General features: G+C 51.1%; 1 protein-coding gene and 9 non-coding genes across 10 annotated transcripts in view; 3 read left to right on the forward strand and 7 right to left on the reverse strand.

Annotated features, from left to right (window-relative positions):
* The first annotated feature begins 10,653 nt into the window (after positions 1 to 10,653).
* Positions 10,654 to 10,726, forward strand: TRNAT-CGU. The gene has a single exon. It is a non-coding gene; the product is annotated as a tRNA-Thr (tRNA).
* A 5,966-nt stretch (positions 10,727 to 16,692) lies between these two features.
* Positions 16,693 to 16,764, reverse strand: TRNAD-GUC. Its single transcript has one exon. It is a non-coding gene; the product is annotated as a tRNA-Asp (tRNA).
* Positions 16,765 to 17,927: 1,163 nt separating this feature from the next.
* On the reverse strand, positions 17,928 to 17,999 carry TRNAD-GUC. Its single transcript has one exon. It is a non-coding gene; the product is annotated as a tRNA-Asp (tRNA).
* Positions 18,000 to 22,346: 4,347 nt separating this feature from the next.
* On the reverse strand, positions 22,347 to 22,418 carry TRNAD-GUC. Its single transcript has one exon. It is a non-coding gene; the product is annotated as a tRNA-Asp (tRNA).
* A 2,731-nt stretch (positions 22,419 to 25,149) lies between these two features.
* TRNAR-UCG lies at positions 25,150 to 25,222 on the forward strand. The gene has a single exon. It is a non-coding gene; the product is annotated as a tRNA-Arg (tRNA).
* Positions 25,223 to 29,118: 3,896 nt separating this feature from the next.
* Positions 29,119 to 29,212, reverse strand: TRNAI-UAU. The gene is made up of 2 exons: positions 29,175 to 29,212; positions 29,119 to 29,154 (listed from the first exon to the last, which is right to left on the reverse strand). It is a non-coding gene; the product is annotated as a tRNA-Ile (tRNA).
* Positions 29,213 to 30,379: 1,167 nt separating this feature from the next.
* On the reverse strand, positions 30,380 to 30,451 carry TRNAQ-UUG. The gene has a single exon. It is a non-coding gene; the product is annotated as a tRNA-Gln (tRNA).
* Positions 30,452 to 38,825: 8,374 nt separating this feature from the next.
* On the forward strand, positions 38,826 to 38,897 carry TRNAC-GCA. Its single transcript has one exon. It is a non-coding gene; the product is annotated as a tRNA-Cys (tRNA).
* A 13,580-nt stretch (positions 38,898 to 52,477) lies between these two features.
* Positions 52,478 to 52,549, reverse strand: TRNAQ-UUG. Its single transcript has one exon. It is a non-coding gene; the product is annotated as a tRNA-Gln (tRNA).
* An 11,768-nt stretch (positions 52,550 to 64,317) lies between these two features.
* Positions 64,318 to 70,225, reverse strand: part of LOC120375615 (zinc finger protein 418-like) — a gene marked incomplete at its 3' end in the record, with an annotated part of 13,182 nt that continues 7,274 nt past the window's right edge. Inside the window, exons 2-3 of the mRNA XM_039496349.1 lie at positions 64,769 to 65,917; positions 64,318 to 64,519 (exon numbers count right to left, since the gene is read on the reverse strand). Coding sequence (XP_039352283.1) covers positions 64,318 to 64,519; positions 64,769 to 65,917 — 1,351 coding nt within the window. The remainder of the gene's footprint in view (positions 64,520 to 64,768; positions 65,918 to 70,225) is intronic.

Genomic DNA, 70,225 nt, shown 5'->3' on the forward strand with positions numbered 1-70,225 from the left:
AAGCAGAGGAGCAGATGAAGTTTTGCTCCCAAGGTGTGTGTGTGATTCTTTGGACAGGTCTACACTACAAAATTAGGTTGGTGTAATTACATTACTTAGGCTGGCAATGCAGTTCTATCAAGCTAATCCCAGTGTAGATAGTGGCTCAGCTGTCAGAACTTTCTGGAGCTATGAAAGGGGAGGGGACCATGGCTCTGTAGCAGGAATGCAGGGCAGGTGAGTTCACGGCAGGCATGGTGGGATACTGGTGGAGGCCAGTTATGGTGATATAATGACCAGCAGCATTTACACTGACATTTGTCACTTTAAGTTTGCTGCAAAAAGCACTAGGCCTCTCGTCGAGGTGGTTTTATTTTGTCACCAAAACAGGGCAATTTTGTCGCCAGACGTGGTATTGCAGTGTGTACACCAGCCAAAAACTGCTGACCGAGGGAGCGTTGTGTGTTTTTCACACATCTGAGCAATATAATGATGCTGAAGTAACCTTGTAGTGCAGACCTGGCCAAAGATTCATTCACACACACACACACACACACACACATACAGAGCTTGCAAGGAAAACCTCACCTGCTGCTCTGCTTTGCAGAATCCAAACACAAGCAAAGCTTGTCAGGCCCCAGTGGGGATGGCAGGGAGTCAGGTGTGGGCAGACAGTGTGTTGCTGCCACAGGCAGGCACCATGGCTTAGCTGTCTAAAGCACCTGTCTTGTAAAGAGGAGATCCTGGGTTCAATTCCCAGTGGTGCCTTATTGACTAACTCTCGGGCAACCTGGTATTGGCTACTGTGGGAGGACAAAACACAGAGCTCTTTGGTCCAGCCCAGTATAGTTGTTTAAATTATACTCACAGGCACTGATAACAGACTTACTGAAAGTTTGGGAGTTAAGAGCTGATAGGTCAGTGTTCCAGCCTGTCACAGATGATCCCGTTTCCTCTGGGACAGGGGCAGGTCTGGGCTCTCAGGCTGAATGGCTCATTGTGGCTGGCAGAACCTGTGGGCGGCTCATTTAGTTTACACCGAGGGTTGAGTCCTGCTTTGTGCACCGTGTGTGAGAATGAAAATCCTAAACCGCCCTTTGAAATAACTAATGCAGCAGGACGATTTATTGTCTCTGCCCCAAAGCCGACAGACCAATGGAGAAATGCCATTGAGTCCAGGGTAACACTCCACTGCCGTTCTACCTTGTTTGCTTGCTAAACTCCCTCCCAACCTTGAGGGCTCCCAGAGCCCGGTATTGAGCCTGAGCCGAGATGTCTACACTGCAAATTTACCACCCCCACGGCCCTAGCCTGGGAGCCTGCACTGGCATGGGGCAGCCGTGGGTATTTCATTGCAGTGTGGACATAGCCTAGCATTATGTCTACACTGCCATTAACACACCCAAGCCACTATTCTCAAACCCTGGGTCAGTTGATTCAGGCTTGTGGGGCTTGTGCTGCAGGGTTATAAAATTACAGTGTAGACACTTGGGCTTCAGCCCAGCCTCTGAGACCCCACGAGGGGTGAGGGTCTCTGAGCCTGGGCTCCAGTCTGAGCCCAGATGTCTACGCTGTAGTTTTTAGCTCCACAACCTGAGCCCCAGGAGCCCAAATCAGACCATCCAGGCCAGTGGGATTTTTTCACAGTATAGATGCTCTCTCAGGGTATGTCTACACTGCAATGTAAGCCCAGGGTTAGCAGAAGTTATGTCAGCAGCCCCAACACATAAACATAAACCATGAGGGAAAGACCCATCCCCCAGATAAGCTGGGCAGGGTCCTTCTCCCTACGGTTCGTAAGTCCAGCAACCAAAAGTCCTTTAACATGAGCCATCCCCTCTCTGCACCCCACTCACAGCTGTTGCCCTTAGTCAGTGCAAGCCCAGAGGTGCCTCTGTAGAGTTCACCTGCCATCCTGGGTGGAAAAGGGGGAAAATAAGAAAGCACCGTATGTCCCCTGCCTAGCAAGTGCTATTGAATTGAGGGTGAGTCCCTCTATCAGGGTCTGCCAAGCCTAGTTGTGCTGCCCTCGATTCACACAACAAGGATAACAACCCTTTATTTCTCCTGCCCCTATAACAAGGAGACTGGGAATCCAACACCAGCCACAAGTGATCATTTCGGCAACCCAACCTATTTCCAACATACTGTAAAATCCACATGCAGACTCATACATGAAGCCTTACAAGAAAATCTTCCTGAGGGGGTCTGAAGCACCTGCTGCTGGAGGGAAGGAGGGAGCTGTGGGTTGGGATTGAGGAGCAGTGTGAGGAGGAGGGGCCTGTGGATTGGGATTGAGGGGCACTGGGAATAGGAGGGGGCTGTGGGTTGGGACAGAGGAGAAGGGTGAAGAGGAGCAGGCTCTGGTTGGGAGTGAGGAGCAGTGAGCATAGGAGGGACTGAGGGTTGGGTCTGACGGGCACTGGGAAAAGAGGGGACATGGGTTTAGGCTGAAGAGCATCCTCATTTGGGGATCCAGCAGGACAGGGGAAGGCAGCAGGTGATTCTAATTCCTTAGGGACATTCTGTGTGTGTGTGTGTGTGTGTGTGTGTGTGTGTGTGTGTGTGTGTGTGTGTGTGTGTGTGTGTGCAGGGGAGGAACATGCTCTATGCCCAGAGGCCTTTATTCCTCCAGCCTGCAAGGACAGAGGGGCTGTCAGGAAGTTGCCCCTTCAAACCCACACACAAAAAGCCCCTTCTGAGGAAAGGGAAAATCCTGAAGAGAAAAAGTAACATCAAAGAGGACTCAAGCAAGACAGTTTCAATCTTGGTGAGTTTCTGGCATTGACTACAAGCCAAGGGGTCTTGTTCAATCTTTGTCTGGTGAATTAAAGAACCCTTTAAATCACATATTCCCCCCTCTGGGAATTTGTCAAACGTATTTAAAACAGTGATTATATCGCCTCTTAGCCTCCAGTCTATGAAATCAATTGAGCTTCTTCAGTCTCTCGCTGCAGACATTCTCCTTGTTTTTAAAGGCAAAAATCCTGATCTTTCCAATGGGAGCTTCTGCTTAAATGTTTAGTTTGGGGAAGGATTTGGCTGCACTCAGAGATCTGGCCGCGGGTTACAATCTGCGATCGGAAGGGTCGAACGCAAACAGCGTTTAGATGGGACCGTTAGTGCCGCCCCCGTGTGGCCAAAGGTTAGAACTGACCAGCAGAGTTTACAGCTGGAGCCTGGGACGCTCCTGAACAAACTGGGCCCAAAGCCTCTCACGTGGGATCCTCGCTGTGCAGCAGGAGGCAGAGGGAAGCTGATTGTCAGGGCTCAGGGCTGCACCCTGCCATGCTGAGCCGGTGTCTGTGCTAAGCTCGGCATCAATCAGGTGATTCTGGGAAGTTCGGGGTCCCTGGGCTCCCACAGGAGGGTGAAGTAGGTCACCCCTGGAGCAGGTTAAAGCTGCAGGGTGACAGTGGGGTTGCTGCCCATGTGAACAGCTGCTGTAGCACCGCTGGGCAGGACAGGGAGAGCCAGTTATACCCCCCCCCCCAGCCTGTATCAGGGGATGGGAGCGCTCACACCCTAGGGACCCACCCACCAGAGATCTACTGGGGGGGAGAGTGGCACCCACACACCCAGGATCTTGTAGGGGGGGACAAGGGCATCCACACTCCGGGATCCTCTGCAGAGGGATGGACACCCACACATCCAGGATTCTGTATGGGGGGCAGAGGTACCCGGACACATGGGCTCCTGGGCAGGGGATGGGGGGCACCGAAACATCCGGGATCTTACCTGGGAGGACAGCGGCGCCTGCAGCTCGACATGAGACGGAGGCGGGGGAAGCAGGAGCATTTCCCAGTTCCAGGCTGTCCCCATCTGGCCAAGGCACAGAGCTCACAAGCAGAGTTTAAAGCTCCAGCTGCCAAACAATGAAAGAAGCCGGGCCCTGTGGCTGGTGCCTGTGATCCCAGCGCCTGGGGAGGCTGAGACTGGCGGATCGCTTGAGCTCAGGAGTTCTGGGCTGTAGGGGGCTGTGCCAATTGGGTGTCTGCACAACGCTCGGCATCAGTATGGTGAGCCTGGTGAAGCTTGGGGTCCCCAGGTTGCCTAAGGAGGGGTGAACTGGCCCAGGTTGGAAACAGAGCAGGTCAAAACTCCCATGCCGATCAGTAATGGGATCGCACCTCTGAATAGATCCTGCAGTGTAGCCTGGGCAAGACAGTGAGACACAGTCTCTTTTTATACAGACACCCTCTGCAGAGCCTGTAGGGTGGGATGGGAGCACCCACACGCTGGGGATTCTTACTTGGCGGGAGGGATGCCCCCCTGCAACACGGATCTTGAAAAGAGGAACAGTGACACCCACAGATCCCGGATAGGGGCAGGCAGGGGAAACCACACACTGGAGCTAGTTCATGGGGTGGGGGACAGAGACACCCACCAGAGATCCTGGATGGGAGCACCCACATGATGGGGATCTTGAACTGGGATGAGGGAAACACCATGTACCAGAGGTTCTGAAGAGGGAACAGGGACACCCTCACACCACGTGTCTTGCAGCAAGAGCTGCAGTCTTCATTTACACAGGGCAATGATGGGGAATTAACCATGTCCCTTGCGGAGCTTGTTCCACTAGATGATTAGCCTCACCAGGTCAACACTACGAGTTTATATCAAATTTAGCAGCATTAAATCACATTAACCCTGCACCCCTCCACACAACGAAGCCCTTTATATTGATATAAAGGGCTCTTAATACTGATATCTGGGCTGGTCTACACTACGGGGGGAAATCGATCTAAGATACACAACTTCAGCTATGTGAATAACGTAGCTGAAGTCGAAGTATCTTAGATCGAATTACCTACCGTCCTCACGGCGCGGGATCAATTCTAAGGGGAAGGTGAATGCAGAGCAATGACACCGGAGATGCCCAGACCTCCAATGGGGGCAGCGTGGAAATTAATAATGGGAAGATCATTTGCAAAATTGGTCGTCACTGAAAAGCTTTGTCTCCGTTCCTATTTCACACTATGGTGTTAGTTAGAGGAATTAGTACAGATTTTTACTATATTAATTAAACACTTAATTTTATTTAACCAAGCCAAAAAACTTAGTGTCACTTATTTTTTCACTGTCCTAGCAAGAATGAATTGAATTTTGTGACTTTCTGGAAAGTGCAGCGAGATTAAATGTGGGGAATTCAGTCTCTGTGTTTGTGAGCTGATGTTTTCCTCCCACAGGTCAGTGCCTGCATTGAAATACCAAGAGGGATCTAAGGGCTGGTGTACGGTGGGCACTGAACTGGCAGAGCGACGTCTCTCAGGGTGTGACACCCCCAAACCCATAGAGTTAAGGTGACCTAAGCCCTGGTTAGATAGTGCTAAATAGAAGGAAAATTTGTTCGGTCCATGTAGGTATTACAGTGATGGGAAAACCCCTCTAGTCACTGTCTACTCCAAAGTGCTATAGCAGTGCCACAGCAGCATTTTAAGTGTAGACAGAGTGAAACTAGATTTATCTCCAGTTTGCACTGTGGATGCTCAGGTACTAAGACTACAGTAATAACAGCAGCAGCACAGCACTTGCATAGTTGGCAGGATTCAAACCTGCGCAGGGAGACCCCCCCAATGGATTTCTAGTCCATCCCCTTAACCACTTGGCCACAACTACTTGACATACATCCCCTTTCACTACATGATGATTAAGTTCTCACTGAATTGTTACTTCAAATTGTTTGCTCAGACCAGCTCCCCCAGCACACTCACGGCTGCGCATCAGTGTAAGTGTATTCTAGGCTGAACAGCCAGAATTCCTGCCCATTTCTCTTCCGGTTGGAGCATGATTAGAATGTGTTTGTGTGAACGACATTGCTGTAGATTGTTGTTCATTCCCCACTCTGACAATTCAGACAGTCCCTTTCCTAGTCAAATCTCCAGCACATCGTTCCAATAGCAGGGGGCAGAATTTCTCTGGGGCACTGAGGGCTGGTGCGTGAACTCAGCCTTGCATTCCACCCTTGATGTTTCATGGACTAACAAAAGCAGCAGAAAGAAAGAGCGGAGCCAATATCTCCCTGGCAGGGATGCATGTGCCACGTCCCCTCTGTCTGACCATCGCCATTGCAGGAGAGAAGGGTTCACTGGAATCGAATGCCCTGGCTCAGACCAGAGACGCAGGAAGATTTTGCTGTTCATGGATCTGTGCAAAGGAAATTGTGTCTCTGTGTGAAACTGAGGTTGGAAATGAAACGTCCACATGGTGGCCCAATGCTCTAGGGAATGTGGGTGAAGGACTCGGGCTGAGAAATGATTTAACAGGGGTTTGTATTTATTGCCCTGATTAAAATCTATGGCTAAAAGGCAGCCACTGTTATTAGTACTTGTACCTGTGTTGGGACACCCCAGTGGGTGTCAAGTCCATTGTCTTCACCAGGGGCAGTCGATTATTTTATCAAGGTACAAATTTCTTGGTCAAGGCCTAGGCTCCAGAGAAAACAATACACTGCTGATAAGAAGAAGTACATCAAAAGATTTAGCAGCCACCATGGGCATAACTATGATGTGTCGTGTTTCACTCTTTATACCTGGCACCACCTCCTTTCTCTGTAGACTTGTAGTTGACCAAGGGCAAAGCTGAACATCTCCTCAGATACCAGGGAGTGTTTATGTCCATTCCTGCGAGCTACACAGGGGTTTGATGTTGCTGCTTTCAGTCCTCTGGCTCTGCCGGGATAAGGAACAATTCAGGCTGTCACTGAACTGAAGGAGGAAGATCAGTTTTTGACAGGGAGAGGGAAGCCTCCTCTTAAAGGTGTTTGTCTAGCAGGCAGTCCTGGTCCCCAGGTCTCGCCCGTGGGGCTCCAGCAGTTTTGGGACCAGGTCACTCCCTTGGCCCCACCTGCTGCCCCCAGGTGCCGCCCCCCGCAGGGGCCCCGGCAGTGCAGCGGAGCTGAGCAGCGTCTGCCTGCTCGCTCCAGTGGCTGCCGGCACCTCCCAGAGTCTGCACGCCCTCCTTCCCCACCCCTCAGCCCCAAACTCCCTCCCAGAGCCTGCACCCCCACCCCTCCTCCTGTTCCCCCCGCCCCTGCCCCAGCCCAGAGCCTGCAACCAGCACCCAAACTCCCAGAGGCAGAACAAGGAATTTTTGTGCCCGAGGCAAGGGCCGGCTCCAGGCTCTTTGGCGGCAGGTCCCTGAGTCCCTGTTGGAGGGAAGGACCTGCCGCCCAATTGCTTCCAAAGAAGCAGCAGCGGTAGAGCTGCCGCCGAAGCGCCGCTGATTGTGGTAGAGCTGCGCCCCTCCACTTTGCGCACCCGAGGCAAGTGCCTCACTCGCCTCACCCTTGTTACAGCGCTGCAAACTCCATCCCAGAGCCTGCACCCCAGAACCCCTCCCCCACCCAAACTCCCTCCCAGAGACCAGCCTCTCACCCCTTCTGCACCCAAACTCCCCCCAGAGCCTGCACCCCTCCTGCACCCCAATCCCCAGCAGGGGGGCAGGGGTTTGAAATGAATTTAAACACTCAGCATTTTCCTGTGCAAATGAATAAAGACCTAGCAGAGCTGTCCAGCAGCTGAAATCAGTTCCAGTCCTCGGCGTCTCTAAGAGGGACACTCGGTAGCTGAGGCATGTGGGACACCTCTGTGGTGAGGACAGGTGAAAAAATGCTGGATTCAATGAAAGCTGAGCCCATAGGAGGGGAAGGTGAATGGCAGCACCACACAGGGTCATAACACTCAGACACGGGGCTTCACTGTCACTGCCCCTGTGTTTTCCATTATTTATTTCCCCCTCCCACACACACTGTCACACACAACACCTTCTCCCCTTGAGCCCAATCCAACCCTCCCCCTGTCCCCCACACACACCATGGGACACAGCCTCTCAGTGAGTTACTCAGATGGGGGCTTGTCTCTGCATCTCCCCAACAGGGGAGCAGAGAGCCAAAAGGGCCACAGGAGACCAATGGAGCTAGGCAGGGATAGAAAAGACTTCCCCTCTCTTCTCCTTTCAAGAGTCTTGTTAATCTCACCCATGGGACGTTCCAGCACCGGGTGGGCTCAAAGCACCAACCTTCCCCTCAGCAACGGAAGGGGGGAACCAGCTCTATCACATGGAAGGAGACTCCCCACCTCTGCTGCTGCCATCCTGCAGCCTTTAATATGGATTTGTTTTAGCTAATGCAACCCCCCTCAACCCCTAATCCATCCATGAATCAAGGAGAAAAGACATTCACTCAGGCACCAGAGGTGCAATGGGTTAGTGCCCAGTACTTACAAAGCAGTGCTGAGTGGAGTCATGCTGAGTTTGTGAGTTCAAACCTCACCTACAGCGCTAGTTTCCTTTAAGCAAATGGCTTCTGCCAATCATTTTGCCCTGCAGAAAATACAATTTCAGCTCAGAAGACACCGAGGTCCCCTTGCTTTACAGAGAGCAGGGCAGAGTCCACAGATCTACCAGGCTCTGCTCTCCACCAGCCGCCTGTGTCAGGAGGGGTCGAGCAGAACCCAGAGCACTGCCCCCGACTCCCCCTCAGTCTTTGCTCCCCAAACCACCCGTGTGCTCACCCTCTTCGCTGTGAGACTCAAACCCTGCCTGGCTTTCTCTATGTTGGGGGGGGGGGGGTTCATCTGTCGTGTTGATGTGCATGTGGGTCCTGTGCGATTTTGGTGGATGCCTGGCATAGTTTTGTGTGCATGGGTGTGTGTATGATTTTTGCATGCAGATTGTTTTTTGCTTAGTATTCTTTTGGTATGTGGGTTTTGTGTTTCCTGTTGTGGGCTTTTGCTGTATTTTTGGTGTGGATTTGTTCTTTCTATGTTTTGTGTGGCTTTCCCTTATGGGTATATGGCTCTGTGTGCTGTGTGGGTTCGGTTTTTGTTTATGTCTGTGTGGGCCTGTGCAGTCTGTGATTTTCTCATTCTCTCTGTGTGTGTTTGTCTCTCTGTTTGTATCTTCATGTGTAAATTCACTGGAACTTTTCAAAATCTGCACAACTTTGCCAATTTTCACCAGGGATTTTTCTCCATTAACAAATTCTCACTTGTTCCCTACCAGTTGGTGACCATTGCCCCAGGGGCCTGTCAGTCTCTGGGTCCTGATTTCCCATTGACCCTTCCCCCTTCTATTGGGATTGGGAACTAGCCAACCAAAAAACACCCACTCAGTTTTAGTAAAGGGCCAACAGTCCCTTACGCAAGCCAGTCTTGTGAGCGTCACCAATGTCCAGAGATGGCAGCACAAGCTGCTCCCATGGTGTAATACACAGGACTCTGAATCCTGTAATCTGAGTTCAAATGTCAGTAGGACCTTGTGTTAGTGGGTGGTAAAGATCTGGTGCTCAAAGTGCTTTCCTAGCTCCACCTATATAAGAGTGAATCATTTCCCTCCTGCTGGGTGACTCCTTCCCCACTGGAGCCAGGTCTTTGGTTGGGGTCCAGAAGTGGCTGTGGCTGTCTGGTGGGTGGGATTCTCACTGCTTCACCTGATGCCCCCAAGTCTGGTGCTTGTGGCCACACCTTTCCTCTTGCCTACATGGCACTTGAAGAAAGCAGTGCCAGGGCCAGGCTTGATAGGGAGGCAGAGTCCCAGGCAGGATCCCAGCACCTCTCCTCCTCTGGGCACCTGGAGCAGAGGCGGCTGGTGCTGACTGCTCCAAGGGAAGGCTTAAAAGCCACAGAGCAACTGAGGGCGGGGCTAGATGAGGGCAGGCGCATGCCTATGTGTGGCCAGCAGACAGGCAACAAGACTCCCGGCCAGCCTGCTCCCTGCTCCCTGCCATGCCAAACCCCCACTGAAGGCCACCCGCAGACCACCATGCGGGGAGGCTGCTGATGCTCTGTGGCCAACAACAGAAGACAGTAGGAAAGCAGGGCCAGCCCCCATGGTGGAGCCTCTGACTGTTCCCACTCATGGTCCTCACTTTTGCAGTGGGGCAGGAGATTTTTACCCCAAGAGGCTTTTCCCCAGCTGGTGAGAAGCAGAGAAACACCCAGGCTCCCAAGGTGCTATGTAGCAACCCCCCTCCAGCACAGGGACAGGTGCACACTTGGAAGAGGGAAACTGCTCCACACGCTAGCCCGGGCAGCCGCCCATTTTCTTTGGCAAGTCAGGAAGGGCAAAGGCGAGACTGGAAGCACCTGGGGCTCATGCCCCAGCCTTTGTGACGCCCAACCCCCAACTCCTTCCCGGGGCTCTAGCTGAAGCCAGAGCATTGGCCTGAGCCGCCAAGAAGAGGTTCCAGCCCTGAAGGGAGCAGGACTTTCAGCACAATGGTAAAACTGCAGCAATACAACCGTAAAGTGACTTGAACTTTCAATCACTTGAGCCAAAGTCAGATATCTTAGTCATTAGACCACGTAGACACGGGAGCAAAGCTACTTCACACACTTTTTTGGAAAAGGTGGACACTGTGTTTCTTGGGTCATCTACGGAGGGGGGGAGGGAGACTCTCTGGGCACAAGAAGTCGAGTTCCCAGCAAGACGTGAGATGTAATTCTATGGAGTCAGGTGCAGGGCTTTGGTAGGGAGGCTCAGGCATGGGGAATTGGGGTGCAGCAGACGGACTTGCTGTCTAGGTGCTTAGATTTAGTCTCCCTGAGGAGGAGGAGGAATCCTGCTGACAGGCAGTGGCTGAACAGAAAGAGGAGTGGTTCCTGGGACTTTTTTTGCCTCTCTTTTGCCTGCCTGCTCACTCTTGTGCTGAACGGTGAAAATGTTTCTCAACAAGCCCAGGTAGCTCAGTTGGTAGAGCATCAGGCTCGTAATCTGAGGGTCCAGGGTTCAAGCCCCTGTCTGGGCACTCAGCTCTTAAGTAGCCTTGTGTGCCAGGACCCAAATTCTGTTCACAGCCACAGCTGGATTCCCAGAAGCTGTGGCCATTTCCTGGAAAGGTTCCTTTCCTTAGCAATCAGGAGAGAGGCCTAGAGCAGGAAGCGCTGTGTGGCCAGGTGCTGAGAAAGCCCAGAGGTGGAGCAGCAGAGATGGGGGGAAGGGAGAGAGAGAAGCAATGAGGACAGAGTGTAAGGAGAGTCTGTTCCAGCTATTGTTGGGAACTTCCCTGGATTTTACAAGACCCCAGTGGAATTGGCTGGCAGAAGGATCTGAGTCCCCACCCCTTTACCCAGAGGCTGCCTGACCCCAAGGATGCTCTTTCTACTCCGGTGTGTGGTAGAGTCCTCGTAACCCAACAAGGCTGGGCCCAGGAATCCTGGGGGGCTTGACCCCCCCAATCTTGTCATGATCACTTGAACAGGGCTACAGTGTCTCCACTCTGGGCACTTCCCTGACCCACTCCTCATTGCATGTGCTTCAAGCAAACACCATTTATTACCCAGCAATCAATGTAAAACATAAGGAAAGATGGGAAAGGAAAACACGTCACCCTGTTCTGTGGTGCAGGGAGATCACAACCAGCGTCTCTGGAGGGTCAGGGCAGGTCACAGTCTCTCCCTCACATGTCCCAGGCCTCCTCCCCAGGCCCTGGCTGTGCTGCAGGGACACCACGGGCTGGACACTTGCTCTGGCAGTGGCCACATGCTCTAGGGACAGGCCCCTTGTTCCCAATGTCTGCCACCCACATAGAGCTGGTCCCATGGTGTAATGGGCAGCACTCAGGACTTTGAATTCTGCAATCTGAGTTCAAATGTCAGTGGGACCTCCTGGAGATATGTGATTTTGCTGCAAACCCCTGGAGCTCAATGTGCTTGGCTACCCTCTCTCAGGATGAACTAGAGTGAGGTTTTTCCCTCCTGCTGGGTGACTGATGCCCACTGGAGATAGGTCTTTGGTCTGGCTGGTTCAATGAGCTTAACAGTCTGGCTAGAGATTCCTCCGGGTTGACCGGATGGTTGTTTCTCGCTGCTTCACCTGATGCCCACAACTTTGGTCCCTGTACCTGCAGCTGCCACACTCTTCCTCTTGCCCATATGGCATTTAAAGGAAGGAGGGCCAGGGCCAGGCTTCACAGTCAGGGCTAGGCAGGAGGGAGGCAGCATCCCAGGCTGGAGCCCAGGACCTCTCCTCCTCTGGGCACCTGGAGCAGAGGCAGCTGGTGCTGACAGCTCCAAGGGAAGGTTTAAAAGCCACAGAGCAACCAAGGGCAGGGCAAGAGGAGGGGAGAACCATGCCTATGCGTGGCCAGCAGACAGCCACAGAGACACCCAGCCAGGCTGCTCCCTGCTCCCTGCCATGCCGAACCCCCACTGAAAACCACCCACAGCCAGCTGCTGATGCTCTGTGGCCAACATCAGAAGCTGGTAGGAAAGCAGGGCCAGCCCCCCTGGTGGGGCCTCTTACCGTTCCCACTCAAGGTGCTCACTTTTGCAGTGGGGCAGGAGATTTTACCCCGAGAGGCTTTTCCCCAGCTGGCGAGAAGCAGAGAAACACCCAGGCTCCCCAGGTGCTATGTAGCAAGTACCCTCCAGCACAGGGACAGGCGCACACTTGGAAGAGGGAAACTGCTCCACATGCTAGCCCGGGCAGCTGCCCAGTTTCTTTGGCAAGTCAGGAAGGGCAAAGGCAAGACTGGAAGCACCTGGGGCTCATGCCCCAGCCTTTGTGACGCCCACCCCCAACTCCTTCCCGGGGCTCTAGCTGAAGCCAGAGCATTGGCCTGAGTGGCAAAGAAGAGGTTCCAGCCCTGAAGGGAGCAGGACTTTCAGCACAAAGGTAAAATTGTACAACCACAACGGGACTTGAACTCTCAATTGCCTGATTCAAAGTCAGATGCCTTATCCATTAGGCCACACAAACAAAACCTTTCGAAGCACTTATTTGGAAAAGGCAGACACTGTGTTTCTCAGGTCCTCTACTGAATGGGGCCGAGACTCTCTGGGCACAAGAAGTCGAGTTCCCAGCAAGATGTGAGACAATTCTCTGCAGCCAGGTGCAGGACTTTGGCAGGGAGGCTCAGGAAGCGGACGGACTGGCTCTCTAGGTGCTTAGATTTGGTCTCACTGAGGAGAAGGAGGAATCCTGCTGATAGGCAGTGGCTGTGGAGAAAAAGTGTGATCTCCAGGCTGCTCAGGTCTCCTTCTTCCAGCTCCTCATCTGGCTGAGCTGCTCCACTGGCCTAGACAAGTCCTCTGCATGCACAGCAAATAGCCCAAGAGCCATTGCTGCCCAAACCTGTGCTGGGGGGTGAGCTTCTGTCTTCCCTGTCCCATCTGCGCTAGAGCAGACCACTAGATTGAGAGAGACAGTCAACAACTATTAAGGCTAAGATTATATAAAGGGGGTCCCAGAATCTGTGACTTTCAGAGATCTCAGTGACATTTTCCTCCTCAGCCCTGGGGCAGCAAGACTGGAGCTGTCGGCCGGTGGGGGCCTCACAGCTATCAGCCACCAGTGTCGGAAGGGGCTCCCACAGGCCCATGCCACCACGGATGGACCCCACAGCTCCCAGCTGTTGTGGGTGGATCCCAGAGCTCCCAGGTACCACATGTGACAGGGGGACCCTGCAGCTCCCAGTCGGGTGACTGCGTTATAAGTCCGGTCAGCGGTGCTGCGGGGCTCAGGCAGGCTGGTCCCTACGTGTCCTAGGGCACCGCACTGTGCCCTGGAAGTGGCCAGTAGGTCCCCCCTGCTGCACCGCTGACCAGGAGCCGCCCGAGGTAAGTCTGCACCCCAACCCCTACCCCAGCCCTGAACCCCCTCAAACCCAGAGCCCCCTCTTGCACCCAGAGCCCTCACCCCTCTGCAGTTCAACCTCCTGCCCCAGCCCAGAGCTTCCTCCCACACCTGGAACCCCTCATCCCTGCCCCCACACCAGAGCCATCACCCAGTCCTGGACCCCAACCCCCTGCCTCAACCCACAGCCCCCTCCTGCACTCTGAATCCCTCAGCCCCACCCTGCAGGCTGGAGCCCCCGCCGCCACCCCAAACCCCTCATCTCCCCACAGCTCCCACAGGCAGACCCTGGAGCTCCCAGCAGCCATGGGTGGCCGGGGAGCCCCCACAGCCCCACCCCACTGCGTATGGACCCTGCAGCTCCTACGAGCGGACCCCAGAGCTCCCAGCCGCTGTGGATGGACCCAGGATTTCCCAACAGCCACTGATGGCGGGAGGACCCTGCAGCCCCACGTCATTGCTCACAGACCCTGCAGCTCCGAAGCCCCGGGAGCTCCCAGCCGCCACAGGCAAGAGAGGGAGCCCCCAGCGCTCAGACACCGCAGGCAGAGCCGGGAGCTCCCAGTCACCGGGGGGGTGAGGAGAAGCCGCAGCCGCCGGCCATTGCAGGTGGCCCCGCAGCTCCCAGCCGCTGCAGGTGGATGCCAGAGCCCCCAGCTGCCATCGGGACCCCCCGGCCCCCACGGGCAGGAACCGTCACCCTTCGACCGGCAGAAAACAGAGGTGCGCAGAAACCCATCGCGCCCTGTGACCCCCCGCCTCCCCCCCCCCGGTGCTGCGGCTTCTCGCCAGGCAGGAGGCGGCACCCAGTAGTTTCCCCAGGAATTGAAATTAGGGGGGGTGTTTGAATTTACGGGGGGGGGGGTGTCAGGGCCAATGAGATATATAAAAGAGATGTGAATAAAGTAAATGTTTTGTTAGGATAATGCAAATTTAATATAAGGATAATGCAAGTTACACATAACAGGTCTAGATTTCTAAAAATATATATAATTAAAAAAAATGTATTTAATTTAAATTGACTTTTGAAAAGTAAGCCATCATGGGATAAGAGGGAAGTCCTCTCATGGATCAGTAACTGGTTAAAATTTTGGAAACAAAGGGTAGGAATAAATTATCAGTTTTCAGAATGGAGAGATAAATAGTGGTATCCCAGGGGGTCAGTACTGGGACCATTACTGTTCAACATACTCATAAATGATCTGGAAAAATGGGTAAACAGTAGGTGACAAAATTTGCAGATGATACAAAACTGTTCAAGAGAGTTAAGTCCCAGGCAGACTGCAAAGAGTTACAAAGGGATCACACAAAACTGGGTGATTGGGCAACAAAATGGCAGATGAAATTCAATGTTGATAAATGGCTTCATCGGATGCATAGAATGGAACATATAGGGAGGATATATGTATATGCACACACACATACACACAGAGAACATGAAAAGGTGGGAGTTGCCCAACCAACTCTAAGAGGCTAATTAATTAAGATGAGCTATTCTCAGCAGGAGAAAAAAAACTTTTGTAGTGATAATCAAAATGACCCATTTAAGATAGTTTGACAAGAAGGTGTGAGGATACTTAACATGGGGAAATGGATTCAATGTGTGTAATGGCTCAGCCATTTCCAGTCTCTATTTAAGCCTAAATTGATTGTATCTAGTTTGCATATCAAGTTCATCAGTTTCTCGTTGGAGTCTGTTTTTGAAGCTTTCTGTTGCAAAATTGCCACCTTTAAATCTGTTACTGAACGGCCAGAGGTTGAAGTGTTCTCCTACTGGTGTTTGAATGTTATATTTCCTGACGTCTGATTTGCATCCCATTTATTCTTTTGCACAGAGACTGTCTGGTTTGGCCAATGTACATGGCAGAGGGGCATTGCTGGCACATAATGGCATATATCACATTGGTAGATGTGGAGGTGAACGAACCCCTGATGGCATGGCTGATGTGATTAGGTCGTATTATGGTGTCACTTGAATAGATATGTGGACAGAGTTGGCATCGGGCTTTGTTGCAAGGATAGATTCCTGGGTTAGTGTTGTTGTTCTGTGGTTGCTGGTGAGGATTTGCTTCAGGTTTGGGGGTTGTCTGTAAGCAAGGACTGGCCTGTCTCCCATGATCTGGGAAAGTGAGGGATCATCTTTCAAGATAGGTTGTAGATCTTTGATGATTCGCTAGAGAGGTTTTAATTGGGGGATGAATGTAAAGGCCAGTGGTGTTCTGTTATTTTCTATGTTGGGCCTGTCTTGTAGTAGGTGACTTCTGGGTACTCTTCTGGCTCTGTCAACCTGTTTTTTCACATCAGCAGGTGAGTATTGTAGTTTAAGAATGCTTGATAGAGATCTTGTAGGTGTTTATCTCTGTCTGAGGGATTGGAGCAAATACGGTTGTATCTTAGAGCTTGGCCATAGACAATGGATCATGTGGTGTGTCCTGGATGGAAGCTGGAGGCATGTAGGTAAGTATAGCGGTCAGTGGGTTTCCGGTATAGGGTTGTGTTTATGTGACCATCGCTTATCAGCACAGTACTGTCAAGGAAATGAACCACTTGAGTGAATTGATCTAGGCTGAGGTTGATGGTGGGATGGAAATTGTTAAAATCACAGTGGAATTCCTCAAGGGCTTCTTTTCCATGAGTCCAGATGATGAAGATGTCTTCAGTGTAGTGCAAGTACAGTAGGGGCATTAGGAGACGAGAGAAAAGGAAGTGTTATTTTAAGTCAGCCGTAAAAATGTTGGCATACTGTGGGGCCATGTGGGTACCCATAGCAGTGCCGCTGACTTGAAGATATATATTGTCCTCAATGTGAAATAGTTGTGGGTGAGGACAAAGTCGCGAAGTTCAGCCACCAGGTTTGGCATGTAACTAGTTCACAAAACAAGGGGGGGGGGGTGTTGGGAAATCACTGCTTATGCCCCTGGGCAGCCTATTTCCCTTTGCCGCTCTGAAACGTGCCCCCACGTGCAGGCCCCGGGGGAGGCTTTGGCTAGGGCGAGCGTGTCCTTGCGAGGTAATTGTCTCTCCGGAGGTGAAAGTCATCAGTGCGGGGTGCGAAGGGAAGTGGCCGTCGAAGGAGAATGCAAGGCATGTGGCGGGCAGGCCAGGGATTTCTTTGTCCCCCCTTCAAAAGGGGTCACCCTCCCCGTCGGGGAATCAAACCCCGGTCTCCCACGTGACAGGCGGGGATACTCACCACTATACTAACGAGGAAAGGGGCACGGTGAGTGGCCCCAGCTCCCACAGACCAGCTATGGTCAGCGTACACCTACACCGTCGCATGGGCCCCAGCAGGCAACAACACCCCTGGCCCTCTTCTGCTTCCCAAAGGCTTTGGCCGCAGCAAGAGCCCTGGGAAAAGCCTCACCTGCCCTTGCCCAGCAGGACGCCTCTTCGGTCCTACACAGCTCCTCACACAACACCCGCCTGGGACCTTGCCCTCCCCTACCAGCTCAGCAGCACCTTTTTTCCTCTCAAAACCGCCTCTTGCCACCCTCCCCCTTCCACACTTCACACTCACCTCATCACAAACTCACCCACGGCCCCTTTGGCTTCTCAAGCGCCTCTGAAGGGACGCAGCTTCCCAGGCACGCAGATCCTTCCCTTCAACGCGCATTGGACGGACATTCGAAACACAGCCCTTTCCAGGACGGAATGCGCTGCTTTTGGACCCTGGCGCCCAGCAAGAAGTCCTGGGACTCTTTTTCTGACCGATGGACCCCACTGACTTGCCTTTACCAAGCAGAAACTGAGGACCGGCTGATGGCTCTCTTTGCAAACGGACGCCATCAGACTGAGCCACGAGGCGTGCTGCAGGGCAGCCCCTCCCCACCAAAAAGCAATGCCGTGACCCGGATCCGAACCGAGGTTGCTGCGGCCACGGCGCAGAGTACTAACCACTATACGATCACGGCCAGGTATTGGGGGCGCAGGCAGCAGCCCAGCGGAAAATGCTCAGCTCTGCGCTCTCTGGGCGGCCACCTACCTCGCCGGCGGCCACAGGTCTTTCTCAAGTCTCCCCATTACAGTCACAGGTCAAATGCTGAGCAAAGGAAAAAAGACAGGAAGCCAATCCCAGGCCTGTCCCTTTTTCTGTCTTCCTCCACCCCTGGACCAAGTCCCTCCCCGTTTGTCTGGGCCATTGCCCTCATGGCCCTGGCCAGCCTATTTCCCTTTGCCGCTCTGAAACGTGCCCCCACGTGCAGGCCCCTGGGGAGGCTTTGGCTAGGGCGAGCGTGTCCTTGCGAGGTAACTGTCTCTCTGGAGGTGAAAGTCATCAGTGCGGGGTGCGAAGGGAAGTGGCCGTCGAAGGAGAATGCAAGGCATGTGGCGGGCAGGCCAGGGATTTCTTTGTCCCCCCTTCAAAAGGGGTCACCCTCCCCGTCGGGGAATCAAACCCCGGTCTCCCACGTGACAGGCGGGGATACTCACCACTATACTAACGAGGAAAGGGGCACGGTGAGTGGCCCCAGCTCCCACAGACCAGCTATGGTCAGCGTACACCTACACCGTCGCATGGGCCCCAGCAGGCAACAACACCCCTGGCCCTCTTCTGCTTCCCAAAGGCTTTGGCCGCAGCAAGAGCCCTGGGAAAAGCCTCACCTGCCCTTGCCCAGCAGGACGCCTCTTCGGTCCTACACAGCTCCTCACACAACACCCGCCTGGGACCTTGCCCTCCCCTACCAGCTCAGCAGCACCTTTTTTCCTCTCAAAACCGCCTCTTGCCACCCTCCCCCTTCCACACTTCACACTCACCTCATCACAAACTCACCCACGGCCCCTTTGGCTTCTCAAGCGCCTCTGAAGGGACGCAGCTTCCCAGGCACGCAGATCCTTCCCTTCAACGCGCATTGGACGGACATTCGAAACACAGCCCTTTCCAGGACGGAATGCGCTGCTTTTGGACCCTGGCGCCCAGCAAGAAGTCCTGGGACTCTTTTTCTGACCGATGGACCCCACTGACTTGCCTTTACCAAGCAGAAACTGAGGACCGGCTGATGGCTCTCTTTGCAAACGGACGCCATCAGACTGAGCCACGAGGCGTGCTGCAGGGCAGCCCCTCCCCACCAAAAAGCAATGCCGTGACCCGGATTCGAATCGAGGTTGCTGCGGCCACGGCGCAGAGTCATTCATCATCATTCATGCCCGTCACCCCAACCGGGGTATGGGCCGCCAACAACAGATCTCCATAGTCTTCTATCCTGGGCCATTCCCTCTAGCTGGTTCCAGGTATAGCCCATTTTTTTGCTATCAACCTGAAGGTCGCGTCGCCAGGTATTTCTTGGGCGGCCTCTTTTCCGCTTGCCTTGGGGGTTCCACTGCAGTGCCTGTCTGGTGATGTTGGTTGGCTGCTTGCGTAGTGTATGTCCTATCCAGCCCCACCTTCTCCTTCTAATTTCTTCCTCTGCTGGGAGTTGATGGGTCCTCTCCAAGAGGTGGATGTTACTGATGGTGTCTGGCCAGCGGATCTGGAGAATCCTTCTGAGGCAGCTATTAATGAAGGTCTGGATCTTCCTGGTGGTTGTTTTGGTCGTCCTCCAGGTTTCAGCTCCATACAGTAAGACTGATTTCACGTTGGAGTTGAACAGTCGAATCTTTATTGCCAAAGACAGCTCTCTGGAGCTCCAGATGTTCTTGAGCTGTAAGAAGGCTGCTCTTGCCTTACCAATCCTTACTTTGATGTCTGCGTCTTTGCCACCCTGCTGGTCGATGATGCTACCTAGGTGAAGGACTGCACTTCTTCCAGGGGGCTTCCATTCAGTGTGACTGGGTCGTTGCTGATGGAATTGATCCTAAGGATCTTGGTCTTGTCCTTGTGGATGTTGAGGCCAACCTGTGATGGCGTGGCTGCCACTACGTTGGTCTTCTCTTGCATCTGCTGTTTACTGTGCGAAAGGAGTGCAAGGTCGTCGGCAAAGTCCAGGTCATCAAGCTGGGTCCACAATGACCATTGGATTCCATTCCTACGCTTGTAAGTGGATGTCTTCATAATCCAATCGATGACGAGAAGAAAGAGAAGTGGTGACAACAAGCATCCTTGTCTGACTCCGGTTCGCACCTGGAAGCTGTTTGTGAGCTGCCCTCCATGGATCACTCTACAGTGTATGCCGTCGTATGAATTCTTGATCAGGTTGACCACCTTTGCTGGGATGCCATAGTGCCGAAGGAGCTTCCAGAGGGTCTCTCGATCCACGCTATCGAATGCTTTCTCATAGTCAACAAAGTTGATGTACAACGAGGAGTTCCACTCCATAGACTGCTCGACTATGATGCGGAGCGTTGCTATCTGGTCCGTGCATGATCTGTTCTGCCGGAAACCTGCCTGTTCATCTCGTAGCTGTGGATCGACGGCATCTTTCATTCTCTCTAAGAGGACTCGGTTGAAGACCTTCCCTGGCACCGACAGGAGTGTGATTCCTCTATAGTTGGCACAGTTGCTGAGGTCTCCTTTCTTGGGATTTTGATGAGATATCCCTCTTTCCAGTCAGCCGGAATCACTTCTTCTTCCCATATTTTCTCAAAGAGGGGTACAGCATTTCCACTGAGGCATCCAGGTCTGCTTTCAGGGCCTCTGCTGGGATATCGTCAGGTCCAGCCGCCTTCCTGTTCTTCATCATGGTGATGGCTTTTCTGATCTCGTCTCTGGTTGGTTTATCACAATTGATTGGGAGGTCCTCGTTGGCTGGGTCGATGTCTGGTGGATTTGGTGGTGCTGGTCTGTTCAGGAGTTCCTCAAAGTGCTCCGCCCATCTGTTCATCTGTAGTTCTATTCCTGTTATAGACTTTCCCTGCTTGTCTTTAACGGGACGTTCTGGCTTGCTGAACTTTCCAGACAGTCGCTTGGTAGTATCGTACAGCTGTTTCATGTTACCGCTGTATGCTGCCTGCTCTGCTTCTGCTGCCAGTCCATCCACATAATCTCTCTTGTCCTTCCTAATATTCCTCTTCACTGCTCTGTGGGCTTCAGCATACTCTTTTGAGCTTTGGCCTTTGCTGCTCTAGTCCTGCTGTTGTTGACTGCTGCCTTCTTCTTCTTTCTGTCTTCTATCTTTGTCAAGGACTCTGCTGTGATCCACTCTTTCTGCTGGTGTTTCTTAATTCCAAGCACTTCCTGGCATGCTGACCTAAGTGTGTCTCTCACTTTCTGCCATCTGTTGAGTACACTGTCTTCCTCTTCCTCAGACCGATCCTGTAGTACTGAAAACTTATTCTTCAGCGTCAATCCAAAATCTTCCTCGGTCTTATGGTCCTTCAGAAGGTTGACGTTGTACTTCGCTCTTCTGTCTGACGCGTCTATCCAGTTCTTCTTCAGCTTCAGCTTCAATCTGGCCACCACTAAGTGATGGTCGGACGCCACGTCTGCTCCTCTTCTAACTCTAACGTCCTGCAAGGATCTTCTGAACTTCTTGCTAATGCAGACATGGTCGATCTGGTTTTCTGTCATGCCTGCTGGCGATACCCAGGTACTCTTGTGGATCCGCTTGTGAGGAAAGATGCTGCCTCCTATGACCAGATTGTTAAGTGCACACAGATCCACAAATCTCTCTCCATTCTCACTCATCTCTCCCAGAGCATGGGTCCCCATGACTTGTTCGTATCCTGTGTTATCAGGTCCAATTTTGGCATTAAAGTCTCCCATAAGGATGGTAATGTCTTTGTCTGGGAGAGTCTCTAATATTTTCTGGAGTCCCTCCTCTTCACTGTCATTGGTTGGAGCGTAGCACTGAACAACATTCATCTTAATCCTCTTCATTTTAGTTCTGAAGGATGCTGTGATGATCCTGGGACCATGTGCCTCCCAACCAATCAGTGCTCTCTGTGCCTGCTTGGACAACATGAAGCCTACTCCCTGTGTGTGGTGTGCGTCGCTCTCTTCATGTCCTGAATACAGCAACAGCTCTCCTGTCAACAGTCGTCTCTGTCCAGCTTGCGTCCATCTTGTCTCGCTAATGCCTAGTAGGGTCACGTTGTTGCTCCTCATCTCTGCTGCAACCTGCGCCGTCTTTCCTGACTCGTACATGGTCCTCACGTTCCATGTGCCGATGGTAATCCTCCTGGCTGCAAGAAGGGTGATCGGCTTAGTGGCTTCCTCGCGGCTTTCACCACCCAGCGTCATGCATCTTCGAGTTGAAGACCCTTCTTTTTCCAGGCTAAAAGTCTCTGTTAACTCTATTGTTGGCGTTTCTGTAGCAAGCTGATTTTTACAGGGTGGAGTTGCTAGCCCCACGCCCAACCCTCCTCCTTTACCCTGACTTGGGACAGGCAGATGGCCCCAAAGGACCTCTCTGGTGGAGTTACGGCGCAGAGTACTAACCACTATAAAATCACGGCCAGGTGCTAGGGGCGCAGGCTAGCAGCCCTGCGCAAAATGCTCAGCTCTGCGCTCTCGGGGCGGCCACCTACCTCACCGGCGGCCACAGGTCTTTCTCAAGTCTCCCCATTACAGTCACAGGTCAAATGCTGAGCAAAGGAAAAAAAGACAGGAAGCCAATCCCATGCCTGTCCCTTTTTCTGTCTTCCTCTACCCCTGGACCAAGTCCCTCCCCGTTTGTCTGGGCCATTGTCCTCATGGCCCTGGCCAGCCTATTTCCCTTTGCCGCTCTGAAACTTGCCCCCACGTGCAGGCCCCGGGGGAGGCTTTGGCTAGGGTGAGCGTGTCCTTGCAAGGTAACTGTCTCTCTGGAGGTGAAAGTCATCAGTGTGGGGTGCGAAGGGAAGTGGCCGTCGAAGGAGAATACAAGGCATGTGGCGGGCAGGCCAGGGATTTCTTTGTCCCCCCTTCAAAAGGGGTCACCCTCCCCGTCGGGGAATCAAACCCCGGTCTCCCGCGTGACAGGCGGGGACACTCACCACTATACTAACGAGGAAAGGGGCCTGGTGAGTGGCCCCAGCTCCCACAGACCAGCTATGGTCAGCGTACACCTACACCGGCGCATGGGCCCCAGCAGGCAAAAACACCCCTGGCCCTCTTCTGCTTCCCAAAGGCTTTGGCCGCAGCAAGAGCCCTGGGAAAAGCCCTGACCCTCCTCACCTGCCCTTGCCCAGCAGGACGCCTCTTCGGGCCTACACAGCTCCTCACACAACACCCGCCTGGGATCTTGCCCTCCCCTACCAGTTCAGCAGCACCTTTTTTCCTCTCAAAACCTCCTCTTGCCACCCTCCCCCTTCCACACTTCACACTCACCTCATCACAAACTCACCCACGGCCCCTCTGGCTTCTCAAGCGCCTCTGGAGGGACGCAGCTTCCCTGGCACGCGGATCCGGCTGATGGCTCCCAAATGTGCAAGTCCGTCCCCGCAGAGCTGCCCCATAGGGTGACATTGAAGAAACTGTGGAAAACGGGACGGGGGTGTGTGGGGGTGTAATAGGCTCCTATATAAGAAAAAGTCCCCCCAGACCGGCCTGTCCCTTTAAACATGGGACATCTGGTCACCCTGGAGCAGCCCCGCACTCCTGCTCCCCGGTTGGTGCGTTTGTAACCCGGGGGCTGAAGCTGACGCGAGAAAGGGAAGGGAGCGAGCTCGGAGCTCTCCGGCGCCACCTGCTGGGAGCAGAGGGAAATGACTGAGCGACGTCCTGGCTAATTTAAATATCACCTGGTTCTCTCCTGGGTGGCTCCACTGGAGAGCTGGGGCGTGGCCTGAGTGTGGCAGCACCTTATTTGCATATTAAAAGCAGCTGTTTGGGGCCATTGGGGTAAAATATGAGTAAGTTTTGGGGTTGGTCCCCACATGTTTAGTGCAGGCTGTGGGGAGCCGGGCTGAGCAGAGCCTGCCCCAATGGGGAGTGTGGTCACCCTGACCTGGGAGCGTGTGGCCAGACATGGGGAAGGGGCTGCGGGGGGGAAGGTGAGGGAGAAGGTTGGCTTTGGAAAGCAGAAAGTGCCCCCTGTGGGGGGGCCCCCCGCTTTTGGTGTCTGGGTGGGGTTCTTGTTACCTACTGAAGAGCAGTAGCAGTGGTGGGGGAGGGGAATTGAGACTCTGCTTTGGGGGTTGCTGTGGGGCGTGACACAAGCCCCCTGGTGCTGGGGGTTGCTGTGGGGCGTGACACAAGCCCCCTGGTGCGGGTTGCTGCTCTGGGGGGTAGGACAGGTGGGGGCGGGGCTGTCTGGGTCCTTGAGATGAGGGGCGGGTCCTGGTTGGCTGGTGCCGGCCTGCCTAGTGTTTTCTGACAGCTGATCTCCCATGGGCCCTCGTGTGGGGCGGGTCTCTGAAAGCTGGTCTCCCATTGGCCCTCCCCACTGACGTTTCTGACAGGCTCATCTCCCATTGGTGACGTTGTCTGACAGCGATGCGGGGCGGGCCGCCAGGGCCTTGTGCGCTCAGAGCTCAGCGCCGCCCGAAGCGGCGCGAGGCGTGGGCGGGTCCCGCTGCCGGGCGGAGGGACCGAGACCGCAGCAGCGGCGCCGCCTCCCGCCTGGCGAAGCCGCAGCACCGGGAGGGTCACAGGGCGCGAGGCGCTTCCGCGCGCGGCTGTTTCCTGCCGGTCGCGGGGTGACGGGTCCTGCCCGGGGCGGCCGCGGGGTCCCGATGGCAGCGGGGGGCTCTGGCGTCCGCACGCCTCTGGGCTGGGGCACGGGGGTTGAAGTGCAGAGGGGTGAGGGCTCTGGGGTGCAAGAGGGGGCTCTGGGTTTGGGGGGGTTCAGGGCTGGGGCCGGGGGTTGGGGTGCAGACTTACCTCAGGCGGCTCCTGGTCAGCGGTGCAGCAGGGGGGACCTACTGGCCACTTCCAGGGCACAGTGCGGTGCCCTAGGACACGTAGGGACCAGCCTGCCTGAGCCCCGCAGCACCGCTGACCGGACTTATAACGCAGTCACCCCACTGGGAGCTCCAGGGTCTCCCTGTCCCATGTGGTGCCTGGGAGCTCTGGGATCCACCCACAGCAGCTGGGAGCTCTGGGGGCCTCCCGCTGCTCACAGTAGCTGGGAGCTGTGGGGTCCATCCGTGGTGGCATGGGCCTGTGGGAGCCCCTTCTGCCACTGGTGGCTGATAGCTGTGAGGCCCCCACTGGCCGACAGCCCCAGTCTTCCTGCCCCAGGGCTGAGGCGGAAAATGTCACTGAGATCTCTGAAAGTCACAAATTCTGTGACCCCCTTTATATAATCTTAGCCTTAATCGTTGTTGACTGTCTCTCTCAATCTAGAGGTCTGTTCTAGGGCAGATGGGACAGGGAAGACAGAAGCTCACCCCCCAGCACAGGTTTGGGCAGCAATGGCTCTTGGGCTATTTGCTGTGCATGCAGAGGACTTGTCCAGGCCGGTGGAGCAGCTCAGCCAGATGAGGAGCTGGAAGAAGGAGACCTGAGCAGCCTGGAGATCCCTCTTTTCTCCACAGCCACTGCCTGTCAGCAGGATTCCTCCTCCTCCTCAGTGAGACCAAATCTAAGCACCTAGATAGCTGGTCTGTCCGCTGCACCCCAGTCCCTCATCCCTGAGCCTCCCTGCCAAAGTCCTGCACCTGGCTCAAGAGAATTGTCTCACATCTCGCTGGGAACTCGACTTCTTGTGCCCAGAGAGTCTCGGCCCCATTCAGTAGAGGACCTGAGAAACACAGTGTCGGCCTTTTCCAAATAAGTGCTTGGAAAGGTTTTGTTCCTGTGACCATGTGGCCTAATGGATAAGGCATCTGACTTCGGATCAGGAGATTGAGGGTTCGAGTCCCTTCGTGGTTGTGCAATTTTACCTTTGGGCTGAACGTCCTGCTCCCTTCAGGGCTGGAACCTCTTCTTGGCTGCTCAGGCCAATGCTCTGGCTTCAGCTAGAGCCCCGGGAAGGAGTTGGGGGTTGGGCGTCACAAAGGCTGGGGCATGAGCCCCAGGGGCTTCCAATCTCACCTTTGCCCTTCCTGACTTGCCAAAGAAAATGGGCGGCTGCCCGGGCTAGCGTGTGGAGCAGTTTCCCTCTTCCAAGTGTGCGCCTGTCCCTGTGCTGGAGGGTACTTGCTAAATAGCACCTTGGGAGCCTGGGTGTTTCTCTGCTTCTCGCCAGCTGGGGAAAAGCCTCTTGGGGTAAAATCTCCTGCCCCACTGCCAAAGTGAGCACCTGGAGTGGGAACGGTCAGAGGCCCCACCAGGGGGGCTGGCCCTGCTTTCCTACCAGCTTCTGATGTTGGCCACAAAGCATCAGCAGCTGGCTGCGGGTGGTTTTCAGTGGGTGTTTGGCATGCCAGGGAGCAGCCTGGCTGGGTGTCTCTGTGGCTGTCTGCTGGCTACGCATAGGCATGGTTCTCCTCTCCTCTTGCCCTGCCCTTGGTTGCTCTGTGGCTTTTAAGCCTTCCCTTGGAGCTGTCAGCACCAGCCGCCTCTGTCCTAGGTGCCCAGAGGAGGAGAGGTGTGCTGGGCTCCAGCCTGGGACTCTGCCTCCCTCCTGCCTTTCCCTGACTATGAAACCTGGCCCTGACACTCCTTTCTTTAAGCGCCATGTGGGCAAGAGGAAAAGTGTGGTAGAAAGCACAAGGGCCAAACTTGTGGGCATCAGAAATCCCAAACACCCAGTCAAACCATAGCCACTTCTAAACCCCATTCCCACCAGAGACCTGGCTCCAGTGGGTATGAGTCACTCAGCACAAGGTAAACAACTCATTCTTATACAGCTGGAGATAGGAAAGCGCTTGGATCTCCAGGGATTTACCATAATGTCCCACTGAGATTTGAACTCAGATTCCAGCATGCCAACCATTACACCATGGGCCCAGCTTGTGCTAGTTTCTCTGAACATTGGTGACCCTATCATAGAATACCAGGGTTGGAAGGGACCTCAGGAAGTATCTAGTCCAACCCCCTGCTCAGAGCAGGGCCAATCCGCAGACAGATTTTTATCCCAGATCCCTAAATGGCCCTCTCAAGGACTGAGCTCACACACCTGGGTTTAGCTGGCCAATAGTCAAACCACTGAGCTCTCCCTCCCTCACAGGCCCAGCTTGTGTAAGGGACTGTTGGCCCTTTACTAAAACTGAGTGGGGTTTTTTTGGTTGGCTAGTTCCCAGTTCCAATAGAAGGGGGAAGGGTCAATGGGAAATCAGGACCCTGAGACTGACAGGCCCCTGGGGCAATGGTCACCAACTGGTAGGGAACAAGTGAGAATTTGTTAATGAGTAAAATTCCTGGTGAAAATTGGCAAAGCTGTGGAAATTTTGAAAAGTTCCAGTGAATTTACACATGAAGATACAAACAGAGAGAGAACATCACAGACTGCACAGGCCCACACAGACATAAACAAAAGCTAAACCCACACAGCACACAGAGCCATAGACACATAAGGGAAAGCCACACAAAACATAGAACAAATCCACACCAAAAAATACAGCAAAAGCCCACAACAGGAAAGCACAAAAACCACATACCAAAAGAATACTTAGCAAAAAACCAATCTGCATGCAAAAGTCATACACACACACACACACACACACACACACACACACACACACAAAACTATGCAAGGCATCCACAAAAATCACACAGGACCCACATGCACATCAACGCGACAGACAAAAAAACCCCAACATACAGAAAGCCAGGCAGGGTTTGAGTCTCACAGCGAAGAGGGTGAGCACACAGGTGGTTTGGGGAGCAAAGACTGAGGGGGAGTCGGGGGCAGTGCTCTCGGCTCTGCTTGACCCCTCCTGACACAGGCGGCTGGTGGGGAGCAGAGCCTGGTAGATCTGTGGAATCTGCCCTGCTCTCTGTAAAGCAAGGGGACCTTGGTGTCTTCTGAGCTGCAATTGTATTTTCTGCAGGGCAAAATGATTGGCAGAAGCCATTTGCTTAAAGGAAACTAGTGCTGTAGGTGAGGTTTGAACTCACAACCTCAGCATGACTCCACTCAGCACTGCTCTGTAAGTACTGGGCACTAACCCATTGCACCACTGTGGTGCTGCTATAGCACTTTGGAGTAGACAGTGACTGGAGGGGTATTCCCAGCCCTGTAATAGCTGCATTGACAGAACATTTCTTCCTTTTCTTAAGCACTATCTAACCAGGGCTTAGGTCACCTTAACTCTATGGGTTTGGGGGGAGGAGGGATTCACACCCTGAGAGACGTCGCTCTGTCAGTTCAGTGCCCAGCGTACACCAGCCCTTAGATCCCTCTTGGTATTTCAATGCAGGCACTGACCTGTGAGAGGAAAACATTAGCTCACAACCACAGAGACTGAATTCCCCACATTTAATCTCACTGCACTTTCCAGAAAGTCACAAAATTCAATTCATTCTTGCTAGGAGAGAAAACATAAGTGACACTAAGTTTGTTGCTTGGTTAAATAAAATTAAGTGTTTAATTAATATAGTAAAACTCTGTCCTGATTCCTCTAACTAACACCACAGCGTGAAATAGGAACAGAGACAAATCTTGTCAGTGACGACTAATTTCACAAATGATCTTCCCATTATTAATTTCCACGCTGCCCCCATTGGAGGTCTGGGCATCTCCAGTGTCATTGCTCTGCATTCACCTTCCCTTAGAATTGTTCTCAGACATTCGCCTTCCTCTGCAGCGTGGGGCTCAGGTCACTTGCTGGAGGATTCCCTGCACCTTGAGGTCTTTAAGCCACAATTTGAGGACTTCAATAACTCAGACATAGGTTAGAGGTTTGGTACAGGAGTGGGTGAGTGAGATTCTGTGGCCTGCATTGTGCAGGAGGTCAGACTAGATGATCATAATGGTCCCTTCTGACCTTAAGTCTATGAATCTATGAATCTAGTCCCAAATTTGGAAAACTGTGCAGTTCAGAATGAGAATAGTGACCCTGTCTCCTTCCTGCACCTGCTCTACATTGCTCCACAGCAGCTTCTCCACCTGCAGAGTCACCCCAGCACGGCAGTGCAGCCGCCCAGGGTTCAGCAGGGCCCCTGGCAAGGACAGTGGGTGCAGCTAACAGCCTGGTGTGCCTGGCCGTGAGGCAGCTGTAGAAAAGCAACACCCCCTCCCAGAAGTACAGAGACTGAATTCCCAACCTTAACATCATGGCCCCTGTAGAAAGCCACACGTCAGTTGTATTTTCACAGGGAGATGCAAAAATCAAGTGACACCAATTTTTAAGTTGAGTAAATAAAGTTGAGGAGATAGTTATTAACCTCCCAAAAATATACTAAAGATCCCTCAACATAACACCTGAAGGTGAAATATGAACAGAGACAAACCTTGTCAGCAAACGATCCTCAAAATGTTACTAATTCCCACCCCTCCTCCACAGGAGCTCTGTGCAGTGTCACTGTTCTGCAGGCAGCTTCCCATTAAATGCTGTTGTGGGACATTCCCAGGCCTGGAAATGTACCAATGACAGAATTTGAAGAGCAAACCTGGCTCCCCGCACCAGGCGGGATTTGAGTGTTTTGTCCCTGTCACTTAGTCTTTGTCAATAGTACAGACGCCAGGGGCAGGACTCCAGGCTCTGCTTGAGGGATCCTGGCACAGGGGCTGGGGGGGAGAAAGGATTGTAGATTCTGACCTGGAGAGGAGGTAATAAGTGAAGGGGCATTTTTATTAGCCCCCTCCTGAGGGTCCCCAGGGCTGGAATTCTACATTCCACAGGCCAAATGAGGGGGTGACACCACTTGGCTAATGAAACCAGTGCTCCAGGTGAGGTTTGAACTCACAACCTCAGCATAGCTCCTCTCAGCACTGCCCTATAAGTACTGTGCGCTAACCAATTGCGCCACTGGAGCACCTGTTAATTAGCATTCTCTGAGACCCCCCTATGTTGATACAGGCAAGGAGTGACCCCAAAACGTTCTCATTGGGGCTGGGAGCAGGTAGCGACAAGTGTTGTACTCGGTGGGGTGGATTCTTCTTAAGGCTTCCAGGCCCCATTTGACCCTTTTGTTCTTCCCTGTGTAATAACAGAGCTGGTTAAGACTCAATGGAGAGTCTTGCTGCAGACCAACAGTTCTGAAATCACTGATAACCAGCTCTAAGCATTAGTCCTGCTTTGGGACAGTGTCTCTCATGGAAGAAACTGCCCAGTCTGCACTAGCAGTGAGGCTCCCTCACTAACAGCTGAAATCAGGGAGAGCTGTGTGAAGTGCAGGGCCCCAGGGCTGCCTGAACAGGGGGGAACAACACCCCAGGACTTTTAAACATGGGAGGGCTCCGCCCTCGCTCAGCTGCACAGAGGAGTTTTCATCCCCTATTCCTGCCTGTCACTGCCCAGCACCCCCTCTGGCACCATTCCTGAAGGTCACCCTGCCTCACTCTCTTCCTGTCATATTGGGTCCACCAACAACTCATGTAGGAGAGACAGCTCCTGTCCTCATTGTTAAAGGTCAGGCCAGGCAACTAGGGGCAGAAGCCCACAGGTTTTTTTTTTCCTCCCTATTGCAAAGCCCAAGGACTCACCTTGGGGTACAGGCACCACTGTGCTCCCAGAACACAAGTTATCACTGTACAAAGAGGGATGAAAGGGCCTGCCAAAACCTGGAATCTTCAGTCTAACACTCTCCCAACTGAGCTACTTTGGCAGAGGAGGAGAGGTGCTGGGCTCCAGCCTGGGACTCTGCCTCCTCCTGCCCAGCCCTGACTATGAAGCCTGGCCATGGCCCTCCTTCCTTCAAGTGCCATGTGGGCAAGAGGAAGAGTGTGGCAGCTGCAGGGACCAAAGTTATGGACATCAGGTGAAGCAGCCATATGATCAATCCACAGGAATCTCTAGCCAGACTGTTAAGTTCTAGGACCCCAACCTATAGCCGCCAGCCCATTGAACCAGCCAGACCAGAGACCTGTCTCCAGTGGGGATCAGTCACCCAGCAGGAGGGAAAACCTCACTCTCTACCTGAGAGAAAGTAGCCAAACACATTGAGCTCCAGTGCTTTGTAGCAAAGCAACGTATTGCCACGAGCTCCCACTGAGATTTGAACTCAGATTCCAGGATTCAAAGTCCTGAGTGCTGCCCATTACACCATGGGACCTGCTGCTATTTCATTTTCTAGACCCCTGTGACTCTCGGCTGGCTGGTTTGCACTCTGCACTTATTGCTTCCCACCAGCGGCTTCCTCTCGCAGGACTCTCTCTCCTCCTCCAGCGACTGTGGTCCTGCACTACCGGATTCACGGGTCCTGCCCTGAGTCCCTGCATCCCCCTGCTTTGTCTCCATTCCTGCAGGCTGCAAAATGTCAGGGAAGTCTGCTCCTCCCTTCCCTCGGTGCTCCCTCTCATATCGGCCAGCTGCAGCCTCATCTCCTGGAACTCGGGCAGCTGTCGCTTGATCCGATCGTACAGTCACACGCTGACTGGCTCCCCTGCCTGGATGGTTTTGTGGAAATCCCACGGGTGACGCTGCAGGACTTGGCACTGTTGGTTTCTTTAATGTTGTGATGTTTCTCCAGCCGCCGGAACAAAGCCGCCAACTCCTCCCTCACCGACTTCCACCAATCCCCCTGGTTGCCATAGGACCCTCTGATGCTTTCCCGTTCTGCCAACACCTCCAGGCCTCGCCCCCCTGCTCCTTTATCTTGCAAGCTCTGGATGTTCAGCTTCAATATCCTCTGCCCTGGGTCAGGGAATTGCCCACATTGAGCACACGGTGAGAGCTCCGTGATCCAAACAGTCCATTGGCACCACCTGGGCTGTCGACGTGCTCTCCTTCATGTAAATCCGGTCAATGCTACTCCTGGTCTGTCCCCGCAGAAAGGTGTATCCCCTCTGCGGCTGGTGTGAGCTCGGGTCAGAGGAATAGGAGGCTACTGCCCACCCTGCACTGGTTCACTGTGCAGAAACACGTTCTCTAAGCCGACCTTGCTACAGACCTGCGCCAGGTAGTGCTCATCATAGAATAGTTTCCTCTGATGGTCGGGAAAACAGGACCAGCAGTCCTCAGGCCGGTGCAACAATTGAAATCCCCCCCAACACCAAACACTGTGCAGTCTAGAAGAAGGGAGCCAGTTCCTTCATAGAACTTTCCTTTTACACCTTAACTGGGGACCACTAATATAGCCGTAACCAGTGCCATGGAGGACAAAGCCCACCAGTAATGCCCTCCCTGGTCGGAGCTCCAGCCCCTTCTGTACTTGCACTGCGAATGTGAAGAACAAGACTCCAATCCCATCATTCTTCCCTGGCCTGGAGGACCAGAGAGATGGGCCCTTCCCCCAATCACCCACTGCCCATCAAGCTACCCTAGAGTTGTTAAAGTGCATTTCATGAACACCCACCATGGCCAAGCCCAGCTGCTCCAAGGCAATGAACATCAAGTGCCTCCTCCTGGGCCCCCAACTCCCTTCCACATGGCCACTTTCACACATGCCCCTTCCCTGGTACTGCCCTCCCTCAGCTGCACAGAAGAGTTTTCATCCTCTATACCTGCCTGTCACTGCCCAGCACCCCCTCTAGCACTCTCTTCCTGCCATATTGGGTCCACCAATAACTCACTTAGGAGAGACAGCTCCTGTCCCTCATTGTTAAATGTCAGGCCAGCCAATTAGGGGCAGAAGCCCACAGTATCTTTTCCTATTGCAGAGCCCAAGCTCAGGGACTCACCTTGGGTGCAGGGACCACTGTGCTCCCAGAAAACAAGCCACCCCTGTGCAAAGAGGGATGAAAGGGCCTGCCAGAGCCTGGGATTGAACCAGGGACCTTTAAAGCTTCAGTCTAATGCTCTCCCAACTGAGCTACTTTGGCAGCTGTGTGGTAACATTTTGGCCTGTTGCTTCTCTGCCCGATATATTTTTGCAGCAGTTGCACACAAAAAGGACGTCATTGGGAGCGGCCCATGAAGACAAGACTCGCTTTTGCCTGCCTTGCTCAGCTTGACTTGCTGCCTCACCCCGTTCCTGCCCTAGTGCCCGGGTTGACCTGGTGGGGGAAGGGGACTGGGGGCCAGTGGCGCAGGGAGGAAGTTGAGCTGGACCCTGAGCTAGACTAGACCCTGGCGGTGAGAGTCTGGCCACCACTTGCCGCCCCACCCTGTTGTCCTGGCTTCCCCCACTGGGTGTCATTTCGGGAGGGAAGTGGGGCTTCTGCCTCCCTTCCCCGATTTTCACATCGCAGAGGAGTGTGAACAGGAAAACGAACGGCTGCTCCACACCCCCACCGGAGGAACCCGGCGCCCTTAGCTGCTTCCCCTGCTCCCCCCCAGCTGTGCTACTGAGTGGAAGCGTCCTGTGCCCATCACACAGAGCTCGATTAATCAAAACCCTCTTCTGCCAGCACCGGGCCTCCTGCTTCTTACACTGGGCCTGCAAGCGAGGGGGCGGCTGGCACAGTGCCAAGAGTCTAACCTGTGTGGCAGGAGGTGGCTGACGCCTGCAGCCTGCTGGGGAGCTCCCAGAAGTTATTAATGGACAGAGACTCCTCAGTGCCCTTAGTAACAAGGCTTTGGGGGTCACCGAGGCCAGTAAGGGGGTCACTATGTCGGCCCTATAACCCTGGGTGTCAGGTCGCTGTGCAGCTTTGATCTAGAGCTCGGATCCCAACAACCCACCAGCAGCGCACAGCCTCCCCCTGGGTCTGCCCCACCTGGTTACTCCTTACAGGCCGACCTCACCCCCCTTCCAGCCCCGGATTCGCCCCCTAATCATCCTACTGCCACTCAGAGCCACACACGTGGAGGTGCTGAAGGAGGGAGGGGTGACTCTAGGGTGGGGTTCTTCTCTAACGATGGCTGGCAGAAAGGTGGTGCTCAGCTCTGTCAGCCACCTGCCCAGTTTCCTCGCTGCCAGGGGATGCAGACGTTTCTGTAAGGCGATTAAATGGGGTATTTGGCTTCTGAATGAATGAGGAATGTGAAATCATGAGAGGGAATTTCCATCCCTGTTTTTGTTGCTCTTCAGGGCCCCAGTGGCCTAATGGATAAGGCATTGGCTTCCTAAGCTGGAGATTGTGGGTTCAAGTCCCATCTGCGGTGGAAAACTCCTTTCTTCTTGTACATTGCAAAGAAGCCTTGGTGTTATTTTCACCAAGGAAGCTGGGAGACGTTTGAACCCAAAGTACTGGATCTTGGGAGCAATCCCCCAGAAATGGCATCTTCCACTTAACAAATGCTTTCTAAACCCATCAGCAGCAAACAGTTAATACTAGTGTTTGTCTGAGAATAGAGGGAAGGGGAGTGTTTACTCCAAAACATCCATGAGCGAAAGAGACAGAAAGAGCAAGGCCGTTCTGAAAGAGACTGGATCTGTCTGGAGATAAAGCAGAACCTGAGAATGAGCAACAGTGTGAAAAGAAGAACTTCAAATGTGTGTTAGGTGTTAGTTAGGTTGGTCTGACAAATTTCAAGAAAATACCAATGCTCGTAGACTCATGTGGACACTGGCTGCTTCTGATCTGTTACTGAGAATTCATTGAGAAATATTTTCCTTAACTATGTTATGGAATATTGGGTGGGCTATGAAGGCACCATTCCTCCTGCTTTCGCCCTTGGAGACAACATGGCTACATGGCATGCGGCCAGTGCTCACCTTCCAGTCAACTGCTAGAGAAGACAACACAGACAGGGATGGCAGCAGGGCAGACTGGAGCTCCACGGAGATGGTGGGACCAGGTCTCATCAACGGGGAGGTGGCCACCCCAGCATGCACAAGGCTGAGCCAGCAAGTGTGGTGTGTGCTCCACGGTGCCCTTACTCCCTGCATGTGGTGGTGGAGGGCAGTTACTGAGTTCGGGTGGTCTGGCAAATTTAGGGCTTGGCTACACTTGCAGAGGTAGAGCGCTGGGAGTTAAACCACAGCAGGGAAACTGCTGCCGTGTGTTCACACTGACAGCTGCAAGCGCACTAGAGTGGCCACATTAGCAGCTCTGGCAATGCCACAGAGAGCAGTGCAGTGTGTTAGCTATCCCAGTGTGCAAGTGGCTTCAACGTGCTTTTCAAATGGGGGGCCGGGGTGGAGTATGACAGGGAGTGTGTTGTGTGTACGTGGGGGGAGCGACAGTGTGTTTGGGGGGCTGAGAGTGTGTCAGCATGCTGTCTTGTGTGTTCGGACAGCAGCAGACCCCCCTCTCTCACACACACACTCACAACAGCAGCAGCATTCCACACTAATGGTTGCTTTGTCCCGGAGCAGATAAGCAGCCGGCTGTCAGAAACGGAGCTTTCAAAGGGGATATCCGCATGCCTGCAGCCGATTTCAAAACAATGACCAGAGTGGGCACTTGACTTCAGGGGATTATGGGACATTTCCTGATGCCAAACATAGTGCAGTGATGCAACACGTCGTGCACACTGATGCCAGGGCGTTTCAGCAGGGCTCAGCGAGCTTTATACTTCTCATGGAGGTGGATTACCGGGAGCGCTCCAGCTGCAGAGCCCAGGTGCTCCATGTGCCTTGCCAATGTGGACACCTCAGGAGTTAGGGCGCCCGGGGCTGCTTTAATGCGCTCAAACTTGCAAGTGTAGCCAAGCCCCTAGACTATGTCACTTGTGTGACTTACTTGGGCTATTGTAATAAATATAATAGACGTGCAATGGTCAGAAATCGCACCAGCAGAAAAGTATATTGCAGGGAAACCGTAAGGAAATTAAGAGTTTAAATTATCCTCCACATGTCCCACATCCCACTAAAATGAATCCAACCCACAGGTCACATGGGCAGAAGTATCAGTGTCAGGATGCTACATTGTTAGCACAGTAAATGAAGCTGCAAAATAAATGATGCTTAAATGACCTCACTCTATTTTTTACAATCCGGTATTAAGAGGTAATAGATACAGATGGACACCAGGCAGGGTCGCTTGGAGGACGAAGCCTTTATGCTTCCATCCCCCACCACTGTCAAGTTTTAGCAAATTAGGACAAGTCAGCAAATAAGAACAACCTCAGGTCTCAGTAACTGCTGCAGGTAGCAAAGTCCTACAGGGAGCATTTTCTGGCACTGCAGCTGCGCAGCTCTGCTTCCCGGCTCTTCTCGGGCTCCTGCTCTCCCCTTAGCCCTGCCCCACTCTGGCCCAGGCAGTTCCAGCTCCCACGGAGGATGGGACCCCCTGGCCTGGTGACTCCCTCATTACACTGCCTGGCCTGTCAGTGCAGCTAACTTGAAGCTTTGGCCTCTCCCCATTGCCCCTGGGGACTGTCAGTCTCAGGGCCTGATTTCCATTGGCCCTTCCCCCTTCTATTGGTGCTGGGAACTAGCCACCCAAAACCCCCACTAAGTTTTAGTAAGGGGTCAACAGTCCATTACTCAAGCCGGCCCTGTGAGGGTCACCGATGCACAGAGACAGCAGCATGAGCTGGTCCGATGATGTAATGTTCCATGGGCATCCTACTAGATTGCCAGCTGCTTTTCAACTGCACTGTGGAGACTGTTTGTGTGTGGGGAGAGATAGTGAGTGTGTTGGGGAAGAGTGAGTGTGTTGAGGTAGGCAGGAGCGGATCATTATTATCCCTACTTGAAAGAGGGAGACAAATAAGGCTGAGAAAGGAGAATTGACTTGTCTTAGGTCACACAGCCAGTCAGTGGCAGAGTTGGGAATAGGACCCAAGAGCCCTGATTTTCAAACTAACCATCAGATCTTGAATTTCAGACATTGAATGACCTGAATAAAGTGCTCTCAGATGAGCTCCAGACCAACAACAGTGCACAGTAATTATTCAGCAAGTATTTGAGGAGAACTGCAATGTTAGAGAGAATCATGAACTGCTCAGAGACAATTAATGCAGAGAAGCAGCAACATTCATCAAACATAGAACTGGTTCTGACTTATTTACTTGGTCTTCAAAGAGAACAACAAGGACCTGAGTCTCCTCCCTGTCAGTAACCCCCTGCTCAGCCAATCAGGGTAGAGACTGAGGACGGGAGGCTGAGGGTTCTCACCAGAGAGCCCAAAGGATGGCCCAGGTCACCGGTGGGGATCACTGCCCGAGCACTATTTCAGCCCCACATATTTGGGTGGCCCTCCCACAGTGGGAGCTGCCGAGTACTCCCCCCGCAACACACACACACACACACACACACCTCGTTCCTGGTGTTGGGAGGGGAACAGGTGAAAGGAGCAAGAGACAAAGAGAAAGGAGGGAGGGATGGATGGAGGAAAAGGTGAAACAAAAAGGACAAACCCTAATGACCACAGTGATTCTAAGGGACAAAATCCCAGGTGCGGAATAAAATTCTGCCTCCTTAAGCTTCTGTTTTCCATGCCTAAAATTCAACTGTCACCAGATGGATCAGACTGAACAGGTTTCAAACCTCGAGGAGGCTCTTACCTTCTAAACAGGGACGGCTGTTTTCTAGTAAAATCAGGAAAAGGGAAGGAGAAAACTTGAAAGAGGTTCCTCCTGGCGCTCACGTCTGTGAACCCGAATACTCTCTCGGTCCTCAAAGAGAGACCTGGAGAAGGAGACTTGCTGAAGCAAAGCCACAGGGGTCTCTGAGGTTTCCCTGGCCCCTCGCCCCTGTCCTGCCTGCCTGATGTCAGCATCTCTCTGTGAGGTCACCACCTCTCCACCACCTTTGACCAATAGTCTGAGGTCCTGCAAAAGGCCTTTGTGATGTCACTGCCACACCCCTCCCTTGCTGTGCTAATGTCCTGCCCCTGGCCAGGCACTGTGGAGGTTTGAGCTACTCCCTGTGGATCACCCCACTCAAGGAGCGTTCGTTCTAGGAAGCAAGCCGGTAGTTTTGGATCATCTGCAAATTTTGTCAGGTCACTGTTTATTAGATCATTTATGAATATGTTGACTAGTCCTGGTCCCAGTACAGACACCACTAGTTACCTGTTTCCATCCTGAAAACTGACCATTTATTCCTACCCTTTGTTTCCTATCTTTTAACCAGTTATTGATCCACGTGAGGACCTTCCAGAGGTGAAAGTAAGCCGGTATGTTCCGGTATGGGGTACCGGCAAGAGCCGGTATGCTGTGCCAGCCCGGCCCGGCTTCCCCAGGCTGGTGATTTCAAGGGTCCAGGGCTCCCTGCTGCGGCCGAAGCCCTGGGCCCTTTAAATCACCTCCCGAGCCCCCTTGCCGAAGCCCTGGGGAGCAAATCACTGCCGTGGATGCTGCTCTGTCCCGCTCTGCCAACACAGAGCCGGGGTGGCAGAAGCTTCCTTACAGTGGGGGGGGGCACCATTGTCCAAACTGTGGCACCCCCATGACACCCTTTCCCCAAGGACCCCCACTCACAGCACCTCTCCCCCTGAGGCCACACCCACAGACACCTCTTCCCCAAGACTGCACCCTCCCCCCCTCCATCATTTCTCCTAACAGCCAGTAAAGCGTGGTGGGGCCATGGTGCTCTAAACCCCCTGTTCCAGCACCCCTGACACAGAGCTAAGCAGGCAGCAGTGTGTGTGTGTGACAGAGAGTGCTGTGCTGAGCTGAGCCAGTGAGAGAAGGGGGGCTGATGTCGGGGCTGTCCCCTGTCTCAGGACTGGTTGCTTCCAGCAGCTGTCTGAACTTAGAGACAGTGTGCGACACACTCACTCTTCTGCAACGCACACACTGTCTCTCCCCACCACGCACATTGCAGTTGAAAAGCAGCTGGCAATCTAGTAGGATGCCCATGGGCCCATGTGGCATCCTACTAGAAGAAACCTGATAGAAACCTGATAGGATAGAAACCTGCATCATGCGATGCAACCCGTGAGGCATTGCAAACCTTTCCCAAAGCACCCTGCAGCCAGCTACCCACAATGCACTGCTCTCTGTGGCAATCCAAGAGATGCTAGCATGGATGTGCTCTGGTGACACAGGGGCATAGGGTGGACATGCAACAGCTGTTCAATTAAAACACTTTAACTAAAGCCACATTATTCTTTCATGTAGACATAGCTTAAGAGTGAGACAAGACCCAGCTCCACTGAAACTAAAGAACCACAACTTCCTCTGTAGTTGGCAGGATTTGTTGCCCTCCCCTAGACTCTCTACAATTTGTTTCTGTAGTGGGGGGGGGGGGGCGTGAAAACTGGACGCAGTGCTCCAGATGTGGCCTCACCAGTGCTGACTAGAGGGGAATAATCACTTCCCTCGATCTGCTGGCAATGCTCCTACTAATCCAGCCCAATATGGCCAGTTACCCATATTGAATGCAGACACAGCAATATCTGATACATTGGTTGCTGTCCATTCAGGGGGTTAATTCCCACCTATTCATAAATAATGAAGCTGCTCTAAGTGGAGGGGAGAGAGCTGTCCCGTCCGTGCAGTTAACCCATCTCCCTGAGAGGTGGTAGCTATGTCACTGGGGGAAGCTATGTTGGTGGGTGTGCAAGCTGTGGTGTCTACATGTATATATAAAGTTTAATCAAACCCCATTTTTAAAACCCCTGTGGTCTGGGAATAGAAAAGGAGCTCGCTGAGGCAGAGCCCGTCCTTCAAAATCCTTAAGATTATGGACTTGGCTGTGTAAATGTCATGGGGGTATAGCTCAGTGGTAGAGTGTTTGATTGCAGATCAAGTGGTCCTTGGTTTAAATCCAAGTGCCCCCTCACAAAGTCATTTTTTCAGTAAAAATATTTCTATTTCAGGAGCTCCACTAAATAGGGATCCCTGAAATGAATGGACACACTCAATGTTTTCCTGTGCAAATGCACAAAAACCTAGCAAACATGTCCCCAGCTGAAATCAGTTCCAATCCTCTAAGTGTCTAGGTTTGTTTTCATCAATGAAACAAAGGCCCACGAAGACACATTTGCAGGTCCTTGGCCTCCATGGGCTACAATGTGCAGAAGAACAAGAACCACATCCACTTGGGAGGAATGGACTAGTCTGTATTACATTTGGTAACTAAGTTGCCATTGGGACTGAAAACTCTCCTGGGGGTGGACAGGAATCTCTTAGAAAAATAAAATAACCAAGATTTACCAAACTCCCTGTTACACATTCAAACCTCTCTTTGTGCACATGGCATCAATTGGGGCTCTAATAAATGTCAACCTTCCTTTAACACAGATCGTTGTTCCTTGTAACTTTCAGACGCATTCAAATGGCAGCTGTTTACAGGTCATGTGCTGCTAGTTCATGAGCAGCAGCAGAGTCTCTGTACGTTTACCAACCGTAGAGCTCATTATGTCTGCCTCTAGGTAAGTGCAGAGTTATTTCAATGGCTCCTACACTGACATCTGCTGCCCCTTCTGGCTGGTTAATTGCACTATTTGGAACCTGCTCCTAAAATTACACCCTTCCTGGGAGTGAGTCAAAACTGCCCAAGGAAACCCCATTGAGTTTCAAGTGCAGTACAAGCAGGGAGGTGAGGGGCCAGCAGAGGGGTCTCAGAGGTTTTCCTAGGGAGCAGGGTTGGGGGGCTAGTAGTCATGCCTGTGGGGTTCTATTCCTGGCTGTGGGAGGAAAGGGTGTCTAGTAGATTAGAGGTGGGGCCTAGAAATCAAACAAAAAAACATCTCCTTTTCAGCTTCAATGCTCATTGAACAAGAACATGGCTTCTCATCACTTTGGTTTCAGAGGAGCAGCCGTGTTAGTCTGTATCCTCAAAAAGAACAGGAGTACATGTGACACCTTAGAGAATAACAAATTTCTTAGGTTCTGTTGCCATCATGTGGCCATTTCATTTCACTTCTTATTGTTAAAAGGTTTGGGTACTTTGCACAGAAACATCATTTCCTTGGGAGAGATGGAGAAGTGGAAGCTGCATTGATTTAATCCTCTGAAAATTAGATAAGGATTAAAATATTCCCGACAGCTCAGTCCCAACCGTTCTCCCTCACTGCTGCCAGTGAAGCTCAGTTCTGTCCCATGGCCCCAAGAACTGCTGGGTGCAAGTCCTGGGTCTGATGTGAAGTAAGAAAAAAAAGATAATGGAGGCACCCTATCCCCTAGAACTGGAAGGGACCATTGAGTCCAGCCCCCTGCCTTCACTAGCAGGACCAAGTACTGATTTTGCCCCAGATTCCTAAGGGGCCTCTCAATAATTGAACTCACAACCCTACATTTAGTAAGTAAATGCACAAACCACTGAGCTATCCCACCCCTAAACAGCATAGGAGTGACTCTGCCTGCCTAGACTTTTCTATAGATAAATTGAGACACACCATGCTTGAGGAAGGAGATACAGATGTGTCGTTTGATTGTTTTTCTCATGTTAAATGTACTTGATCATTTCCATGGCAAAAATACTTGTACGAGACCATGAAAAAAGGAAGAAACTGTGAAAATACCCATGGGAGAAAGGGGGTTTCTGAGAGCTGGGGTAGATATGGAGATTTTTATGAAAGGGGGAGAGGCCAAAGTAGGGCCTTTAGCTGGAGCAAAGGGGGAGAGTTTTTTGTGCAGTTTCATTTTAGCCAGCCTCACATCCTGTAGTCCCTACTTCCCCACCCCACCAACATGTGACCTAGCACCTCCCCACTGGTAAAGCCACCTCTGACAGCCCCACTGGACTGGCCTCCAGAGCCCCCAGCACGCCCTCTCCTAGCTGGATCCCCTGGCAGCCAGAGCTCTCCCCAGAACTGCCGTGGTTGCTCCCCTGGAATGGTAAAAATGCATTGAGGGGACTGGACCACTGACCTATCAGCTCTTAACACTCAAACTTTCAGTAATACTGTTATCAGTACCTGTGAGTGTAATTTAAACAGCTGTACTGGGCTGGACCAGAGGCCCATCTAGCTCTGTGTATGGTCCTCTGAGAGTAGCCAATACCAAGTACACCCAAGAGTTCATCAACAAGGTACCACTGGGAGTTGAACCCAGGATCTCTTATTTACAGAACAAGCTCTTAGCTAGCTAAACCATGGTGCCTGCCTGTGGTGAAAATACATTGTCTGCTCACACCTGACTTCCTGCCATCCCCACTGGGGCCTGAAAAGCTTTGCTTGTGTTTGGATTCTGCAAAGCAGAGGAGCAGGTGAGGTTTTCCTTGCAAGCTGTGTCTGTGAATCTTTGGCCAGATCTGCACTACAAAGTTATTTCAGCATCATTATATTGCTCAGGTGTGTGAAGAACACACAACGCTCCCTCGGTCAGCAGCTTTTGGCTGGTGCACACACTGCAATGCCACGTCTGGTGACAAAACTGCCCTGTTTTGGTGACAAAATAAAACCACCTTGACGAGAGGCCTAGAGCTTTGTGCAGCAAACTTAAAGTGACAAATTGTCAGTGTAAATGCTGCTGGTCATTATATCACCATAACTGGCCTCCACCAGTATCCCACAATGAACTCGCCTGCCCTGCATTCCTGCTACAGAGGCTGGGTCCCTCCCCTTTCATAGCTCCAGGGCCGTCCTTAGGCATAGGCAGAATAGGCAGCCGCCTAGGGCACCACTAGGTCTGGGGGCACCACTCTGCAGGGAGCCCGGACAGATGGGAAGCAGTGGAGCATGTAAGAGCAGGCTGCTGGGTCCTAGAGAGAGAAGAATGCAGCACAGTCTGAGGGAGGGGATTGGCTGCTGGGGTCTCTGGGAAGTGGAGGTGGTAGGGGTTGGGGAAGGAGCTCACGTGTGAGTGTGACTCGCCCCCCGCTGAGGTGAGGTGAGGCAGGCTCTGCGGCTCTGGAACCAGTATCCTTTGTTGTCCCCCATAACATCCATTCTTCTCCCCCCCTTCCCCATGGAGCCCCCTCCATTCTCCCTCCTCCCCAGGAGCATCCCTCTCTCTCTCCCTCCCCTCCGTCAGGGCTGGGTTGGGTGAGGTGCTGGGGGGTAGGTGGGGGGAGGAGGCTGGCTGGCTGCCTGCTGAGGAATGAAAGTGAAAGTAACTCACTTCCTCGGCCAGGATTGGAATGTCACACAGGGCTGGGCTGGGGTTAGCCAGATGTGTGAAAAATCAGGGCAGGGGGTTGGGGTAGGGTGAGCAGATATCCCTATTTTATAAGGCCAGTCCCAATTTTGGGGTCTTTTTCTTATATAGGCTCCTTTTACCCCCACCCTGACTTGATTTTTCACACTTGCTGTCTGGTCACTCTAGGTGGGGGTAATTGGTGCCTATATAAGACAAAGCCCCAAATATCAGGACTGGCCCTATAAAATCAGGACATCTGGATCTGGACACCCTAGCTGGGGAGCGCCTCTCCCCCGGGCTGGCAGCTGCCAGCGATCCACCTCATCCGGGGGGAGCTACACAGGGCAGGATGAGCTGCTGTGGCTCCATGGGTGACCTGTCCCTGAGATCAGATGCTGTGCTAACTTCACCATGGTCCGTAAGGCTGTGGTGGTGCCCATTGGCGTGTGATTGGACCTGAGGGTTTGCTGCTGCTGTTGCCACTCTGCACCCCAAGAGGTGGATTTTGGGGTCTATTGCAGCTGTTGGACCAGCAGGCTGGGAGGTGAGCCAAGCATGAAAGCAGTACTGTGTTGCCATTTAGACTGTCATTTAACAACTTTGTTTGCCAAAAATTCTTGCTAACAATCCTGAATCCAATTTCAATATTTTTTTTAAATCAATATCTTAGCCAAAAACAGAAAATTAAGTTGTTGACAATTATTAGTGACAGGTTTGGTTTGAGGCAGGGAGTGGGCCAGTTTTCATCAGAGAAACAAAAAATGTTGACTGACTTTCCTATAGCCTGTTACTCCTGATAAGAGCCCTCCAACAACTGTAATATGCTCATCTCCTTACTAGCGTATAAAGCAGGGGTCGGCAACCTATGGCACACGCGCCAAAGGTGGCAGGTGAGCTGATTTTTTATGGTACGCAGCGGCAGGCTGAGCGGCTCAGCCCATCACTGCTCTGGGGTTCCGGCTGCTGCCCTATTGCCAGCTGGGATACCGGCCGTCGGCCCCTCTCAGCACCTGCTGCTGGCCTGGGGACCCCCAAGGAACCCCAGGCTGGCAGCGGGCTGAGCAGGGCGGCTGAACCACTCAACCTGCTGTCAGCCTGGGGTTCCATTCATTCAGCCGGCAGCGGGCTGAGTGGGCTGGAGGCGGGCTGAGCAGGGCTGATGGAGGGTTGAGTGGCTCAGTCTGCTGCCAGTCTGGGGTGCCGGCAGCACTCAGCCTGCTGCTACTCCGGGGTTCCGGTTGCCAGCCCCTTGCCAGTCAGGAGCCCAGCCGCTGGCCCCACTCTGCCTCCTGCCAGCCTGGGTGAGCAGAATCCCAGGCTGGTAGTGGGCTGAGGGGGGTTGGCGGCCAGGATCCTGGCTGGCAGGAGTTGGTGGTCAGAACCCCAGACCAGCAGCGGGCTGAGCAGGGCCTGGGATCCTTGTCTAGGGTTCCAGCCACCAGCCCCGCTCAGCCCGCTGCCGGTCTGGGGTTTCACTTACTCAGCTGGCAGTGGCCTGAGCAGGACCAGTGGCCAGGACCTCAGATAATAACAATAGTTTATTTATATAATATAGACAGAGAGAGAGACCTTCTACAAACATTAAAATGTATTACTGGCAAGAGAAACCTTAAATTACAGTGAACTTGGCACACCACTTCTGAAAAGTTGCCGACCCCTGGTATAGACTGACCATATGTTGTACTAAGATTCGCCTGCATTTTTTTTTCCTGTGAGTCAGTATAGCTTTTGCCAGCCCAGAAGTTGGGCAGCCAATGTTTTATGTTTTCACAATGTTTTCTCCAATTTTCATAAAAGTAAATACATAGTTAATATGAGTTAAAAAGGCCACGGACACTTCCTCGTGAAGAATCTGTACAGCAGATCATGCTAGAGCTGTGAAAATGTCAGTTTTTGATGGAACTTTAGAGGCAGTGATTTATCATGTATTTTATCATGTGAATGTGCTGCTATTGCTAATGTCTTTCCAAACAAAAATAAGGTACAATAGGACTTCTGTAACATTTCTGTGCTACCTTAATCTAGATGAGATGATTCTGTGCTGACTTCATTTTGGTCACTTTGTGCTTTACCTAGCAGTAAAACTAGGGTTATATTTTCCCACTGTTTGGAAACCCAGCTTGTTAAACTGATTTTGCAGCCAAAAAAGCCAGAAAGATTGCTTTTAATTAAAAACAAATCTTTGTTTCAATACCTCTTCATATAAATTTCCAATAAAATTTTGACAAATTAAAAAAATTATATTATTTGCATCATTCTCTCAAATCAGAATTTTTTCTATAGTGCTACTTCTTTAGTGCTAGTGCATCAGCATTACAGTGTGCTTAATTAAGTTAAACTGGTTTTAATGACGTGAATGTGGCAAGTTTTCCAATACTGTATGCTTATATTTGTGTTGCTAAGAGCAGATCAGGCACAGGGGCACCAGTTTAATAATCTCGCCTAGGGCACCAGAAATCCTAAGGACGGCCCTGCATAGCTCCAGAAAGTTCTGACAGCTGAGCCACTATCTACACCGGGATTAGGTTTATAGAACTGCATTGTCAGCCTAAGTAATGTAATTACACCAACCTAATTTTGTAGTGTAGACCTGTCCAAAGAATCACACACACACCGTGGGAGCAAAACTTCACCTGCTCCTCTGCTTTACAGAATCCAAACACGAGCAACACTTGTCAGGGCCCAGTGGGGATTGGCAGAGAGTCAGGTGTGGGCAAAGACAATGCTTTAAGTAATAGCAGGTATCATGGCTTAGCTGGTTAAAATACCTCTTTTGTAAACAAGAGATCCTGGGTTCAACTCCCAGGGGTGCCTTAAGGAGTGGCTTTTGGGGCACCTGGTATTGGCTATTGTCAGAAGAGAAGATTCAGAGCTAGATGGACCTATGGTTTAAATTACACTCACAGGCACTGATAATAGAATTACTGAAAGTTTGGGTGTTAAGAGCTGGTAGGTCAGTAGTCCAGTCCCCTCAATGCGGTTTTACCAGTTCAACTTGCTAAACTCCCTCCCAACCTCTATAAAATTACAGTGCAGACATATGGGCTTGAGCCCAACCTCTGAGGCCCCACGAGGGGTGAGGGTTTCTGAACCCAGGCTTCAGTGTGAACACAAATATCTGCACCAGTTTTTAGCCCCTCAGCTTTACGTCCAGGAGCCCAAGTCAGATGACCCAGGCCAGCTGTGATGCCATCTTTATCCCTGGAGAGATGGACTCTAAGGGTACGTCTCCATTGCAGTGTAAGCCCAGGTGTGGCACGCTGTGCTCAAAGCAGCACCTGGAAGCCCCATATTCACCACTCATATAACGATGACATGGTTTGTACAAAGTCTGCCTGGTGAGGTATCATTTAAAAAGTCTTGATCTGTTGAACATTAATATCGTGTTGGATTGTGTGTGCTCGCATTGGTTGGGAAGTTATGAAGTTTTGCTTGGTGTGTGTTACTGAGATATGTTATGAGGTGGGGAAGTGCCCCCCACCAGACTTTCAGGTGCGACAAGGGAGGAGCCGGACTTGCTGCTGGCCCATTGAAGGGATTCACACTCCCAAGGACTAGCCCAGGAACCGTGTACAATGCAGACTTCTCTGAGATAGCACAGCGACAATGGACACTGCTTGACTCACATCGTAGCAAAGGAGCTTCCTAGCAAGTTGGAAGAAGCTATGAAAGAGGGGAAAAGACATCATGACTTGGCCTCTCTCCCCCACAACTCAGCAGCTGGAAACACACCTGGAGGACAAAGACTGAACTGAACTGACTCAGAAACTGAAGAGAATAATAACAATAATACTTTCAAACCAAAGTCCCCAAACAGACTAGTATTGTTTTTTCAGCAGAAAATTTTCAGTTTGGGGAATTTTGTTTTCTCAGTCAGAACTTGCCAAGGGAAGCAGAGAGAAAATGTTGGAGTTGCCTCCTTCAGAACAGCTTGTCCTAGACACTAGCTCTGGTTCACTTGCTCGGGTTGAGGGTATTTTAATAATTTGGGCAGGTCCCAGGGTGTTTGGGGGAGATGATGAGGATGTTCCCTTTTGAGATAAAAACTAAGAAATACGGGACTAGAGAATTTCTTTAAAAGAAATCTGGGATTTAGACATTTTATTTAAAGCAAGAGGGGGTCCTGAGTTTCTGAGGTTTTTGTTTGCATGAAGCAACACTGTTGGCTCTGTTATTGTACCAAAGGGGGAGATGGTTGTCTATAAAGGAGGGGTGAAAACTAAATGCATCTGATGAGGAGATTTGAACCCATTCATGCAGAGCACAATAGATTAACAGTCCTCCACCTTAACCACTTGGCCACCTCACTTGAACTGTCAAGAAAGGGACAGGTGGAGAAATCTAAGGCCAGCAGAGATAGGGACAATAAGGAGTTTTGAAATACTAAGCGGAAGCAGGGGCTGAATGAGCTCCCCCCTCACATCTAGTGAGGAGCTGGGGGAAAGACTTCAGCAACAGATCGTGTTTGCACAGACACACCTACTCTGCCTAGCTATGCAGCGTGATGGGGCCACTTTCCCAAAATGGCCAGTTTTGGCTGGTGGCAGGTTACAAATCACTTTAGGATTGAATGGAATGAAATGTTATTATCCTTCCTGCAGCAGAACATACCTAGTCCATCCTGATGGGTGGGTGGGTGAGGAATAGCTTTTATTGGACTTTGTAGAAGTGATTGAGAACGTCACCCTAAACCAGTGGTCCCCAAACATTTCACACTGTGCCCTCTTAGCCATGGCTGTGGCCCCTCGGAAGCCGCGGTCGAGAACCGGGGCTGGGAGTGGGGCTGTTGCTTTCTGGGGAGAGGGGTGCGGACAGGGGTAAGGGGGTTGAGGCTGAGCTGGGAGCCAGAGGCCCAGGCTGAGTGTGGGGATGGGGAAGAGCTGGGGCAGAGTAGGGCTGAGTGGTGCTCCCTCCGTGGGGGCTGGCTCAGGCCCTGAGGTGCCCCCATGAATGTTCCTCTGTGTCCCCCTAGGAGTCATGCTCCACATTTTGGGAACCACTGAACCCTACTTGCTAATCAGGGGCTAGTGATGCCAAAGCCCAGGGAAAGGGAGAACAAGTGTGGGGCCCCCAGCACTGGAACCAAGTGAAGGGGCTGCAGGAGAGGGGCAATGGCTGGTGGCACAGGGAGTTAAGGGCAAAGGGGGCACAGGAGGGGGCAGGAGTTAGGGGTGAAGGAGGTGCAAGGGCTGGGAGTGCAGGAGCTAGCGGTAAAGGGGGAGTGGGGATCGTCCAGGGGCAATGGGGAAGTGCCAAAGTACAAGCTTTGCCCAGGGCACCATTTTCCCTAATGCTGGTCTGAGCAAACAATTGGAAATGACTCTTCAGTGAGACCAGAACCATAGTGTAGGAAAGCCCCTTTGTTAAGTGGTGGTGGCTGAGGGCTTAGGGAGATGGGTTAGAAAGCAACAGGCATCTTTCTGTGGAGGTTTGATTCTTGCCTGCTAGGCCAGGCTGGTGTGTGGTGTCTCCATGGCTGCACTTTCAGTGTCTGATCTGCCACAGGGAGCCAAGTCTAGACATATTCAGAGGCTCTGTGCCAGGGTTTCTCAAACTTCCTTTCACTGCAACCTCCTTCTGCCAAAAAAAAACCTTACTACATGGCCCTGGAAAGAGGGACCAGGCCCCTCCACACTGGGCAGAGGCAGGGGAGACAAAGCCTGAGCTCTGCCCCAGTTAGGGGAGGGCAAATCCAGAGCTTGAGGGATTCAGCCCTGGGTGGTGGGGCTCAGACTTTTGGCTTCAGCCCCAGGCCCAAACAAGTCTAATGGCAGCCCTGGCGACCCCATTAAAACAGGGTTATGACCACTTTGGGGTCCTGACTCACAGTTTGAGAACCACTGCTCTATGCTGAGGGGAGAGAGTTTTCCTGTGGGTGCAGTTAATCCACTTCCCAAGAGGTGGCAGCTATGTCAGTGGGAGAAGCTATATCGGTGGGTGTGCAAGCTGTGGTGTTTACCACATTTAAGAAGTTTAATCAAACCCCATTTTTAAAACCACCTGTGGTCTGGGAATGGCAAAGCAGCTCGATGAAGCAGGGTCTGTCCTTCAAAGTGCTGGACATCACTATTCCATAGTTCTGTTGTCATGGGGATATTGCTCAGTGGTAGAGTGCTTAACTGCAGTTCAAGTAGTCCTTAGTTCAAACCCCCTTGTTCTCTTATAACCCTCTTTCTTTTTTTTAAAAAAAGGAAAACATTTCCATTTCCATTCTCCATTCTGTTCAGGGGCTCCTCTATACAGGAGTGCTTGATATCAATGTAAACACTCAACATTTCGCTGTCCAAATGCATAAAAACCTAGCGAAGCTGTCCATCAGCTGAAATCAGTTCCAATCCTCTAAGTGTCTAGTTTATGTTTTCATCAGTTAAACAAAGGTATCATAGGAATGTACATTTACAGATCCCTCTTCTCCAGGAGATATGTTGTGCAGAAGAGCAAGAACCACATCCAGCTGCAGTTCAGGAGTCTGATGACAAATGTTCTGAGGGCTGGAAAAAAATGCCTTCTAGTGAGCTATTGAACAAGCTCAACCCGTTTAGCTTATCAAAAGAGATTGAAAGGTGACTTCATTGAAGTGTTGAAGGGCCTTAATGGAGAGAAAAGGTTGTGTATTAAAGGACTCTTTAATCTAGCAGAGAAAGGAATAACAAGACCCAGTGGCTGGAAGGTGAAAAGAGACAAATTCATATTACAAATAAGACACAAATATTCAACAGCGAGGATGACTCACTGCAGGAACAAGCTACCAAGGAAAGTGGTGGATTCACCACCTCCTGATGTCATTTAATGAAGACTAGATGCCTTTCTGGAATGTGTTGGCCCCAAAAGTAGCTATTGTGTCATACAGGAGGCCTGTGATATGCAGGGGGTCAGATTAGATGCTCTAATGGTCTCTTCTGGTCATAAAGTCGACTAATTTCTGAAAAACTGAGTGTAGCATTGGGAGCAGCGTCTGATGTGTTCCTGTCTAGCCGGCTTGCTGCCTAGAACGAACGCTCCTTGAATGGGGTGATCCACAGGGAGTAGCTCAAACCTCCAAAGTGCCTGGCCAGGGGCAGGACATTAGCCCAGCAAGGGAGGGGTGTGGCAGTGACATCACAAAGGCCTTTTGCAGGACCTCAGACTATTGGTCAAAAGTGGTGGGGAGGTGGTGACCTCACAGAGAGATGCTGACATCAGGCAGGCAGGACAGGGGCGAGGGGCCAGGGAAACCTCAGAGACCCCTGTGGCTTTGCTTCAGCCAGTCTCCTTCTCCAGGTCTCTCTTTGAGGACTGAGGGAGTATTCGGGTTCACGGACGTGAGCGCCAGGAAAAACCTCTTTCGAGTTTTCTCCTTCCCTTTTCCTGATTTTACTAGAAAACAGCCGTCCCTGTTTAGAAGGTAAGAGCCTCCTCAAGGCTTGAAACCTGTTCAGTCTGATCCATCTGGTGACTGTTGAATTCTAGGCATGGAAAACAGAAGCTTAAGGAAGCAGAATTTTATTCCACACTTGGGATTTTGTCCTATAGAATCAGTGGGGATATTAGGGTTTGTTCTTTTTGTTTCACCTTTTCTCCATCCACCTCTCCCTCCTTTCTCTTCATCTCTTGCTTCTTTTGTCCTTTCACCTGTTCCCCTCCCAACACCAGGAGCAGGATATGTGTGTGTTGCAGGGGAGTGCTCTGCAGCTCCCACTGTGGGAGGTTCACCCAAAAATGTGGGGCTGAAATAGTGCTCGGGCAGTGATCCCCACGGGTGACCTGAACCATCCTTTGGGCTCTCTGGTGTGAACCCTCAGCCTCCCGTCCTCAGTCTCTACCCTGATTGGCTGAGCAGGGGGTTATTGACAGGGAGGAGACTCAGGTCCTTGTTCTCTTTTAAGACCAAGTAAATAAGTCAGAACCAGTCATATGTTTGACAAATTTTGCTGCTTCTCTGCATTAATGGTCTCTGAGCAGTTCATGATTCTCTCTAACATTGCAGTTCTCCTCAAATACTTGCTGAATAATTACTGTGCACTGTTGTTGGTCTGGAGCTCATCTGAGAGCACTTTACTCAGGTCATTCAATGTCTGAAATTCAAGGTTCGATGGTTAGTTTGAAAATCAGGGCTCTTGGGTCCTACTCTCAGCTCTGCCACTGACTGGCTGTGTGACCTAAGACAAGTCAATTCTCCTTCCGCAGCCTTAGCTTCTCCCTCTTTCAAGTAGGGATAATAATGATCCGCTCCTACCTAGCTCATGGTGGGTGGAGGATGGGGATCCATTGGAGAGTGTCACTAGGAGTAGTGCATAATATGAGGTGTCTTATCACGTTTACTCCGATCAGATTATGACATAATAGAATAGCTGAAATAGTCTCTTTGATTTGTATTTTTGTAGTTTAAAATTGTTAAGAGCAGCAACTACTTAGCTCAGACTGAAGCATCTTATCTAATGTTTGTGATCTAAGTGTCTCCTCTTTGGGTGTGATGAGACAATTTAACACACTCTGACAAACAGGAGATGCTTTTGTTTTGCAACAAAATATTTTTGCAAAGAACTTTCATCCCACTTGTTTTGATTTTGAGAAACAAACTGGTTTAGTCTGAAGGGGATTTTCCGACATTGAGCAGGCGCTGTGTGTCCCGTGACACCCGCCCGCTATACAGCGGCCCCTGCTGAGGGCGCCCTGGCTGCAGCTGCAGCTGGTTCTGCTGGCGCCCTGTGGTTGCCCTCGTTCGGCCAGGAACAAGCCTCAGGTGAGCTGAAAAGAATCCTGTCCAACCGAGTCTGGCAGCTGCCATCATGTAGCCAGAAGTCCCCACACCTGCTGGGGAAACAAACCAGCCACCAGAAAGTGGTCCATTGTCTCACGCAGTGCCAGAGCCTGACACTGTGCCCGTGGGCAACCATTGCTCTGCACACGCCGGCCGTGCACATGCCAGCCGGTTCCCATGAAAGATGTGCCACTGCACATCTCGGTACTTAAAAAGTACCTGTGCCACTGGCAGTGAGTTCTGGGGACAGTTGCTCACTTTCACTGAATGTAACTGTATGTACAGCTCTGTGCACTCACGTTGGATGGAAGCTTAGTAATTAAATTATACAAGAGGGTCAGGTAAAGTGGCTGCTACCACCACTATGTTTTGTCCTGCGAAGTCTTTACAGCCATTCTGAGGGGAAATGGGCCCTTTGCCCACAGAAATGGTCCATAGGGGACGGCTGCAGGCAGCAGGCGGAGAGATAATCTCATCAAAATGATTTGACTCCTGGGTAATGTAATCAAAATCACTAAAGGAATGTCCGGGGTTTCTATTGGCACTTAACTTGCCTGCCCCTGGCTGGCTCTGGTTGTACAAGATGGACGTGTAATCGGGGTTCAGTTGTGTCAAAAAGAGTAATCGCAGTGCAAGGGATGTTGGGAAAAAGAGAACTTTGTGTGTGATGATGAAAGGTTTTAAGGACCTAAACTGACACTCATGGTCAGGGGCGGCTCTAGGAATCCGGCCGCCCCAAGCACGCTGGCATGCCGCAGGGGGCGCGCTGCCGGTCGCTGGTCCCGCAGCTCCAGGGGACCTCTTGCAGACGTGCCTGCGGAGGGTGCGCTGGTCCTGCGGCTCGGGTGGACCATCCGCAGGCATGCCTGTGGGAGGTCCACCGGAGCCGCCTGCCGCCCTGCCGGCAAAATGCTGCCCCACGCGCGGGCTTGGCGTGCTGGGGTCTGGAGCCGCCCCTGCTCATGGTTTGTAAAACTCTTGTTTTGTAGGTTTAAGATGAATTGGTTTGGTTCTGCTTTGTTGGTTTTTTTTTAATGATGCCACTGAAAATACATTTGAATCATTCAAAGTGGCAAAACTGCCAGACACCTTTTGCCAGACACAGGTAACTAGTGTTGTTTGGGTTTGGTATTTAGCATTTAACCCTTAAGGTGCCTCACTACTCTATAAAGTTCAAGACCAAAGTTATGGCTGTAGGAAGGGGCAGCCAGAACCAGAAGGATGGAGAAAGAAACATTGGTTGGACAGACGGATGGATGGACAAACCGAATAATTAAGCCTCTGTTTTAAAAAAAAAGGCTTAAAAACATTAAAAGGAAAAAAGGGGCAAAATGTTTCCCTGTTTACCAAAATACCCCAGCCTAGCTCTGCCCTTGGGGTTTGGGGCTGGGGGGTGACAATTGTGGGGTTTGCCTGGGGCGTCAGGTGCTGCAGCTAGTCTAGGCCATAGCGGCCAGCTGGACCAAAGACCCATCTCCAATGGGCACCAGTGACCCAGGAGGAGGAGAAAAAAGAGATCACTCTAGTTCAGCCAGGGAGAGGGTAGCCAAGCACATTGAGCTCCAGGGCTTTGCAGCAAAATCACATATCACCAGGAGGTCCCACTGAGATTTGAACTCAGATTCCAGGATTCAAAGTCCTGAGTGCTGCCCATTACACCATGGGACCTGCTGCTGTTTTGTTTTCTAGACCCCTGTGACTCTCAGCTGGCTGGTTTGCACTCTGCACTTATTGCTTCCCACCATCAGCTTCCTCTCGCAGGACTCTCTCTTCTCCTCCAGCGACTGTGGTCCTGCACTACCAGATCCGTGGGTCCTGCCCTGAGTCCCTGCATCCCCCTGCTTTGTCTCCGTTCCTTGCAGGCTGCAAAATTGTCAGGGGAGGCCGCCCCTCCCTTCACTCGGTGCTCCCGCTCATATCAGCCAGCTGCAGCCTCATCTCCTGGAACTCGGGCAGCTGTCGCTTGATCCGATCGTACAGTCACACACTGACTGGCTCCCCTGCCTGGATGCTCTTGTGGAAATCCCACAGGCGACACTGCAGGACTTGGCACTGTTGGTTTCTTTAATGTTGTGGTGTTACCCCGGCCACCAAAACAAAGTCACCAACTCCTCCCTCACCGACTCCCACTAATCCCCCTGGTTACCACAGAACCCTCTGATGCTTTCCCGTTCTGCCAACACCGCCAGACTTCGTCCCCCTGCTCCTTTATCTTGCAAGCTCTGGCTGTTCAGTTTCCAATATCCTCTGCCCTGGGTCAGGGACAGGGGCAGCTCCAGGCACCAGTGCAGCAAGCTGCAGGGGGTGGCCCACTGGTCACTGTGAGGGTGGCAGTCAGGCTGCCTTCAGCAGCCTGTCTGCAGGAGGTCCCCTGGTAATGCGGATTAGGCAGCATGCCTGCGGGAGCTCCGCCAGTCCTGCGGCTTCAGCAGAAATTCGGTGGTGGTTACGCCGAAGGCACGGGACCGGCAGACCTCCCGCAGGCCTGCTGCCGAATCCGCGTTACCAGAGGACCTCCGGCAGGTGTTGGGATAGATCTGTATTACATTATACACTAATGTTAGATGTGTAGAAAGTGTGACTAGAAAGGAGCAGTGTGACGGTGCTGCCCGTGGGAGCCAGCTGAGGTCACTCAATCAGGGTGAACTGCAAACAAAATGGGGCAGACAAACCCCAAATGCTGGTGGTTATTCTAATACTTAGATTTACCAACCAGCACAAAACAGCTTCTGTAGCACCTCACTGGTTACTCAGAAGTCCAGACAACGCAGTTCCCTTGAAGTGCCCAGCCTCAGGCCTCCGTCCAGACACACACGTCAGATATGATGATGATTCCTGAAAAGCTGATCTCATCATATAAAAGAAAAGGTTCTTCCAATCCCAAAGGATCAGCCACATACCCAGGTTCAATTATAACTTAGATCTTACCCAAAATACACGCTACAGCCAATTCTTATTAACTAAGCTAAAATTTATTTAAAAAGAAAAGAGAGAGAGAGAGAGTGTTGGTTAAAAGATCAATATACAGACAGACTTGAATTCAATTCTTGAGGTTCAGATGCATAGCAGAGATGAGCTTGTAGTTGCCAAAAGTCCTTTTAGAAATAGTCCAGAGGTGATAGTCCAATGTCCATATTCAGGGTGACTCCAGTCAGTGACTCGGGATCTCAATCCTTATGGCTTAAGGTTTCCCCCTCTTGAAACCCAAAGCAGATCTGAGATGAAGCAGGATCATGTCCCAGGGTTCTTATACATTTCCAGCAGCCTTTCAGCCTGAGAAAACAACAGGCTTAACTCTCCTTCTCCCAAACATCCCTGGCAATTAGCACAGGGTAATTTACCCATTAAACAGTTCAGATCCAGGTTAGCACAACCTTCAAAGAGACACAGAGAGAATAATACTATTTCACTCAAGTATCATCATAAATGTTAATATTCCTTTTCTGATCTTTGAATTAAAACTACAGCAATAGAAAAGACTTGTTTGCTGACATCACAAGACCTGAGCAAACATCTCCCCTTCTACCTCTAACAATGCAGACTTGCATTTCAAAGCTCTGTTCATTTATAGATCTTCCTAACCAGTCCTTAAGGTTCACCCATGGATCAGGTCAGTGGGTGAGGTGAGCTGATTAAGTCTTTCTGGCCCTGTCACCTTTCAATGAAATATTATATTATACTCATACCATCACAGGAGGTCAGGAATGGGATGGCAGGGGCTGCAGGTCGGGAGTGAGGGGCACTGGTAGAGCTGGGGGAAGCCCAGGGGGCTGCGGGTCGGGAGTGAGGGGCACCAGCAGAGCTGTGAGTCTGGAGGTCAGGGCTGGGAAAGCAGGGGCTGCGGGTCGGGAGTGAGGGGCACCGTCAGAGCTGGAGGTAGCCCAGAGGGCTGCGGGTCGGGAGTGAGAGGCACCGGTAGAGCTGGGGGAAACTCAGGGGGCTGCGGGTCAGGAGTGAGGGGCACCAGCAGAGATGTGAGTCTGGAGGTCAGGACTGGGATGGCAGGGGCTGCAGGTCGGGAGTGAGGGGCACCCTCAGAGCTGGAGGGAGCGCAGGGGGCTGCAGGTCGGGAGTAAGGGGCACCAGCAGAGCTGTGAGTCTGGAGGTCAGGACTGGGATAGCAGGGGCTGCAGGTCGGGAGTGAGGGGCACCACTACAGCTGGGGGGAACCCAGGGGGCTGCAGGTTGGGAGTGAGGGGCACCAACAGAGCTGTGAGTCTGGAGGTCAGGACTGGGATGGCAGGGGCTGTGGGTTGGGAGTGAGGGGCACCAGCAGAGCTGTGAGTCTGGAGGTCAGGACTGGGATGGCAGGGGATGTGGGTTGGGAGTGAGGGGCACCAGCAGAGCTGTGAGTCTGGAGGTTAGGGCTGGGATAGCAGGGGCTGCAGGTCGGCAGTGAGGGGCACCGGCAACACAGTGACTGGGGAACTCAGCAGGGAGTCCAGGGGGCTGTGGGTCGGGAGTGAGGGGCACCAGCAGAGCTGTGAGTCTGGAGGTCAGGACTGGGATGGCAGGGGCTGCGGGTCGGGAGTGAGGGGCACCCTCAGAGCTGGAGGGAGCGCAGGGGGCTGCGGGTCGGGAGTGAGGGGCACCAGCAGAGCTGAGTCTGGAGGTCAGGACTGGGATGGCAGGGGCTGCGGGTCGGGAGTGAGGGGCACCAGCAGAGCTGTGAGTCTGGAGGACTCTAATTAGGCAGCACTCACACACCCAGAGCATGGACACTGCTCAAGGTGGAGTGTGACCAACCAGATGCAGCCAAGTCATCTCTAGTTGCAGGCCATGAGGTGCAGGCCCTTAAAAGGGGGAGGGGCCCTGTGCTCAGGAGAGCACTCACAAGCTTGTATCTCCAGTGAATGCCCTTCGCCCGGACCGCCTGGCCAGTGGTTCTCTGCATTGTATTTCATTGTGCCTCAGGGAACTTACCTTCATCGCACCGTCCATCACGTTGCTGTGGGACACTTACCTTGTAGAATCCTGACATCTCCAGTGCCATGTCCTGTGAGTGTGACACCCCCCGCCCCCCCTTCTTTTGAGCTTAGCTATCAATATAATAAATGTGCTGCTTTCTGCCAAACTCCGGTGGGTCATTAGTGCTTCCTACGCTGACTAGCTGGCCCAATTTCGGGTAACACCTGCGATAACCCCAATCCCTGCATGGCAGAGGGTGGTGAAATGAGCTGAGGAAAAAGCCTTGGCATCAGCAGGGGAAAGCTAGAGGATCTTGGCCAGTCACCTTTTGAAGCCTTGTGGCTTGGTCTCTGCCCTTGGAGATTGGCCTATGGCGGCCGGCTTTTCTGTGTGACTTGCCAAAGGAGGAAGTGAGGCAGGAATGGGGCAAAAGAGGAAAGTCGAGCTGAGGAAGGCAGGGCAGAAGCTAAGCGCCTCAGTGCGGCTAAGTGGGGTTAGTAGAGCGCCACCAGTCGTTCTGCAAAGCCTGGGGAGGTGCGGTTGGCTGCTGGGAGGCAGAATCTTGTGCCTGCCTCTTGGCTTCCCAGGGATGGCTACTTGCAGCCCAGGAGAAGGATGGTTCTGGGTGAAAGGAAGACAAGCAAAGCTCTGGGAGGAAATTTGGGAGCGGGGTGCTGGCTCTGCGCTGGGGGAGGGGTTTGGGGTGCAGAAGGGGTGGCACTTACCCCGGGCACTGCAGCTCCCAAAGTGACCGGTACACACAACCCTGCGGCAGCAGCTCCTAGGTGGACAGGGCCAGGGGGTCTCCGTGTGCCGCTGCCTGCAGGCGCTGCCCCCAGAGCTCCCATTGGCTGCAGTTCCTGGCCAATGGGAGCTGTGGAGTTGATACTCGGGGCAGGGGCAGTGAATGGAGACACTCCCCCGCCCCAGGGGATGCTGGGACATGCCGGCCATTTCTGGGAGCGGCATGGAGGGACGGAGGCAGAGTGGGCAGGGAGCCACCTCAGTGCTGCTGGCACATCTCTGCACACCCATGGGGGGAGGGGAGCAGAGGGCCTCCATGTGCTGCCTGGGGTAGGGGCAGAGCACAGAGCTGCCTCCCCTCCTGGGTCTATTACAGGAGTGGGTGGGTGGGGTCTTTTGGCCTGCAAGGTGCAGCAGGTCGGACTAGATGATCACACTGGTCCCTTCTGACCTTAAGGGCTGTGCGTCTAAAAGGGAGTGGGAAGTAAAGGGGAAAATAATAAAAAATAAACCATACATTGTAATACCAGGATGACTCCACCTGCTCATTGTAAAGTCCCGACACTTACTACCTCCACTGGGTGTTTAATGACCTGCAGGACATTGATTCTCTCATTCCATTGCTAAACTGATACAATGTGACTGAAATTAAACCAATTCCCAGCAGAGAAAACATCACCTCTCTGTATTGGGTAGGAATCAAACCCACATCAATGGTTTGGGAGGCAGCTATGCTCACCACTATACCACCAAGGCAGCTGGTAAAAGTACTACTTACACTTGCCCAATGAGGCTAGACCAGAATCGAGGCGTTTTACTGCCTGTTAAAATGTACTGGAGTCTCATCACTAAAAAAACCCTACCTCTGTTTTCACCTGGGTTTGAACCATCAGCCTCACAGTTAGGTCACCAAAGTGGTTAATCACAGACCAGGTAACTACCCTACTTCCCAAGCTTGTCTATGAAGCACCTACAGGGGCACACCTGGCTAGGGAGGGAGGCGCACTGCTGGGGTTATGAGTTCAGGCCTCACCCAAAGCATCGGTTTTCAGTAGCCATGGAGCTTCCCCCACTCACTTTGTCTAATTCACATGGAAAGTGCCATACCAGGGTGATGAGAGTAAATTCTAAACTCTGAAATGTGGCGGTGGCCCATAGATTGGGATAAGGGGTTTGAAGAGAAAGAGCTCTAAGGATATAAAACCAGACAGTCTCCAGGGGCAGGTACGGTACAACTCCTCAACAGGGAGCCATTTGGGGGAGGGGGTTTCACTTCCTCTGTTCAATGTCCTGAGAGGTATTTTAAGATGAAGATAACACCATGGCTCACAGTTGACTGGCACGTCCTAGGTTAAAGAAAGGAAGGGACTTGGGTTAATAGTCGGAAGATTTGTGTTACCGTCACTGTCTGACCCCCCTTCAGTGCAGAGGTTTGTACTTTGTTGGGTGGAACGCACAGACTCCTGGAGAGCAGGGGCAGCTGTTTCCATGGCAGAGAGCCTGGCACTTAGGAGACTTTCTTGACTTGCTATTTTGAAGCAATTCAATAAAATAACGGTGAAGCTACAATGTCCAGTCCAAAATTTCAGCCCCCCCCCCCAGTGCAAAAATGCTATTTTAGGATCTAAACAGGAGGCTTCCGGCGCTAGGACACCTGACCAGAGAGCTCAGAGGGGGGTGTAAGAGCTGCTGACTCTGAGGGTCCTGGGCTAAATCCACTTGCAGGGGGAAGTGTTTTGATTTATTTGATGGATAATGAGCACCAGCTACCAGGGGAGAAGCCCTGCCAACCTGCTGCCACTCCAGCTGCTGCCCCGGGCGGGGAGCCCCAGTGGGCCTGCTGCTGCTCCGGCCACCTCAGGAGTGCTGCCAGGGGCCACCGAGCTGCGGCTGCTCCTGCTGCCCGCGGAACCACAGGAGGGAGATGATTTTTTGACAGTGACGGACGCCTCGTCCTAAAGGCCTTTGTCTGCCCCCTTCTAGTGACTGTTTGGCACAGGAATGCAGCCCTCACTCCTGAGTCTCTCCTGGGGAAATAATGTTTCTGTGCAAAACACCAAAGCTTTTGACAGAAAGGAAGAAAAGGAAATGGCCACATGATGGGACTAGGACATAAGGAATGAAACACAAGATGCTTCTCCCATGTGCATTGACTTGGAACCTTGTTGTTTCCGATGGTGGTGTATCCATGTTGGTCCCAGGACATGAGACACAAGGGGGAGGAGGTCACATAATATCTTCTAAAGGACCAAGGAAGGAAGTATTATTTACTCCTTCTCATAACACAAGAAGTAGGAGGGGTCACTAAATGAAATGAATAAGCTGCAGGTTTGAAATGAACACACTTCCCTCAAGCTGCTGGCAATGCTTCTACTAACGCAGCCCAATCTGCTGTTAGCCTTCTTGGCAACAGGGGTACTGTTGACTCATATCCAGCTTCTCATCCACTGTAATCCTCAGGTCCTTTTCTGAAGAACAGCTGCTTAGCCAGTCGGTCTCCAGGCTGTAGCAGTGCAGGGGATTCTTCCTTCCTAAGTGCAGGACTCTGCACTTCTCCTTGTTGAACCTCCTCAGATTTCTTTTGGCCCAATCTGCCAATTTGTCTAGGTCACTCTGGACCCAAACCCTACCCTCCAGCGCTTGGATTCTTAACATGCTTTCACAGAGTGAAGAGCACATGTTCCATGATTTCATATGGCAGAGTTTTATGCTATAGGGAGCTTTCCCTGTGTGAATTTGACAGGTGAATCAACATAGAGACATATTGTGACCCTTCTCAGGGAGCTGAGGGCTGAGAGTTTCCTTGTTGACACCTTCCACTAGGAAGACGGAGTTTTGCATTGGGCAGCTGGATGTTAGTGACCAAACTCACCCAGACCGTCAGGCACTCAAAGACCCTCCTCTGAGAAACAGCAGCCACCCTAACCCCTGAGTTCCTTCAATGTGTCCCCTCTGGGGTCCAGCCCGGCTCACCAGATACTCAGAGAAATCCCAGATTCTTTCTGCCCAAAGCAATGGTAGATCCCAGGTTACTAGTTTTACTGTGGACCACTGCTACTGTATCTCACACAGCACTTGAGTATAGTTATCAAACAAGCAGAAATTTATTTAACAACCGATAGAGATTTAAACAAACAAATGTGAGTGATGGAAACCAACTGTTACCAACTAAACAAAATCAGAAAATGTAACCTACACTTTTAATAGTTACCTTTCCTATCTAAGTAGATTCTCAACTCACACTTGAGTCAATTTCACAGATTCCTAGTCGCTAGCAGCCACAGCCCTGCCTTTCATGAAGCACCACTGGTCATTAGGAATCTCCTTGGTGAATGGACCCAGAGTGTTTTTCTCCACCCTGCTATGAACTGAATCAGTCTTTTGTCTTTATTCACAGAAAGGATGATCTCCTCAGTCTCATATTGTCCTTGTCATGTCCACAGGGTTTCGATGTCTATAATTTGTCTTTGATGGTTTTCCATTGGCTTTTCTGGGTTGGTGCAGAGGCTGACAATGGAGCAATACATCACATAACTGGCTAGCAAGGGAGAGGTGCCAATTCCCTCCCACTGGAATGGGCCGTCCCCACCAAGAGCTATGGTTGGGGTGACTCACTTTCACAACAATACCATATGGGCATAATTATCCATGTACTTACATTACCCCTTAACTATGACTCGGACACACCTCTCGCAGTGATTAGGAGTATCAATAATTTACAAGCTTTCAGTAGAGATCTCACTGCTATGCTTCCTGGATAAATATCATAAAAGCAGTGTATTAGCTGTGGGGAGTTTGTCAGGTCTGAGACAGGAGTTGCTTGTGAAGACCTGTGACCCCCTTTGCCAATTGGCACCAATGAGCTTTTGTCACAGATGCACTGAGCTATACAGTCACATCCTGATAGAACAGAAAGGCCAGCACAAAAAAACAGAGAGAGGAACAATAAGATACTAAAATGACAATGGCTGGAACTCTCCATTTCTCTCAGTCTTTGCATTCATGGGCACTAAGAGCTGTAGCTACAGCTGAGGAACCAGGTGAGCGGACAGCTGGCTCCCCATCCATACGAGTAACTTTCTCACACATAGGGAGATGGGTCAAATTTGGAATTGATGTTAAGGCTGTGTCTACACTTCAAACACTGGAAATATTCTTCTGACAACCTAACACTGTCTACACTGGGGCTCAGGTCACATTAACTACTTCTCTCAGTGGAGAGGACTTTTCACCCCCCTGATAGATGTGCTCTGCCAACACAGCTTTTCAACATCGACCAGCCTTTAGCTGGCTTATGGACCTGAAAGGCAATGGATTTCAGTCTTTCTTTATATTGATGGTTGATGAGTGCAGCTGTCCTACCTGCTGGACACATCCTGTGACAGATGTCAGGCCTTTCCTTTGCAAATTAGAGAAGTGGGGAAGACAGTGACCCTTACAGTCTAAGTTGGTAATAATTTATACAACTTATCACCTCGAGTAGCTTTCCTTTGAATAGAAATTGACTTAGAAACTAAACAAAATAAATTCTATTTGAAAACACAAAATATTAAAATGTAGACTGGGCCAGTATTCTCTTATACACACTTTCTCACACACATTCTCCCACCCCAACCTTTGGAGTGAGGTTTTCCACCAGAACTCCTTACACTACAGGGGGTAAATTAAATCAAATTAACTTTTCAAGATTAGCCACCATTTCCTGTACGACTAACAAAACAAAACAAAAAAAGACAACTTTCAGTTTTCCAAAATACTTCAGATTATCACACATTTAGTCTCTTCTTCTTTAACCAATAACTTCACCAATAATCTCATTTTAATAGATGATAAAAACATATTCAAAGATCACAAATTCTTATCATATATGTTAGTTTTCTTCTAATGCCCATTGCCAACAACTGAACCTTGGCTCAAGATGTGGTTTGTCCCAACCACTTCTGTGAGTTCAGATATCTCAGGATCTTCTGCAGTATGTGTTGGTGGAAGGGGTCTCCTATGTGGGAATCTGCATCATGAGGAAAAATACTTCTCGTGTCACACTTTTAATCTTTCAAAGTGAGAGAAGATAGAGAAGTGATGTAAATGCATAAAACACAAGAGAGAACTGGCTGGTCTACACTAAAGACATTTATCGGTTAACTATATTACTCCGATGTGTGAAAAATCCACACCACTGAGCAATGTAGTTACACAGCCCTAACCCCCTGTGTAGATAGCCATACATCAGCAGCAGAACTTCTCCTGCCAAAAGAGCCACTGCCGCTTGCAAGGGTTGGACTAATCAAGTCCGATGAGAGAAATCTCTCCCACTGGCTGAAAGCGTCTGTAATAGCAGCGCTACAGCAGCGCAGCTACATTGGTGCAGCTGCACCAACATCAGCTTTATTGTGTAGCCACAGCATCAGACACAAAACCATAGAATCAGAACTCAACATGCGAGTATCCAGAAGTCTGAAATTGGAGCCTGATACATTCATTGCCTCATTGGTTACCATCATTTCTACAGCCTTGAAGTCCTTGTTACCCAATCAGGCAGCCAGTTTGGGATCCACGGGGAAGGAATGTCCTTTGAAGCTCTCTCTCTTTGGATCCAAATGGTGAAGGATGATTGTTCTCAATGTAACCTGGCATCCTTTGGAACTGTAATCAGTGACACTGAACTAGGAAATGGAGTTGTACAAACAATTTTCCTTGGGTCATTGGTCACCATAGCTTCCTTTACTGGGGTGGAAACCAAGAACTGGATGTGGACTCTTTCAGCCCCAGCTCTTTCCAAATCCTTGGTCTTGGTTAGGGTAAATTTACACTTCTCCAAAGTAGAATCCTTTACAAAACCACTCCAAATCTCAGCAGTGTTAGTGAGGCTTACCAAAACATGGAGGCTTACTAAAACATGCCCAGCTTTTCTTTAATTTGGTGGCACAGTTCCAGGCAAGGGACTGGATTCAGGGCTGGATCACAATCTTCATTAGTGACCAGAGTTGGAGTTTCTATTCAAAAATAGCTATTTTTCTGCAGCTATTAGATTTCCAAAACTGATTTGATTCGATATACATTTTTAGCACCTACAAAGGATAAATTCAACAAAACTCCACTTCTATTTCCTCAACATCTGCATCATGAAGGGCAGCATCTCCGATACAATAAGATTAGCTAGGAAAGAACTTCTGTAGGGCCTGGGTTACAAAGGCTTTGGAACCAAATACCTGGGCATTGTGCCTAGTTCAAAAATCACTTACCATGGAATTTTCTCCCCAGAACATCTGGGACAATATTGACTTAAACAATTGAATTACACTGTGATCATATGCACTTCCTTCAGTTAGTTGGGGTTCTGCTGTTGTTCACCATTTCTGAGTAGAGATTTTAAATCACTGCTGTTTCTTTGTTAGCCTGTCCAGTAAATTGGAGAGTTCTCTAATGCTGACAGAACTGCACTTCAACCTTTCTCCATGACATCATGCAGGGATGGGGAAAAAGCAAAGCTGAAGTGAGAAATGATGACTTTAGCAAATAGTCATTTGTCTTAAATTCTCCAATAAATCTGAGCTACATCCTATCAAACTGAACTACAATCCAATAGAGTGACCAAACAGCCTTCAGGAAAGATAGAAACCCACATCACAGAGAGCTAGAATACATGGCAATGAAAGTGTGAAGTGAAATTCCAAAGCAGGTTACATCTGATTATTCAGAATCAGGACAAGAGATTCTCCCATCACATTCCCCTCTGATCCATTCAAACATACTTCACTCAGCACTGTCTCAATAGCCAGTTATTTTTATTTACAAAATTTTTAGTATCCAAGCATTGCTATAATTTGGGACAAAACCACTCACACCTTGCCAGAAGTGGCTTTACCAATAGATGGAACCTGGGATTTAAACTCCCAATGATCACACTGTGTTTGGGATCCATTTGAATTCCCCTTCCAGGTCTTTTGACACTTTCATCTCCAGTCAGAGCGACACTGAGATAAGATTAAAGAAGTCAAAGCATCATCTCCAAGCACAGACAGCTGAGAACTGTTCCTCACAGGACACTTTGAGAAGTGGATGGATAGAATGTGATGATGATAACTTTTGTCTGAGCCATGCAGAGGTTAACAGTTCTGCAGTGATGGGGAAGAAGGGAATCTCTGCGTCTCCCCATCTCCTTCCAGTGTCACAGAGGCTGAAATTACACTTTTTTTTCCTGCCCCTGCTCCTCTTCATTTAACTATAATTTGAAAAATTCTCATTATATCTGCTCTTCAGCACAACCCAGAGCAATGTGAGAACAACAGGCAATGATACAATCTGTATCACTGGTGACTAACAATAACTTTGAAATAGGAAGAATAGTATAAATGTGATGCTCCCTGGTTCCTGATAGGAAGGGCACACTCGAATTACTCATGGGATAATGGAGTTGATAGAAAGGACAAATGGGTCCACCTCAAAACAGGGCAAACCGCAAAAGGCAAAAATGGGCCCCTCATCTGGTCAAACTGAGGGATAACCATGCTGCAAACAGTTCAAACAGCTTTAAAAGTTACTATGTGGGAATCAGGAAAATTATTAGAGAAAAAAAAGTATTGATAGCCCTAGAGGTGTTTATGTTGCTGATCTCCCTTGCAGATTCTCTGATGACTAACATGGGCTAAGTGCCCACAGAAGGTTTTCCCGCACTCACTGCATTCATAGGGCCTCTTCCCTGTGTGGATTCTCTGATGCCTAATAAGGTGTGAGCTGGTAATAAAGGTTTTCCCACACTCACTGCATTCATAGGGCCTCTCCCCTGTGTGGATTCTCTGATGTTGAGAAAGGGCTGAGCTGTTAGTGAAGCATTTTCCACACTCACTGCATTCATAGGGCCTCTTCCCTGTGTGGATTCTCTGATGTGTAATAAGGTCTGAGCTGCGACTGAATTTTCCCCCACATTCACTGCATTCATAGGGCCTCTCCCCTGTGTGGATTCTCTGATGTTGAGAAAGGGCTGAGCTGTCAGTGAAGCATTTTCCACACTCACTGCATTCATAGGGCCTCTCCCGTGTGGATTCTCTGATGGGTAAGAAGGTTTGAGCTGCGATTGAAGGTTTTCCCACACTCACTGCATTCATAGGGCCTCTTCCTGTGTGGATTCTCTGATGCCTAATAAGGTGTGAACTGCGATTGAAGGTTTTCCCACACTCACTGCATTCATAGGGCCTCTTCCCTGTGTGGGTTCTCTGATGCCTAATAAGGTTTGACCTGATAGTGAAGTTTTTCCCACACTCACTGCATTCATAGGGCCTCTCCCCTGTGTGGATTCTCTGATGGGTAAGAAGGTTTGACCTGATAGTGAAGTTTTTCCCACACTCACTGCATTCATAAGGCCTCTCCCCTGTGTGGATTCTCTGATGTTGAGAAAGGGCTGAGCTGTCAGTGAAGCATTTTCCACACTCACTGCATGCATAGGGCCTCTCCCCTGTGTGGATTCTCTGATGTTGATAAAGACCTGAGCTGCTAGTGAAGCATTTACCACACTCACTGCATGCATAGGGCCTCTCCCCTGTGTGGATTCTGTGATGTTGATAAAGGGCTGAGCTGCCAGTGAAGCATTTTCCACACTCACTGCATTCATAGGGCCTCTCCCCTGTGTGGATTCTCTGATGGGCAAGAAGGTTTGAGCTGCTAGTGAAGTTTTTCCCACACTCACTGCATTCATAGGGCCTCTCCCCTGTGTGGATTTTCTGATGGGTAAGAAGGTTTGACCTGATAGTGAAGTTTTTCCCACACTCACTGCATTCATAAGGCCTCTCCCCTGTGTGGATTCTCTGATGTTGAGAAAGGGCTGAGCTGCTAGGGAAGCATTTTCCACACTCAGTGCATTCATAGGGCCTCTCCCCTGTGTGGATTCTCTGATGTTGATAAAGGCCTGAGCTGATAGTGAAGCATTTACCACACTCACTGCATTCATAGGGCCTCTCCCCTGTGTGGATTCTCTGATGTCGATAAAGGCCTGAGCTGCTAGTGAAGCATTTACCACACTCACTGCATTCATAGGGCCTCTCCCCTGTGTGAATTCTCTGATGCGTAATAAGGTGTGAACTGCGACTGAAGGTTTTCCCACACTCACTGCATTCATAGGGCCTCTCCCCTGTGTGGATTCTCTGATGTCGAGAAAGGGATGAGCTGTCAGTGAAGCATTTTCCACACTCAGTGCATTCATAGGGCCTCTTCCCTGTGTGGATTCTGTGATGCTTTATAAGGATGGAGCAATCACATACGTTTTTCCCAAACTCACTGCATGTATTTTTTCTCTTTCTGCTGAGGATTTCCTGTTGTGTTGTGGTTTCCTTGAGGTCCTTCTGAGTTTCCTGACAGGAAATACATTTACCCACTTTCTCCCCTGGCTGGTTTCCCTGCTCTCCTTCTGGTCTGTGCTGAATGTCATGGGATTTTTCCTGCTTATGACTCCAGGACACATTCCTTTTCGATCTTTGCGATAATTCTCTGTGTTTATCCACTTGCTCAACATTTTCCTGCTGAGAATTCTCCTCCTCTTTCTCACCTACCATTGCGTCACCTGCTGTGATAGAGACAGAAACCTCAAACAGGGATGGAAAGGGGAAGGCCAAGCCAATACAAGTACTGGAGAGAAGTCAAATAAAAATCAGGAACTGAACTCCCACAAGTTCTTCCCCAAACAGGAGAGAGGAGGGGATCAATTCAGGCTTCACATCCCATCCAAATTCACAGGGGGAAGGAAGGAAGCTACTGCCTGGTGTCTGCTAGTGTCTACAGGAAGCCATGAGCTATATTTACCCTAAGGATACGACCCCTGCTAGGGACAATATTGAACTGAGAGACCTTCCAAGGGCATTGTAGGGCATCCCAGATGTTTCCTTCAGGCACTTACAGATTCTGAGTTGGTTTAATATTTCCTCACCTGTGCAGGGAGCTCTCAGGATCTCTCTTTCCTCTGAACCCTGGAGGTCTGGGACCCATGGCTCTTCCCCTTGTTCCAGCTGGGAGATCACATCAGGTTGGGAAATTGGAAACCCTGCTCAGATGAAAGAAAACAAAGGAAGTTACTTGATTTCATAACTTTGTCATAAAAAACATTCTATTAATTTAACTTCAGTGCTTAGTGTGACGGGTGTGCCTGGGGCAGTCCACACTGAAAATGCCAGGGTCAGAGCAGGATGAAAAAGGGAGAGCAGATGCTCCCAAAACTGGTGGTTAACACTGAAGTTAAACTCAACGACCAGTCACAAACTGTGCTTCTGATCCCACACACGGGTTATCGAGAAGCTGAAAAAAGAAATCACACGGCCCCCTTTATTGCATTCCAGTTCTCCGACTCCCAATCAGCACCTAGGTCCAGTACAGTGAGAGGTTATTTAAAAACTCTGCTCATATACAAAATGTTTTTCTGACCCCAAAAGGTCAGCCACATTACAAGATCACCATAGGTTTGGATCTTACCCAAAAGACCACACTGCCAGCCAATCCTTTAGCATGGAAAGACAAGACAGGACACGACACAAAAAAAGTTGTTAAATGGGAAAGCAGTGAGATGCATTCCAAAATCTATATATCAGGTTATTAGCAGTATTGTTGAGCTGCTGGCTTGAAAGTCCGTCTGGAACACATCCACAAGTTCGATGGGTCTTTCAGTCCTTTGTTCCAGGCTTCAATTTGTAGAGAAGTTGCTCCAGAGTTAGGAAGAGGGATTGAAGACAAAATGGAGATGATGCAGCTGCCCTTTATATTCCTTTTGCCATGTGGCTTGTACTACCTGTGTCCCAAACACAAGCTTCACAGCACATGGCATGGAAAAGCCTCGGAGGTCTCAGCACACAGACATACCCCTGCATGTCTTGCTGACTCAATAGGTTTATGCCCTTGATCAGGGATGGGCAAAGTACGGCCCACGGGCCACATCCAGCCGACAGGACCGTCCTGCCCGGTCCCTGAGCTCCCGGCTGGGGAGGCTAGCCCCTCCCCCGCAGCCACACCACCGTGCGGGCAGCGCTCCTGCAGGGCGGGGCTGTGCGCTCCTGCTGGGCAGTGTGTCTGGCTCTGCGTGGTCCAGACACGCTGCTCTGAGCGGCATGGTAAGGAGGTGGGGGCGTTGGATAAGGAGCAGGGAGTCCCGGGGGGCAGTCAGGGGACAGTTGGATGGGGCGGAGGTTCTGGGGGGACGGGGGCTGGATAGGTGTGGGAGTCCCAAGGGTCTGACAGTGGGCAGGGGGGTGGATAGAGGTCAGGCAGTCAGGGGACAGGTAGCAGCGGGGTTGGGTAGGGGGTGGGGTCCTGGGAGGGCAGTTGGGGGGGGTCTCTGGAGGGGGCGCTTACGGGACAAGGAGCAGGGGGGGTTGGATTGCTCGGGGATTCTGAGGGGGGCAGACGGGGCGGTAAGTGGGAGGGGGCGGATAGAGGGTGGGGCCAGGGTGTTTGGGGACCCCAATGTGGCTGTCGGGCCAAAAAGTTTGCCCACCCCTGCCCTTGATCCTTTCCATGGTCTCACTGTACAGCTGATGCCAATATGTCTCACCCAGAAACACTGCCCAAGTCTGGAAATACAGATCTACTCTACAAATCTATAACTCACAATACAAAGGTGATACAAACATAGAAACAAAATCATCATACTTGGAAAAGCATAACATTTTCACTGACACCTGTCATGGCATATCTAGCACAAGTCATTTCAATTGTATCAAATTGGTATTGATAATAAAAAAAATAACATAAAATGTCTCACAATTCCATACAGTGTCACACTTGGTAAAATTCAATTCCCAGTGAATTCCACAGTGAATTCCCAGGACCAGCTCCCCCGGTCCTTGAAGATGATGAACACTGTGCTTATGATGTATTGAAATACCCACATATCTGCTGGGAACACACACAGACAGACACTGTGTCAGTCTGTACCCCTATGTTCACTCTTCTAGAAAATTATGATCAATTTTGTACACAGAATGGCATTTTGAAAACACATAATCTACTGAATATTATCCTCTAAAATGTGTAACACTGTATCTAAAGTTATGAGATTTTACTGTATGATATTACTGAAAAGTTACAGTGCTCGGGAAGATCAGTTTCGGAGACAGCAAGGCAAACAGCTGGACAAATAGCCACTCTGCGGCAGGGGGAAGGTGTGAAGAAGACATTTACATTCCATCACAGGGACCACTTGAAGCTCATATCTACGAGAGCCTGTCACCATGACTCAGCTGAGAACTGGATTTGTTTCTAGTAGAAAGGACTGAATTGTAAAGAGATGTGAGGAAAATGCATGAGACTCTCTCTCTCCCCTTTCCCTCTGCTCATGACAACTTCTGAAGACCTGAACTTGGGCAGCAGGGGCGGGTTAGGGGAGTCCTGGCTGAAAGGAAAACCAGCCTGTCTCAGCAGATGGTGAGAGAACATTTGCTTTCAATCCATTTCAGCTTGTTAACTTAGATCGGGGTGGGCAAACTTTTTGGCCAGAGGGCCACATCGGGGTTGCAAAATTGTATGGAGGGCTGGGTAGGGAAGGCTGTGCCTCCCCAAACAGTCTGGCCCCACCCCCTATCCGACCCCACCCACTTCCCGCCCTGACTGCCCCTGTCATGGGTTCTCACCCCCACTTTGAGCTTGTGGGTTCAAAGATGGGGACCCGCAGGTATTCTCCCCCCACCCTAACCCTTAGGGTAGGATTCCTTCTCGCTGCCACCAGTCAGGTTAACGTGTCTGACGCACTGCCTGTCCCCCAAGCTTCCCCTGGGGAACCCAGATTCAAACCCCTTGAATCTCTACACACAGGGAAGCAGCCCACTTCCCCTCCTCTCCTGCTCTCTCTATGGTTGGAGACAACCCTTGTCTCCACAGAGTGGCGCCTAGCTTCCTTCCCCTGAATCCACAGGTAAGGAACTTAACCAAGTCCTGAACTTAAAAGAGTTTATTAAAAGAATAAAGGAAAGAAGAGAAAAAATACACAATCTCTATGAATCCAAGATAGACATTCATAGGGTCTAATCTTATTAATCCCTGGAGAAATTTCTCCCTTTTCCTCAGTACAAACAATACAGGCAAAATTACGAATAATCAATGCAAACACACAGAATTGCAGACACAGGATTCTTATATGCAATTACCCAGTTCTTCTAATACTCACTAGCTTGAATAGAAGAAATTAGTTCAGAAAGATGAGCAGACTTGATTAAACATCTGGACTGGTGTAGGTCCAGACAGCTAAGAACTCAGAACAAAGAACACAGAGACCCAAGTTCCCGCTCTCTGGGATTTTCAAATTCTCTTCCCTGATTGGTCCTTTGGTCAGGTGTTTCACCAGGTCTGTGTTAACCCTTTACAGGTAGACCTTAACCCTTAACTAACTACTTATGACACGCCCCAAATCACCAACAGTGGGAGCACTGGCGGTGATTTCCTCCTAAACTGCAAAACCAACAGAGTAATAAACACATGCACTATTACATATACTACTAAGCATATAACATGTAAAGAACACTTTTAGCCACTAGATTCTGGGAAACTTTCACGAGAGAGTGCATCAGCAACTTTGTTGGAAGCTCCTGAAATGTGTTGAATGTCAAAGTCAAAGTCTTGGAGAGCTAAACTCCATCTGATAAGTTTTTTGTTGTTTCCCTTGTTAGTATGAAGCCACTTTAGTGCAGCATGATCGGTTTGTAGCTGGAACTGCCGTCCCCA

The sequence above is a fragment of the Mauremys reevesii genome, linkage group 12 (assembly GCF_016161935.1).
Source record: "Mauremys reevesii isolate NIE-2019 linkage group 12, ASM1616193v1, whole genome shotgun sequence".
Classification (NCBI taxonomy): domain Eukaryota; kingdom Metazoa; phylum Chordata; order Testudines; family Geoemydidae; genus Mauremys; species Mauremys reevesii.